The sequence below is a fragment of the Aphelocoma coerulescens genome, chromosome 5, assembly GCF_041296385.1.
Source record: "Aphelocoma coerulescens isolate FSJ_1873_10779 chromosome 5, UR_Acoe_1.0, whole genome shotgun sequence".
In the NCBI taxonomy this organism is placed as follows: domain Eukaryota; kingdom Metazoa; phylum Chordata; class Aves; order Passeriformes; family Corvidae; genus Aphelocoma; species Aphelocoma coerulescens.
The window spans coordinates 10820035-10892123 of NC_091019.1; the positions used below are offsets into that span (position 1 = coordinate 10820035).

The 72089-nt window shown below is 38.4% G+C and overlaps 1 long non-coding RNA gene across 4 annotated transcripts; it reads right to left on the reverse strand.

The window, feature by feature from the left end:
* Positions 1-1382: 1382 nt before the first annotated feature.
* LOC138111188 (uncharacterized) lies at positions 1383-38653 on the reverse strand. 4 transcript variants are annotated; one of them, XR_011151266.1, is made up of 6 exons: positions 38515-38653; positions 37930-38018; positions 36392-36476; positions 35405-35499; positions 3300-3344; positions 1383-2377 (listed from the first exon to the last, which is right to left on the reverse strand). It is a non-coding gene; the product is annotated as an uncharacterized lncRNA (long non-coding RNA). The 4 variants fall into 4 exon arrangements; XR_011151264.1 differs by having other exon boundaries at positions 38504-38653; XR_011151267.1 differs by lacking the exon at positions 35405-35499 and having other exon boundaries at positions 38504-38653.
* Positions 38654-72089: the final 33436 nt, after the last annotated feature.

The window sequence follows — 72089 nt, forward strand, 5'->3', positions numbered from 1 at the left end:
AGAAACCATTAAACAAATATAGACATGATGTTGGGGATGGGGAGGGTGAGGGAAGGAGTTTCATCCCTGGGAAAAAAACTCCTTGTCCCAAGCCATTATATTTTATTTTATTTTTAACTTCTTCCTACTTGCCATGGGACAGAGGTATTGAAATCTTTCTATGGTATCACATTAATATAAAATCATTCTGCTTTTTTTCTCATGTGATAGTGAAGTGTAGTCACGTTAGCACATTTCATTGTAAGTTAGTAAAAACAAACGTTAATATGACCTGATACTAATCCACCATGACAGAAAATTCCTAATACGATAAAACTTTCATATCATATTAGTAGAAAAAAGTCAGTTCCTGCCTGTTCCAGGTCACTTTCAATGTTGCCTTTGAGCATAAAGTAATGACAAGCATTTGTCTATCTACAAAAAAGGTCCCTAGCACTGTTCAATGGCAAAATAAAATTATATTCAAATGTCCTTTTTTTTTGCTCTGTGTGACTTAGTCCATTGCAGGAGAGCCCTCAAACACATCCTCTGAATTTGCCTTCATTCCTAGGCTTTAATTTTGAGATGTTCAGAGTGCCTCTTGTATTGAAGAACAATCTCTCTTTGAATGGTTGTTTCTGTACATTGAAATTATAACAGCTGCAAAGATAAACTGTCAGTCCAGCTTGGCTCCTCTATGCATTTTCGTGACCAGTCTTTGGCAGAAAACAGTCACCCATGGGCAGTGTGGTCAGTGAGTCCCTCAAAGCCAGGTAGATAAATACATTTTTTTTCCTGCAAGAACTCAGTAGAGGTCTGGATGAAGCAGAGACAAGTCACAGCTGGCTCCAGAGCAGCTCTCCATGGGGCAGCTCCTGGGGGCTTTGTAGGCTAACCACCATACCAGTTAAACCAGCTGGTTTGAAAGCTGCCATCAGTTCTTCAACGTGCCTGTAGTTTGTAGTTACAAAAATTTAAACTCTGTTCCCACGTTTGTCATCTCTGGGATACCTTTGCTTGTTTGGACCAGGATTTAATTGTAGTGGTGGCAAAGTCCACTTTACACCCCCCATGTTGCTTTGGAAGTGGTCTTTCCCTAAACCACTGTGCTAGAAAGTTCTCCCTTTACCGAGATTCCCCTGGTCACTGTCTCTCTCCCCCCTCCCATCCCTTCTCCCATTGACTCCTATTGTGTCACTTGCCCTTGTCTCTGCCCCCTAGCCCTCAGACCATCGGCTTCTGATACTCTGCCCGCCTCTGGGACCCTTCAGATTAAAACCACACGCGCCTTTTGGTTTGGGTTCTTTGTCCTTGCTTCCTTCCAGTGTGTTGGTTTCATGCAACACCTTGGAGCTGCATACAGAAACCCCTCTTGCCTTTCTGTCTCCGGGTCGTGCGCAGCCTGTGGGTGTGAGCGGCTGTTCGCGACTACCTGCGAAGGTGAGATCGTGCGCACGCGTAGGTGCTGGCAGGGCGCCGCCTGAGCGTCTCCACGAGGGCCCCTGTGCAATAAACATCGATCCACCGAAGCCCTCTTTTCATATTTAATGAACAATCATCCCTTCTGTAATACCAAAGTTGTAAATCTAATCTAAAATGTCTAAATAAGATGATAGGTACCACCTTAATAAGATATCACATGCAAGTAAGACAGTGCTTCCCAGGACTTGGGCATTTTCCAGAACCTGATACAAGACTTGAAAGAAACACCACCAACTTAGTACAAAATTTTGCAAAATCTCTGTTGAGCTGAGTCTAAATCATCATTAAATCCATTTCCTTTGTCCCTGGTGACCCAAGTGAGTAGCACTGGGTCATTCTGTCACATGATGTAAATTCAGGAGGAGCTCAATTTAAATCCAGATCTCTATGGCAATTTCCAGCAAACTAAGGTCTGGTTTTCTTGCTGTAGTCATTTTTCCATTGCACTCTCATTGCCCTGGACTGTAAGAATTACTGTATGACCAGGTAATCCCAAGAGCTGCAAATACTGAGCTTCCTTGCATAGGTTTCACAATTCACAAGTTAATGTTACAGAGAATTAAATTTTTCAACACAAAGGTTTAATTTTATCAACTGATATACATCCAAGCAACAACAGCAAAACAATCTACTCATTTTACTTTTCCTCCAGAAAACAAGAGGAACAGAGTTCAATTATGCTGCAGTGGAACTGGACTGAAGACAGATCACACAGTGGATCAGCTTAGCCTACAGAACATCTCGCAAGTCAAACAGTGTAATACGTATTTCAATTTGTTCTTCAGCTCTGATTATTGGATACAATTCTGTGTTAAAGATGCAAAAAAAGCCCCAAAACTTTTGACTAACTTCACTGCTCAACCTTAGAAAGAAAAAGAGAAGAAAGCTCTGGTTCTGGTGGGGAATGGCCAGGTTACTATAAGCAAAAAAAAAGAGTAGTTTTCAGTTATATTATTGTCTGTGAAACATTACAAGTGCAAAATGTAATTACCTTAATGCTATTTTTGATATCATATCAGCAAATTACACTGAGTCCCTACTGTGACACTTACATCAGGGTAAGAATTATCCTGTTGTGAGTGTCGATCCCAGGGGAAAATGAGGCAGCACAAATGGCTGTGATTCTTGAGCAATTAGCTGCTTCAAGGCTGCAGATACTCTTATTTAAAAGATACTCATGGAATGTTTAACCTGTAAACATCTTGAACATTTACCTCCTATTTGTTTTTTCAGTAATTAAGCCTCCAGGGGATCACCCTATGGAACAAGCATTTCTTCCTTATTTTGCCACCCATTTTTCTTTTTAATCATGAGAAAATCCCTTTCTGCTATTAAGATACACACCGTGAAATTTGGAATTGTTTGTAATAACTATGTCTTTCCATTAGTACTAATACCCTAATGCCACGGGAGAACCATGTAATGTGCTGAAGGATTATATAACTTCATGTCGAGCAAAACGGAATTACAAGTTTCAATCACCTTTGGGAGTCAGTTTTTCAGTTTTCAAAGTTCTTTAAGATTTATTGAAGGAATTGATCATTACAACTCATTTCAGATCTTAAGCCTTTACTCTGGAGCCAGAGGCACTGGCCTGAAAAAGCCAAAGTGCAGAGCACTGCCTTAGGCAAAGGCTACCTTAATACATTCTGCAGTGGGCATCAAAAGTGCACACAGCTCTTCAAGGAAACTTGTATACACAGCAAGAGGAAAGGGATATAAACTTATGAATGGTACCATTTCAGTATCAAACTATTCAATAATCTCTATATCCTTACTTCAAATTTTGAAGTTTAGAAACTTATATTCTGCAATAAAAACTCTGGATGAATGTGTACCTTGAAGTGTTCTGGTTAATCAGCACAGGCAAAAGCCAGCCAGCCCTTTAACAGAAAGTAAAAACATATGAAAATACACTTTATAATCAAAACCATTTTCACTTCTAAGCACAAAAGGGAAAATGAACATTCACAAAAGAATCCAATAATCTCTCTTTAAGGCATAGGCAATAACTTTTTGTAACATTAATTTATAGACAAAATACAACTTCATAGAAACATCGACTTATAATTAGGTGCTTTTAAAAAAGTAAGTCTTTCTCCTTGTTAAAAAAAAAAAAAAGTCAGGTTCATGACTTAAAAAACATCAGTTCAACATCTCCAAACTTCTGATTTAGGATAATTCTGCTAACAGCCATCCTTTTAAATGAAAAAAAAAAAAAAATCACAACTATTATGACACTTTTGTTATTTTAATGTACCACTGAAGCAAGCTGAAAGCGTGTGCTTTGGGAAATGTGAAAATTATTGATTTGTTAAATGCTTTACATGCCACATGCAAGACTCACAATATCACCCATGTACATGCCAGGTTATTCTACCATCTTTTACTATAATTTCTTTCCTTCACTTACAGTTGCCACACAACTAGACTTTTTTCCTGTTTAGTAACTACTGATTTTTTCTTACATTATTAACTCCTTAGCAAATGCTATGCTCTGTTTGAAAATATCAACCAAAGGATTTTCTTTACAGTAGCTAGAGCCTTGAAATACATTGGCAAATGCAATATGATCTGCTCCACCTGTTGGGAATTTTAAATCCAGGCTTTGGGCTGTTGTTTATAACTACTTTTGTGTCACTGCAGCTGCCACAGAGCTCCATGGTGCTTGTGTAAAGCATGCCATGGAAGGACAAGGCTGCCTTGTAACATATAGGTGAATTCTGTACATACACACGAAACCCATTTGTTTTTTTCTCTTGGCAGGACAAAGGTGTTGTTAAATGAAAAATATTTTAAAACAGCAGAAATACAAAACAATGCACAATTCTGACATCTGTTGAAACATTTCTGCGTTCATTCGTGCACTTGCTAATGGCATCAAACTCTCATGGGTCCCGCATAATACAATAAGGAGATATGAAGCAGAAAAGATTTTTCTCAATACCAAGACCACCATGTAAACAGGAAGCTTTCACTGCACTTTATTTTTCCACTCAGTATATTAAAGACTTCATATTATTTCTTTCATATTAATTCTGACATCACTGGCAATAAAAATACAGGTGCAAATTCACATTTGGTGATTGGTAGAGTTAACTTAGCCTACACTGGCAGAGGAAAAAGGACGATTAAGTGAAATCTTCCTCATTGTAATGCAATCCTTTGAAACAGTGCATACCTGCAAATATCAATAATACTGCCAATTACATTTAATGTACCAAGATTTGTGCAAGGCCATGTTTAACATGCACTTGAGGAGAAAAGGTAATAACAAAGGCTTGAGAATTATCCAAACATTAACAGTACAATAAAAAACATGGAAAGCTACGACAAATAGGCATGAGATATGTAGATCTTGCAGTTTAAATTGCCTGAAAAGATCTGCAGTGATGACACGTGTTAACTTCCTTAAATTAGAAAGATCCATTGCACGTGCATTTTCTATATTACCCAGATTGCCAATGCCTCTGTCCTTGTGTGGAACAAGGAGCCGTCAAGTGAGCCTGTTTTGGTCACTAAGGCAATGTTCCTCACATTTAATCTGTGTTAATGAGATTTGTGACAGGGAGATTCACAATTCTGAAAATAAATTCACCAAAACTCCATTAATTTAAAATTCCATTATTCCGGAAACCTATAAAGCAAAAAGGATTAGGATGCGGCAACAAACAGCTGGATTTTAACTGTCAAGATTTTAGAGGGCAATGTCTTCATTTCCTCCAAATTAGTGCTAAGTGCTACATGGATTTTTTTTCTGGTCTTTCTCTTGCTGCTTGGTATTTCCTTTCTACGTATCATCTCATTATCTTCTATTACACTCTTCTGATATAGAATCTCTATTTTTAGATGAGACCAAAATTAAAATGGGAGAGTGCATTTCGTGTGAATCATCTGTCTAACAGTCACCAATGTAAATGTAACAAAGCAGTAGAAGGAAACAATGCCCACATCAGAACTGGTCTCATCATTAATATTTGCTGTGAAAGAGGATATAGTTTAAAAAGTAAGGAGATACAGGAAACCCACACACATACTTCTTCAACTCAGCTCTCATGCTCATTTTCTTATCCCTAAAAATGACGAAGACATTATTATTTACAAGAAGTATTTTGGTGCAATTACTTCCCCAGATCAGCCAAACTTTCTCTTTGAAGAAAACACTGATAGATAGAGGTTTTTTTTCCTTTTGGGAACTACATCATAAATCCAAGTGTAACCACAGTAATTAGTGGTAATGAACCTTTTGTGCTAGGAAAACATTCAAATAAAAATGGGAAAAATCCTGTAAGAAACAGACTTTTGAATATCTCATTATACCCCTTTTTATGATACAGTCTACTTGAAAACAAGATTAGTAAGTAATGCTTAAATAAAACAACATCAGTAAGTAATGAAAGTATCATTATAATTTCATCACTAAGATATCGATAAAAGAAAACAAAATGCTTTGCAGCCGTCTGAAGTAGGTCTAAAGTAAAATACCGGGTAACATAATATCATTACCCTGGGTAAATAATGCTTCCTTTGTCCATAGCACATATTCCTAACAAACATAGAGAAGAAAAAACTTTCATGCAAAATACTGAGAGGACCTTAAAACCCGCTTTATAATAGATAAAAAGAGAAAAAAGTCATATAAAGCAGTTGCAGTTGAGGGTAATTTAGAAAAGAGAAATATATTTCTATACAAAGCTGAGTATAAATATTTATCAGATGCATAGATGGTCTAAAGATATTAAGAAAAATAATGAAAAATTACTATTTCATTGTCATATACTTCTTGCAAATACATGCTGGGATAATGCTTCAGCTATAATAAAACTGCTCATTATCTGGAGATGCAGTAACAAGAGAACAAACATCATTTATACCACTGAGAACAATTCTGTGGAGGCAGTGATGGACTACAGGAACAAAGATTCATTTTTGATATTTGATGTTTATGTAGGTTAATTGAATTGGAATGATTAAAATCATTTAATTAGAAACTGTACATGGAAGTTTTTTGCAAAAGAATAATGTATATATTTGTTCAAATTCACCATACCCAGGCTGCTAGTGGTACAAAATCATTTTGAGGGCGGAGGGAAAGGAAATCACCAGAGGATAGTTGTGCTGCTCTGCAGCTGACCATAAGATATTTGATTTAGTGTTTGTCACATGAGCAGAACATTGGATGTACTGCTGAGGATGCACTGCTCTCCAGTTCTCCCTGGAAATCCTAAAGGGATTCCTCTATTTTCACTACTCCATAGGTACCCACTGTGTGCAGTAGAGCCCATCTCTTAAGTCACACTCCAGGTTGTTAGTGGCAGTCTAATGTTAAAACAATACCAGTCTAATTCCTCCAGAAGACAATGAGCGTCATTTCTTAAGTAATGTGGATTTTTTTCCCCTGAAAATAAGACTTAAAACCAAGATATCCATGATAGTAAAAAACCTACTTAGTAACAGTTTCTTCCCTTTAAAGACTAATAGAGGTTCTCTATTATCCATAGTCATCTTACATAATCATGGGAAAGTATTATTTTCTCTAAGTAATGAGGATAAGAGAAGCGATGTGAAGCAATTCACTTGAGGAGGGCTGGTAGCCAGTCTGAACCGAAAGCTCAGGCATTCCTGGATGCCATTACTGCACTTCTGTCCATAATCTGGTGCTGCCTTTGCTGTAATAATTTCACAGCAGCATTTGTATTAATCATTTGGAAGCTGTAGGATCCAAAGAGCCCGCCAGGCCTGCTACAGCAGTTAATGTGCACACACAGTATCAACATCAAGAATATCTTACACAACAAAATAGCTCGTTTTTAATTTAAAAAACAACAAAGGGAGAGAAAATAATCCAAAGTGCAAAATGAACAGTGACAAGGCTGACTGACTGTTACTTCCATTCTGTGATAAAATACACAGCACAAAAAATGCTGGGTTTACTACACTAATATAAATTTACTTTAGGAAACTTTGCTAATTTAAAGTTCTTCCCTTTCTCTTTTTTTTTTTTTTTTTTTTTTTTGTGCAATACAAAGTAATATTAACTTTATTCTATACAAAACTATAGGATTAAAAACAGTTGCATATTCGGTTTTATATCAAATAGTGTTTTTCTTGTTTTTGTATCAAATAGAATTTTTCTTGTTTCCTGGCAGTGCCATTCTTTTTGCTTTGTTTTCAGATTTCAGTAGAAGTTAACTTTTATTAAAAAAAAAAAAAAAAATATATATAGAGTAATTTGCAAGATTAGTGTTCATATTCTTTGCAGTTTTTTCAGATACATCAGCATTATTTTCAGTCAGGACCATCACAATATTTTGCTTTTGGACTCCCACAGGTTCACACTGAAAATTAAAGATAGATTGACACTATGTAAGACGGGTTATACTGGTTTTGGTTGGGGTAGGGTTGCTTTTCTTCATAGTAACTGGTGTGAGCTACGTTTTGGATTTGTGCTGAAAACAGGGATGTTTTCAGTGCTGCTGAGATGTGCTTACACACAGAGTCAAGGCTTTTTCTGTCTTCACCCCACCATTGAGGAGGCTGGGGGCACACAACGACTTGGGAGGGGACAGAGCCAGGACAGCTGACCCCAACTAACCCAAGGGATATCCCAGACCATCTGGTGTCATGCTGAGCATATAAAGGTGGGGGGAAGGAAAAACTGGGATGTTTGGAGTGATGGACTCTTCCCAAGTAACGTTATGCATGACGGAGCCCTGCTTTCCTGGGGAGGGCTGAGCACCTGCCTGCAATGGGGAGGGAGAAATTAATTCCTTGTCCCACTTTGTTTTGCTTATTAAATGGGCTTTATCACAATCCCTGAGTGTTCTCACTGTAGCTCTTCTGATTTTGCCCCCCATCTTACCTTGAGGGAACGAGTGAGTGGCTGGCATGGGGCTTGGTTGCTGGCTGGACTTCACATACAAACATTTTTTATACTTGTATATATAAATATATTTTTAGATAATATACAAAAATACGAATATATACAATCTATATATAATTTTTTATATATAACATAGTAACATTATCTACTGTCAGCAGAACTACAGGTAGCATCTGTGAGCATTCCACATGAGGAGAATGAAGAAGTGTGAAGGTCCTCCACGATAGCATTGTACAAAGGGAAAACTGCTAACTGTCCTTGTTCACTGAACCCAAAATTAGGCATGGAAAGCTAACAGGAGCATACCAAACAACAGGTTAATTTTTAAGATTCTAATATTTTTCTGGCAGACAAAAAAAAACCCAAAAACCAAACCAAAACGTTCCTACCTGGAAAAATCCCTTACTTCTGCATCAATGACTATGGGGATCTGCCCAAAAATAAAGTCTGGGATTTTGGGGCATTGTAGATTTTCATATGCAACACACCAAGCTTGTGAGTGAGAAGAAAAATACTTCATCTAGGAGGTCTTGCTGTTGTTATTTGCACGGACCTGAAAGAATTCACATGTAATGCTAAGGCCACAGCCTTAGCATTCAAATCTAATTCAAGCATTCAAATCTAATCCAAGACTCAGCTCCTGGTTTCTCAGTACCACACACCTTGCTTGGCCAGAACTGGGGAAGGGAAGTGGCCCACAAAAAGCTCCAAGTCTGCCTCTGACACACACTCAGAACCAACTTACTCAGCCATGTAGCTCAGCCCAGAACTGGCAGATACTCTGACCCAAGCTGAGCAGAGTTCACTGAACACGATTCTGCCTGGCACTGTCCGTTGTCAGGCTTCATTCTGCTTTCACCCCTTTCTGGGACATTTAAGAGTTGCAGGGAATTCCCCTCGGCAACAGCTGGGGAGAAGCTCTTCCTCCCAACACCCTGAGGAACAAGGGCCAAATTGGCTGCGTTTCACAGCTGAAAAAAGAAACAGCCCTTGGAGCAGATGGCAGGCAGCAAAGAGTGGTGTTGGAAACAATCTTTCAAGGCAATTTAATCCAAAAATCACAATTCCACACAGCTTTCAAGTGAGACCCCAGCTATCTGAAAAACCCTTAATGTCCTAGCAAAAATTTTTCTGACCCTTAAAAAAAATAGTGATAAATAAATATATAACATCTAGAATTATTAAAAGCAAAGGTATATCAATACAGATTACTGCCTGCGTACCATCAGCAAAGACACAACAGAAAGAGACAACCCCACACCACCAGTGCATTTTTTCCCTCTATATGGGTATCAAAGGCAGCACCAGGCTGATCTTCAGCAGCAGTATAAAACTTGCAGCAAATAAACTGTTCATTGAGATCACTCTGAGAGAACACGTTTTGCTGTAGGACTGGAAGTATCACATCCTCCTTGATGACCAGACTACAATATTGTGTCAAAGAGTATATTTAATAATATAACTATAAAAATAGGTACTAAACTGATTTGTTTTGCACCATGATAAATTGGTTTATTCTGAAATTAAAATTCAAGAGGAGAATGGTATTCAAAGACCTTATTGCCCAGTTTTACTCAGCATAGCTCAGATAGCTCATGCTGCTATCTGTTAGATATCATCATCATCAGGGTGCCCCCTTGCCCATTCCGCCAATTAAAATCAACTGAAAAGTACAACATCAAAAAAATTATGTTTTCTTTAAGCTGACCTTTAAAACTGAAGTTTACAATGCCCTGGTAAGAACTTAACATCTTAATTTACATAATTTTCTTCTAAATTACAAGTCATGTTTTATCAGGACAGAGTAAGCCAGAGGACATGAGCATGCTATGACCCAGCAGCAAAACATTCAAAGCCCAGTGGGCCTAAAAGTTCTCACAGACAGGTTATACAATACAGGAAAACACAAAAAACCAAAACCTCATCTGCTATTGAATTACACGTGCCCTCTTACCCTTGGGGGTTGCCAATCATCTTCTATTCTTTCTCAACACTTTAAATGATTACCCAAATAAGATGGAAAATAAAAGTTAACAAGTGTTGAATTGCTAGGATTGTTCATAACCATCTGGAATGATATGGCAGAACAACTTCTTGAATTAAGAAAGGTTGTTTCCTTCACTTGCTGCATGGAAGAACATATGAACTGAAAGTTGTTGAGTCCACTTCTAGCCCCAGCAGCATCACAGAAAATTAACATCAATCCAGAAGGAACAGAATGATGACAACTGGATTCAAAGTGCTCTGGCTGGAGGAAAGTTTCCCTCAGCATGTGTTAACACCCAGCATCCATCAAATATATTATTGTTCCTTGACAAATGTGTGAAAATACAGAGTGGGGCCCCAGAATAGTCCAAATCTGGAAAGTACCTCATACATTAAAACAAGTTTGTAGACCAGGTTGTTATGGTAGTAGGTAAAGACCTGTATGCGAACATTAGGACATCTTTTCAAGGCCAGGTGATAGACTTCAGTAACTTAAAATTATACCTCTGAGGGAAAGCCCTTTTAAAATTCTTAGGCAGAAAATACATGGCTAGTGTCATATCCTCTGTGGGGCTGATTAGTCTCATTTAGAACACCTTTGCATGAAAACAAAATAGAAATGGGAACATGCTTGGCAGCCCTCCCAAAACACATTACACGTTGTGCTAAGAAACATTTTTCCTCCATATGAACCAGCTGATGATGAAAAAAATAGACACAGCTATTACAATTTTTACATGTTTGATTCCTGAAGCAGACAAGGTCCTGCTATCATATCATGCATGCTTGGGAAATGTATATTCATCTGTCTTCTTAGCAGAGAAAGAGGTAGGTTTGCTGAGCAAATCCAAGTCAGCTGCTCTAGAGCAAGCTCTGCAAATCAGATTTCTACATTATGCCTTAGTTAAATCTGCATGTGATACTCCAGCTCTTCATTGGACAGCCCTTTATCAACTTAGACACAAAAACTCAAAGAAGGAGATTAAAAAAGATAAAATGCTTAAACTTAATCCTCTATTTCCTTTTAAACACTATGATTCATTGAAAGAATTTAATATTAAAAAAAAACACCAAACAAACTTTTTTACTATTCCTACAGGCTAGAGTTCTCACCAGGGTATTATTAAATCATTTCTCTGAAACCACCTAACCCCTGTTAAGTGTTAGGCTCTCACACCTTGACTAACTGCATGCATGAAGCAGCAGGTGACACCTCATGTCCATGCTGAGGCTTGTTGGCTTCTGTCAGCCAAAAGCACCAGGGCAGCCACAGATATCCCTGCAAGAACTGTCCTTCAGCATGGGAAAACCAGCAAAGGCACAGTTCTGCACCCAGTGAGCCTTCCAAGGATTATTTAGGTGGCATCTTCAAAATCCTCAAGCTCTTCTGGCAAATGGCTATCACTGGCAACCAAACTCATTTACATTACAAAGCTGCTCTCAAGGGATTACTGAAATCCCCGATTTCACTTATTTAATTTGGTAAGCAGATTGTGTTGCTGCAAAGTAGATTTGCAGATCTCTGGATGAACTGTCACTGTGTGCGAAACATGATACTGAATATAGGCTCACAGAACAAGTGAGTTTTTGTAGCTAGGCTGGTGCTGTCAAAGAGATGCACAAAGGAAAAAAATGCTGCAAAATTCTGACCTCATGGTTTGGTTATGGTGGGTAGAGCTGCAGAGCACCAAATCCTTGAGCACATAAGTAAAGCATCTGTGTACTTCATCTGTGCCAGTGCTGTAGTACTGATTTCAAGAGGCACTACAGTAAGGGGAAAAAAGAAAATCACATTGTATATTAATATTTACACCTACTTATTAGGTACTTGCACCATGTGCACAGCTACCCTGTTGGATAAAATCCCCACTGCAGATACAATCATATCTGAAGATATTGAAGAAATATAAATACTTAGCTGGTCCACGGCATTAGATCTTTCCTGCAGTCAGTCTAACCTCATCCAGAATTGTAAAGCATGTTTATCAGCCCTCTGAGTGCTCCTGTGAAAGCTTTCCATGTAAAAATGTCATTTGCCTTTTGTGGTGGTAGCTATAAATGTGAGCTATGAGTCTGAACAGGAAGTAGCATTTGATAGCACGACCAGACCTCCTCCTCTCTTGTCACCAGCCAGCACAAATGTGAGCTGCATTACTGGAGAGGACTGCTCTGCAAAAGGGTTCAGAAGGCAAGAAGTCATTTCTCAGCTTTCACCACGGAGGATGCAATTGCAGTAGCCCAGCCTATGACTTATCTGCCCAGCAGTAGATCCAACAGACCTAGCTGGCACAGATGGGGAAACATGAAATACATTTAAAAAACACTAGGAAACAGTTTACTGCAGAAAGGTAGAAATATGCCACAACAGAGACAGTACTTTTCAGCCATGGCCTCGCAAAGGCAGGCTTTGACATTCTCTCAAACACTGTGCTCCTCCACAGCTCTGCACAGATGAGAACATTGAGGAAATCACCTATTTAACCTGTAGCTCAGACAGGAGTAACCCACTCTGCTCATCTTATGAAATCCAAGATAAGAAAATTTCACTCACATACACCAAGGTGCGCAGAAGGTAAAATATCAACTCTCTTTTGGAAAGGTAAACAGAAGAACATGATAAATTAATAATGAATTACTACAAAGGCATGTGATGGGATTTCACACCCTTTTTAACATTTGTAAAATAAGATATACTTATGGGTTCTTATTTTACAGCCAAGATGAATTTTGAAAGCAAGCATTATACTTGACCAATACAAGTAACAGGGCTCAAGGACAGTCTACTTATTTTATAATATTATTTTATTTAGTCTGATACATCTTTGAGCCGCTTTCCATCACTCCTCTTCCCTCATAGAGCATTCCTAGTTTTGGAAGAGTGCAGAAACGTTTCCTAGGTGCAGAAGGCCAGTATGAAAACAATAATTTTTGTCCTTTGTGCTTTCAGTGGACATCTGACTGTGGTAATGTTGACCAGCCTGTAATAATAACAGGGCAACATGTCATTCTCTGTTGTTTAAACACAATGTGCAAGCAGTTAAACCAGGCATGGAGAAGGTTTTCAGCCTTTTTACACATTATAAAAAATGAGATCCCATCAGTGGCAAACTCAGCAGGAAGGGCTGAGTGCCCTCACTTCACCTGTCTGTGGGGTCACTCGGCTATCCTCTGCCAACTTGCCACACCTGTAGCCCACTGACAAGGATGTCAGGAGCTTCACCCACCACTGGCACAACCACATTAAATCTTCCCACATTGCAACACCTTCTTTCTTCTGCATAGATTATTCCTGAAAAGTACACTACAAAAGCTTTACTTTTTCCAAGAATGTGAAGCACTTGCAATCATGAGTTACAATCTGTGCTGGCCGTGCCAGGATGCCACGTAGCCCTCACTTTCAAGGGTGAAGTAAACAGCTTGAGGAAGAAGAAAGAGCTTTGAGGATTGTGTCATACAAGCATTAATATAATGCTCACATCAGCAGCACTGTGGCTTTTTAATTTAAAGCATGTATTCCTTTGAGAATTACCATTATCTCATTTTTTTGCACTCTACCTATTATACAATTCTTTTCGGAGATCTTAACGTGACTGTCATGGCTTCTGAAAAGCAGCAATCGCAACCCCCAGCCACCACCAGCCCTTTAAAAGGGCCCAGAGGGGAAAGCCAGCACATCAATTGTTACAGCTTTCAACGCATCTTTTTTAAAAAAGGAAGAGTTAAGTGTTATTTTATATATTTTTTCATGCATAATTTCAGTTATTTCTCAGTAAACATACATCCCTGGGCTCTAGCATGTCATCGCAGAAGTTTAATTGAAAAGGGAGGGGGGGGAGGGAGGCAAGGGGTGGGGAGGGCAGTGCGGGAAGGTGGGAGAGGCGTGGGGAGGTGGGGAAGGCCGGGAAGGTGGGAGAGGAGCGGGAATTGGGGAGTCTCGTTGACCGCCCCCCCCCCCCCCCCCCCCGCTCCCTCAGGGCCGCGCCGAGCGCAGCGCCACGGCGCCCCCTGGCGGCGCCCTGGCCGCGCCGTGCGCGGGCCGCGGAGCGGGCGCGGAGGAGGCACCGGCAAGGAGGGACCGGCGAGGGGGGGGAAGCGCCGTCCTCGCTTGATGACTACACAATGAGTAGTGATATATTTTAATTTAAACACCATAAACCTATTGAGTGCTTAATTAACTTTAACCGTCTTCAGTGGAATGAAGCCAATTTGAGGGGGTCAAAAGGAGTTGTTTCAATATCAAACAGTTTTACATAGTCAATCCATTCATTCGGCCTACAGCTACTGATTAACACACAAAATTAACATGTTAGTAAAAATTCATATTCAGGTCTCTGGGGAAATTAAGATGCACATGCACAGAGCATGATTAGCACAACTATTGTTTTCCCCCAACAATATAATTTAATGGGTTTTCAGAATTACAGAAAGAGAGACTGGGTGCTGGTTTGAATTGATTATTTACCACAAAGCTTTGAAATATAGAGAAGACGGAAAACATCCTGAGCCAAGAGGGCAGCGACAGAGAAAAACTGGAGCAGAGCAAGACCCCGCTGCAGAAGGGTATGGCTGGAGCAAGGGAGCAGGCAGGCATCAGGCCCTCCCACGTCCCACAGAACCCAATCAGCCTCCCCAAGGACACTTCCCTCTGCCCTTGCCTACTGACGCCTTCCTCTCCTCCTCCTCTCCTTCCCTTTCATGTCCCGATGTTATTTTTCCATTGTGTCATTTGTTTTAGTAAGAGAACAAACAGCTCAAAGCTTCTTCCTATGCAGCAAAATATTGTACTTGCCAATTACTTTTCAGAAATAAGAGGATTAGGAAGGGTGCCAAACAGGCAAAGGAAAGATGAATAAAAGAAATTATGTTTTAAAAATTTACCACTGACAAGCCAAACAAAAGTGACTGCCTGGAGAACCTGGCTGAAGTAGTAATGAAAGAAAATGAGAAACCTTCAATGACTTCAGTAGTTTTTGGATCAGGCCCTCACACATGGGTGTTCCCCCCTACGTGGTGTCCCACACATCCTACAGGGCAAATCATCATTTCCAGTACAGAGAGGCACCAGGAGAGTTACCAGTCACATGGGTACACACAGAGGTGCATCATAGGAAGTCTGAAAGCCAACAGCAAAGGAGGAAGGGAGAGAGAAGCAAATGTCTGCTTTCTTGCATCACTAAACTATCCACAGGCCTCTTGTGTTCACCAGGTTTAAAAAACTCCGTGTAATAACTTACGGGGTTCAGATCAACTATTTAGTGTAAAAACAGACCCCTTCTACCTCTTATCTGAATAATGTGACCAAGGTCTACACAAAGATAGATTAACTGTCAAATTACAAAGGTCATGTGAGTGGCAAATGATCTCATGGCTTCCTAGGTTTCATGTATTAATTGTTTTATGAAGTAAAGACAGAGAGACAGGGAATTCTCATGTTATAAATGCAAGTGGCCATACCGGCAGCTAGTTAAAGATCTCGCTACTGCACTGCATCTACTGTGTTTGAGCTACCACACCTCAACTCCCACAGCAGAGTCTGTGCAGTCTGTGGTGCAAGAGAAGCTACCTGAGGATACCAGCAACACCCACAGTCATGGGAAGAGACTGGAGCTGGAGTCAGTGAACTTTCATGAGATAACCTGCACAGAACAGGTGCCCAAAAAGACTGTGCAATCTCCATACACGTAAATTTTTCTCAAAACTCAACTGCACAGAGTCGGGTGGAACGTGATGGAACTTTCATGTTAGTTGAGCCTTCAGCAAAAGATTGGTTTAGGTGACTTCCAGAGATCCCTTCCCACCTGCAGTATTGTATTTCATACATCAAGCATTCCAGTAGAGTGGTTCCTGATGTGCAGAAGTCAGGAGCCATAGCTCACACTGCACCAGGATATTGTGGAACAATGCCATCTAAACATGGTACAGCCAGCAGCACTTCATTGCCAGCTTGTGGTGAGCTCGGAGTTCAGGAAAAGCCAAGAGCACTGTTCAATACAAGCTGGGAACATGCCCCTAAACGTAATAAAATGCTGTCCACTGCCACAGTCCACAAAAATGACAAATTCAGGACTATGATGAACCAGGAATCACTGAATTCTTTTGCAAAGTCTGCTAGAATTAGAATCCTAAGTGCCAGAGCAAGAACACAGATATCTGCTTACCTGGTGTTGCAGATGTGTTTGGCAGAGGTAAAACAAAGCCTAATACAAATAAGCATTGAATTACTTGGGTCAGAATTTTCAGCTTAACCTTAAGAAGACTTACAGCTCTTCTTCTGCCATTTTGGCATCTGGGCACACAATCCTGTGTGCCTCGGTGTCTTTGTACAGGTCAGATTTAAACACTTGGCAGAATTGAATTATTAGGATCACTAACAATGGGTTTGAATCTGTATTTAGGTGATCACTTTTGGAACAAGGACTAATGAGAACAATGGCATACCCCATTCATTCTTGCATGTGATTTCTATTCTGCATCTGATATTAGAGTAGTTGTATCTGTAGAAAATTGTAGGGACCAAAGGGTTTTATAGGCATCTGGAGTCTGTAGATCAGAAAACAGCATTAAAGCAAACTGCTGGGGGTAGTGGAGCAGGAGAAGATGGGGAGAATTGACTGAATGTCTCATGAGAGCATAGGTTAGGAAACTAATATTTGGTTCATCACCAGCTGATTTTTGCAAGAACTACGGTGAAGCACCTAAAAGTTGAAAGCTGAGAGTGATCTTGGGCTCAGCCCTTAATCAAACACTAGAAGGACTGCAAGAGAATAAGCACGGTTCAGCAGTGATCATAATTAAGGTTCACCTCCCTTCAGAATGTGATATGTAGTAGTAATCCACATAATGTTTTAAGGAAGGGAAATTAATCATTTATTGCAAAGATAGAAGTCAGAAACAGCTCATAATGGGAAACTCCAAAGAAATAAAAGTGTATTTAAAGTGGTAGTAGTAAAAAAGAATGGGAAAGCAAGACATAAATTTAGGATTGTGATGTTACAGAAAAAATAAGAGGAACCTGCAGGACAGCCAAAGCTAGAGAAGCAGGGAGCATAACTAAATTTCAGAAGACTTCTCACTACTTAGTCTGTTTAACCACCAATACACAACTAGAAAAGTAGAATCAAGAGACTACAGAGACAGAAAAATATTTCTCCTAAATGGCATTAGCACAATAAGAATCTTATTTCACAGATACTGGGGGAATGGTCTGCCCAAAGACCTATTCACATACAGTAAAATACTCCAAACCCAGAGACATCTAAGAAAATAATTGATTGTTTTTAGTAAATTTTCATTAAAAATTAGGATCAGATGAGGCTGAAAAAGATTTCCAAGAGAAGCAGACAATGTAGTTATTAAAGGAAATTTTGTTTGAATATCCATATACTTTTAAAAGGAATGGGAAAGGCCAAAGGATGATCATACTTAAAACCAGTTTAACAGACAGGTGTTATGGATTGGCCTGGAAATTGTGCATCACAGTCCATTTCACTGGATCTGTCTGAGTCAACAAGACAGACACCTAGATGTGTTCTGTTGATTGAGCAGGGCAAAGCAGCAGAGAGAAGGAGCTGAAAGTCTGACTCTGGCTGAGTCTTCTTTACATCACTATGAAGCCAAATAGTTAGAAACACATCAGCTGTTCTCCCAATGCAGTGTGAAGCTAAACAAGTACAGCATCTGGGAAGAGGAGTGAAAGGCTCCTGTCCTACTCACAGGAATTGTCAAAACTGCCAAACTAAGCACACATGGTTATTACTTAGGCAGTATTGAAGTCTTTTGATCAAAGTGCCGTCTAAGGATCTGCTAATGAAATAATCTAAATTGACTTGAAACATCAGGATGGGTGTTGAGAGCAGGGAGTACTAAGTTACTGTCAAAACTAAAGTGCTTTTCAGGCCACAGCTGGAACTCTGTTGAGTTTTGCTCCCCACTGTATAAAAGAGTTGTGGATGGCTTGGAAAAGGCCATAAAGACAGGGAAGCCTGACATACGAAATAAGGCTGAGGGAACTGTGTTTGTTCAGCCTTGAAAGAAGAAGGCTTAGAGGAGACCTTACCACGATATTGTGGTATTTAAAGGGTGTCTATACTAAGAAGGTGGAGACTCCCTTTCTACAAAGAGCTGAGGAGTACGTGGTACAAGTGATCCTGGGGAGATTCCAGTTAGACACAAGAGGAAAGTTTTTCACAATGAGAATGTTCAGCCATTGTGATTATGTCCTCAGGGAAGTGGTAGTTTCCCCAACTTTGGGCACTTTTAAGGTTCCGCTGAACAGGCTGCTGTGCCATCTTGTCTAGACTGTACTTTTGCCAAGAAAGGTTCAACTAGGTGATCCTCAAGGTCACCTTCCAACCTGAAGTCCTGAGTAAGGCTCAGTAAACTGTTCAGTAAAAGGTGTCCCATGGGAAGAAGCAAAGTACTTGCTCCAAACCAATTTTGCATTTATTTTTGAATAGTTGGGAAAAAAGTGGGCACATAATGTTGTCTAGATGATAGAGGTCTGTACATTCAAAATGGTATAACTTTGGAAAACCTTAGAGTTTCTCTGTGTATCTTTGCAAAGGGCAGTTCAGAAACACAAGGGCATTCAAATTTCAGGGAAAATAGGGCCAGAACATCCAGTAAATAAACTGCTTACCATTTTAGCACTAGATATTAAAAAGTAAGAAAATGAATTTCTGTGGCTCATGTTCAGGGAATCTAAATGTGTGGACAACATCTTCCCACTGTAGAAGCACTGTAAATAAAAAGCAACCATATGACCAAGAGGAATACCAGTACACATGGCCTTCAGGAAACCAAGAAATAAAACCACTGCTATTACATCAATTACCTTTTTTCTCTAGCTTTGGCTACTGCGAATCAAAGGACCCCACAAAATTTTATGGATAGAGATACTTTTCTCATGGAAAGACATTAGGAAAAACAGGATGATTATCAGCAAAATTCTATAAATTACAGGAGATACCACACATGCAGCAAGAGAATTTTCCACTGGCCTTTCTCATAATCAGTGAGACAGAAGTCCCAAGGAGAAATCAGAGTGCAACAGCAAAACACACTAGAGTCTAACACACAAGATGTAACAGAACCTCTTGTACAGAAATCAAAAATTTACATTAAAAAAAATGAAAAAACTATTCAAAAATATGCCTAGAAAACATTAACACTTAGACAATCAAAAGATACTTTTATCACATCCATAGAAGCAAAAAAAAAAAAATTTCAATCATGATAGAGCAACAGACCCATTCTGAGAAGCATCTCTCATAAAGAAATTCAGAAAAAAATGTATTTACTTCTTTTATATAAGACTAGTTCCTATCAAAAAGTAAATGATAAATAATGCTGAAGTAACCTCAGCAGATATTTAGTTAAGCCACATAATTATATTTCATCCTTATAATTTGTTTTTGTCACAACAGAATAAACCATAAGTAGGTGATTCACAGATCAATTCCATGCAAAGGCCAAAATGTATGGTTCCCATCTAAGAATATATGAGCAGATATGCTTTCAGTAACATAAATTATTTAGTCTAGCACAGACTGAGCAACACAAAGTTTGTAAACTCTGTGTGTAGATCCTCAAGCTCATACAATACTGTTAACTGGATATTCACCAATACATAAAATATATATGAGTTTAGGTAATATAACCCTCCACAAGTATGCAAAAAGTTCTGAAGCGTTTTTCACTAACTGGCATAAAATATGTTATTAAACCCCCACTGAATTTATTTCAGATCTTATTCTGTCTGGCAGTTGCTTTACTTTAAATAAATAAATGGTGAGGGAAAGAAAAACCCAAACAACCCTGGAGAAACCAAGTACATTAACAACTTGCATCAGTAATTCATCTTGAAGTGCACGAACTCACTTGACATCTACAACTGCAGTGTGTGTTTTCCACCAAAACCACACAGGCACTGACCAGTGGCCTATGACAAGACATAAGGACACACACATTTTACAGAGGTCTACAGCAATATCTTCTAGAAGGCTACATGGCAATCCTTTATTTTATGTATGTGGTGAAAATAGCACTTGATGCACCTGACATTTTTCCATGAATTTTTTCTATTGCACAAGTCATGGTCTCCATTTAAAAGTAGAAGAGCAAAAGCATTTCCTATTATGATCTTTTCAAGCAGAATAAGTGAAGAGTTATGGCAAGTTCATACCACTTCTAAGATGTTTAACACAAGTATCATAATTGTCACTTAATGGGTCAGGAAACAAAGACAGACTTGTCTCAGAGGTGTTGTCTGTTCTCTATAGATCACACTTACTTTCTTTTCGTATTTAGGAAATGTAATTACATCTAATTCAAATTACAAGAGACAATAATTACACAAAGCCATTTTTTCTTTATAGTTAATGCTCTGAATATTTTATTTGCCAAGGCATACAATTTTCCAAAAAGAAAACATTAACTTATGTGGCCCGTATGGAATTTATTTAATTATATGATAATCCAATATGGTTCCCTGCAATTTATTATGTTAATTAGTTAGATTATGTGTGAAACATTTTGTAATGAGCCCATTCCTTTTCTTTATGTGACTTTAAAAAAAAAATCTTTCTAATGAACCATTTTTCTGCATTTATAAAAGGTATCTGGGCTTTGTAATTTAAATGATATGTTACAATGTATATCAGTGTATACTTACTAAAGATTTTGAGAACCATAAACTGTATTTTGTGAGACTACAATATTTTTACTATAACCAAACACAATAATTGGAGAATATTGTGTATTTGATATTATAACTGAATTCTGTATTACTTTGGCAGTAGGTGCAATATTACTGATTGCAAATGGAAGAGGGAAAAGAAACAAGAAAAAAAGGGAAAACCTCCAATAATTCTTCAACCAGGAGGGCAGAAGAGGATTAAAGAAAGCCTTTAATAGTCAGCATGTGCAAATCTCTTTTGGAAATGAGCCAACAAACTAGATCAACATGGATTTTTGCAAGAAAGCAAGTTACTGTTTGTTTCATACAAGTTAACTACAAGTTACTACTACTGTGTGAGCAGAGAAACAGATCATTAAATATAAAAACTCTTCTATGACATCTTCTTAAAAATATGTTTTCTAACAGTCCTGAGGGTACCGTCTCTCTTGAAATTTCATTTTATATATGCAATTTCCCTTTGCTTTCTAAAATGAGGAATGCACTCCACTTCCTTGCCTGAATTTTCAATAGCAAAGGGTGAGCACCTTTAGGTTTGTGCCAGCACAGCCTTGTGTCAAGGCTGGAAGCATTTCCAGAACCATGCTAGAACTCATACATTCTTCATTTAGCTGGGAATTTGTGTCTGATTCTTTACTCCCCAAATACACCCTACAGGAAGTGTACCTGATAGAGTACTCTGTGATAAAGCCCTGAAGGGAAGAGGGGCCCTAGAAAGCTGGTTGATCTTCAAGGATCATCTCCTCCAAGCTCAGGAGTGATGCGTCCCAACACAGTGGAAGTCAGGCAAAAAGGACAAGAGGCCTGTATGGATGAACAAGGAGCTCCTGAGCAAACTCAAACACGAAAAGGAAGCCTAAAGATGGTGGAAGCAAGGACAGGTTACATGTGAAGAATAAAGAGGGATTGTTTGAGCAGCCAGATCAAGTGAGAAAAGCCAAAGCCGTGACAGGATTAAATCTGGACATCAGGGCAACAAGAAAAGTTTCTGTAGTAAGTTGATGATAAAAGGAAGACTAGAAGAAACGTGGGGCCTCTCCAGAAGGAAATGGGAGAGCCGATTACATGGGACAGGGAGAAGGTTGAGGTTCTCAACAACTCTTTTGCCTTGGTCTTCACTGGCAAGTGCTCCAAGCCACAATGCCAAGTTGCAGAAGGCAAAGCGGGGACTGGGAGAATGAAGGACCCCCCACTGTAGGAGTCAGTCAGGTTTGAGACCATTTGAGGAACCCAAAAGTGCACAAGTCCATGGGCCCTGATGGGCCCTGATGGGCCCATGGATCCTCAGGGATCCACATTGGGATCAGCACAGGTAACGTCTTTGTCAGTGACCTGGACAGTGGAATGGAGTGCAACCTCAGCAGGCTTGCTGACAACACCAAGCTGTGTGTGCAGTTGCTGGAGGGAAGGGATGTCATCCAGAGGGGCTCTGACAGGCTGGAGAGGCTCATAAGAACCTCATGAAGTTCAACAGGGCCAAGTGTAAGGTCCTGCACCTGGGTCAGGGCAAACCCAAACACAGGCTGGGTCTTGGACATATTTCTTTACTGAAGGAAAAACCAGACCTAGAGGTCATGATAGGATTCATCTTTTACAAATTGTACAGATGTCATTAGTCCATAGGTGGTAGCAGGCAGAAATAAAGTTTAAAAAGCCTGCTGCTCGATGGTGATGCTCAACACAGAAAAATCCACAGAGAAATTCAAGTTGAATTAGCCTCTCTCCTTAGATCCTTAATGGTTTTTCCTATGTGCCATCTGAAAATATATTAATGCTGCAGAATCCTGATGTTGGCCCAAATGTCACCTTTAAGTCAGTTTCCAATTACTATCTTACCATTTATATTAATTTTCCCTAAATGGAGCACTGGTATAGCACGATAAATAATTCTGCTGTGGTCACATATATTTCAAAAAGTTGACAGGCCAGACAGCTGCAGAAGCCCTGTATGTATTTCAGATGACCTAAATTTTTTGGATCAACATATACTGATGTAATAATAATCAGTGGAGACAGAGGAGAAGGCTGTATTCCAAGCAAACTATGCTTGTGTAGATTTCCTCCGTTATTTCAATTCACATTTGCTTCCATGTATCCATATTCCTAAAATGCCTTTATACTTTGTGTGACATCTGTTGACTGTTGCTAACAAACTGAAAAGTATTGTTTATCCCTGTAAGAACAGTGGAAATATGCTGTATGTCAAAGTAAACGTTGTGCAACTAGTAACAGACCTTCCACCTCATGCAAATGCCATGAATTTTGGCTGCACTCGATATTTTGCTGACACTAGAATCACCAAACCTAACAGTAAATCGTTAAAAAATACCAATAGAACCCTCAAACTAAAAAACATCCATGAGAAATTCGAGTTGTATTTCATAATATATAAGCAAAATCCAACATGATTTCTCTCCAGGCTTGCAAGCAACTGATTCCTTAATACTGAATTTTGTGTGTCTCCATACTAAGACAGTACAAACCCAGAAAAATCTTTCCAAGGCTGGTTATTTAGATGTCTTCCTCAGTTAAGAAATATTGGAAACATAAAAAAATAAAATAACCAACACAGATGATTTTAAATGTTTACAATCTTTCACCTCAAAATTACTCACCTGCTGGCTTCTGAAAGACTGCTCAGTGAAGGAACTCTCCACTGTATGTTCCTTTAGCAGATATCCTTGAAGAAAAGTGTCACCATAAATTTGCTAGACTGAGAAGGTACATAGTAGTCCAAGCATGGTTTTGTTGGTTTGTTTTTTTTTTTCAAACAGCAATTTTACAGAATAAACATCCTAAATGTTCCTGTATAGCAAGCAGACTGTATTTCATTATCCCTTGGATCTAACTGGGGCACTAGCCAGTAAGAGGAGGGAGGAGTGTCTAAATCACCACCATCACTTTCTCAGAGGTCTCCCACAAGGATGCTCCCTAGCAAGTCACAGCTGAGAGCACACCATGGACTAAGAGTTTAGTTCTCAGTACACATTCGTAGAAAAGCATTAAAGGCTCTCTGACAGAGAGCCTTTAAAGCACCTTATCTTGCTTTAATGCTCATTAGAGAAGAATTAAGTAGGACTAATACACTCACAATGAAGTTTACATGAGTGGTTCAAGAATGCTTGTGTTAAATTCCAATTTTTTTTCAGAGAGGAAAGTAGTGACCAAATATAGATCATATAATACATATTCAGTTCCCACCACTAAATACCACAACTTGTACCTCACAACTTGTACCTCACCACTTTCTCATGACCTAACAATCTGCAGCTTCTTTGTGGCCTGTACTTTATTTGCTATTTCCCCATCAACACAGTGTGCACCATCAGAGCAGGGAATTAATCTGTGTCACGCTATGACTGGCAGGAGTTGAAACACTCCAGATCAGTTCTGTATAATCCTTGACAAGTCTTTCATTAAAAAAAAACCTGAAAAACTCTGTGTACCAAGTCATGGGGTTCCTCAATTCTTAGCTCCAAGCCTTTCAATACTGCAATAGTTTTAATTTAAATGATTGGTGATGAACAAATATTCTTTTCACTTGTATTGTACACTTCAACACACGACTGACAGTTTTAAAAACTCATGCATTAAAATAATTCTCTAGCTATGTATTTAAACAATTAAGTCATTATTAATTCAGTAAATGCCATAATAGGCTTTTAGAAATTACAAAAGAATCCTTTCCCATGACATACATCGATATGATATTTGTCTAACTAGGTGATCTGCTTATTATTCACCAATTTAATTCTTTCTTGAATTATGTAGCAACAAAATGCACAAAGGAACAAAGTTACCCTCTGTAATTATCTGACAGGATAAGTTTCAAAATCCTGACATGCCAAACTAACTAAAAACACCTTAGTGACACCACAGGACCTCCCAACTCTCTTGGCACCACAGGGTTAATCTCACACGTTTAATATCCTACCTCAAACAAGAATAATTGTAGCAAGAACCAAGGTCTTATGGAAGCTTTAGTATGACCGTGCTACTTCTTCAGAACACAACAGTAAAAAAGCCATGCAAATGGAGATGAATGGAGCACAAGCCACCGAGGTAATTAAAAATGTATTTTCCATCTTCTAGTAATTGAATTGTGTACAAGCTGCAAGTTAATGAGGTCATCTACCCTCAAGCACTGACAGGAAAGCAGGAATAATTATCTTTCAATTTTTTCTTATGTAGCAATTAATTTTAACCATTCGCCTACACCCCACTCCCACTTCCCTCATTCCAGTCAGTCAAAGTCACGGCTAAGCCGAATTGACAAGCAATTGATTTGGTGGCGGCACGGAGCCGCCGAGGCGGGCAAGGTAATCAAGGGGCTGCAGCTGTTGAGGGCTAAGCGCTTCCAGGTGAATGTCACCTGAGATTTTGCATTCTGCCACTTGGAGGACTTGGGACACACACTAATGCCTGACAGCACATCTGGTGCCAGGTGGGCAGGGAGGGGACATCGCTGACTCGGAAGGGAACAGAAGGATGGACAAGGATTGATGAATGGACAAGACTAGAAACAAAAATGTCTTTTTTGTTGTTGTTTTTCTTTCTGGTTTTTTTTTTTTCTTTTTTTTTTGGGGGGGGCTCGTCTACTGTCATTGAGTATTGCAAACTACAGCTGTATTTAAAAACAAAGTGTAATGCCTTGGCTTGTAACTCAAAATGCAAACACCAATTAGACTCCAACCCTTATGATGCCTCCTGTAACTATCTGACATGGACTTTCAGCAACTCTACACTTAAAAGGAGCAAAACGTGCCAAATCAAATCTGTGAGAGCAGGACATGAAGAGGAGTTTGGCACTTTGACCTGTGGACCAAGGCCTCTCAAGCTCTGTGCAGATGTCCACATTTATAATTGAGCTGGCAATCTCTGTCCTCCCTTTGGCCTGCACTATCTTTCAACAGCTAAAATGAGCAGTTCTGTTCACAAAAGAGCAGGCAACACCACCAATGTAACAAATGGACTTAAACATTTCGCTAAAAGGATCAAGATCAAAGGAAAGAGGCTTAAGCATTTGGTTATTAACACAACTCCTACCTTTCCTCCCTCAGTGAAGACTATGAATGTTGTTAGCACATGCTAAATGCTGTGCACAGGACGGCCATCTGAGCCCATACCAAAATGACAACATATCCCCATATGTCAGCACACATCAACTTGTCCCAGCTGCACTCAAGTTAAACTCCTTCTGCAATTACTAATTTTTGGCTCACAGTTTTAGAAAGAAACCTTTCTCAACAGCAAAAATTCTAACTCAAATATCTTAAATTGTGGGTTATGACAACAATCAGGTCTTACTCACCTGCCTGAGCAGAGCAGCAAACCTGCCTGCCAAATAAAAGTTTTTCACACTTGCAAGGTGTATTAAAATGTCTTTCCTACATGCGCTACTACAACTGGAGAGAAACCCCATAAAAACAGTAGAAATTATTCTGTGTCAGCAGTGGTGTAAAGAGAGAAGAAATCTTGGACTTTTGCCGTGGACTCCAAGTCCACAATTCATCTGCCTCCTCCTAATACACTTACAAGCCAATTCAAGGGGTTGTTCTGAAGTTGATTCTACTCATTTCAGAAGTTTCAAAAAAATGTATTTCCTTTTAGATGAGCATAATTATCAAAATAAAGCTCAGTAGAGAAGGTGCCAGAGGTTAGTCCCTGGTGCTTTACCTCATTAGAAATGCAAACAATGGTTACTGTGTGGGTGAAACTAGAAAACACCTGGAAAAGTGGTACACATAAAGGTCACCTCAGCTTCAGTATAAAATTAGCATCAGGAATGAAATCAAAGGCAAGCAAATGCCAACGTACACACTGGAGGGAAAAGGAGTCGTCACTTTCTTTTGAGCACATGAAGAATATAACAACATATGACAGTGCAGTAATAGCAGTAATTTCTATGTATTTATTTTATCACCTAACTTTTGCAAGAGAGTCTTCTACTCTTCTTCCTATTGATGCTGCTTTTCACAATCTGAAAGCTGTCAAGGCAAATATAAATAGACCAGTAAGTGGAAAATAAGTTTGTTTCTCCTGAAATGAAGATCAATTTTTGCTTTGAGCAGGAGACTTCATGATCTCAATTTCTCATGTCATAGGAAGATGCCTGATGCAACTCTGTAGCATATGTATAGAGCAACCGCTTCACAAATATCAGCAAAAGGAGTTCTTCCCAGAAAAATTGATGCCTTTTGCATTTTTCTTCAATGCTGAGAAGCACCCAAGAGACTAGAAATTAAATGGGTATCTACTCTGAGAAATCACAAATGAAAACAAGAGCACTGACTCACATTTAATCAACCAGAAATGAATATTCTTGGATAATTGCAAAACAAAACCCAAAACGTTGCTCAAAATTCAAACAACAAATAAATAAATAAACAAACAAGGCCAAAATCAGGACAAAACAAAAATTCAACTTTCCCTCCAAAGTCCCCCTAGTTTAACTAAGAGAAGGTAAGTGCAAACCTGGGACAGTTGTGAATGCTGGTGACAAGTCCAGATGAACAGCAACCAGTTACAGTGTTACAGAGGAAAGCACATCCACAAAGCTACTGTTCATCACTCATAATTAAACTAATTTGAAAACACTACACACACGGACATGATGGAAAGACATGAGTTGTACTACAAAGACAAAATCATTCTCAGTGGTTAGTTAAGTGTTGTCAGTCAATCCTAACCATTTAACAGTCAGCTCTCCCTCTGTAACGGCAGATTAAACTTGGCAGACTTGATGGGGCATAATAAACTTCATGTAGCTACCATTGCTCCTCTTTTTGCAAACCTAGGGCATGTTCATCCCTTTAGGTTTACTCCAGAAAGCCCAGATTAAACAAGAAGATCAGTTTCCATGTCCTCTGGAGGTTCTGCATTAGAAGGGAAAGTTCAAATCCATGTGCACAAAGTGAGGAACTTGCTTGATCCTCTCTCCTGCCTCTGAGGTGCAGAAGGCCAGAGGAACGAAGCACTGACTCAAACAGTGCCAGGCACCAAAGAGCAAAGACAAGGCTTCAATAGAAGGTCAGCATTATGTGGCTTCTTTTCTGAACACAGACAAGGTTTCTGGGCCAGATAAACGGTCCCTCCTGGGAAGCATCCTGTCTCACACAGGAAATAGGAGATGCTCCCTCATAAGAGAAGGTAACTGTTAGAAGCTCAGCGGGATGAGGAGCCCGGGCCCCGGCGGGGGGAGAGAAACACAGTCCAAACCAATATGGTTGATAAGCGAACTCCGTTTATTAGCAGTCCAAAGGCACTTACAGAGTATACCAGCTTGTTAACTCCTAAGTGGCTTAAAGCTTATCAAGACACATTTCTATTTCTACATAATTGGACTTACATTGGCAAGTTTCCATAGTCTTAGTTATGATCAAAAGAATTCAGTGCTCATCTCCCTCGTTCACTCCCGGATAGCACAGCTGCAGGTTTTCACTCCCTCTCTGTTTTCTCAGGTCTGCTTGTTATCTTTCACACAGGGATTTTCCCATGGAAAGTTTTCTCCCACACAAGCCTAAACCTTCCAGGCCTATTGCTTGCACAGTTCTTTTATTGATCCCAATAATTCTATTTCCCAACAGGTAACCTTGACCATTTTCTGTGGTTTGTTTTCCTTGCATCTCCCAGCATCCAAAAGTGTTGTCTCAGCATATTTCTAAGGCACAACCCTACTTAATCCTCTCAGTATCTGTTTACAAACCTGTTGCCCATCAATTTGACTACTCCCTCTTTGAACCTGCAGATACGGTGCCTCTGCAACTTTCTGTGGCACCTGATTTTACAGTTTTGCTATCCACTGTGTTAATACTTTCTCTGTATGCTTGTCTTCTGATTTGTTTAAAATTCTCATATTATGCCAACAAAGAGTCTCTTTCCCTGATCTTCTGTCATGAACAGAGTAGAAACAAGAGGCAGTTACTCCTGAAGCTCAGTATAAATCACAGAAGGATTTCAAAAGGAGAGAGAAGAAAGAAAAAAAAAGAAAAAAAAGAGAATAATTCTTGCCATCAGAAGCAAACACCTTGTCCTAATAGTAAAAGCATTTTAGCTGAAATCCAAGATGATACAATTTCCTTACATTCAGGGATTTTAAATATCCCATATTTACCACAGACTTATTTAGCACTCATGATAAAGTAACTTGAGTTATATGACATGAAAATGACATGACATTAAAAAAAAAAAAAAAGGAGAAAAAAACCTTTTAGAGTAGGTTCTAATGAATAGAAGCTAAATTGTAATGATGCAAAAATGGACAGTTTTTAAATTTTTTTTAATACTTAGTATTGTCAAATTTTCTTTTACATATTAATATCAGATCTATTATTTATATAATATAATTCATATATTTTATATATATATATATGTTATATCTCCACATTAAATTGCTTTGAGGATGTTTCTCTTTTTTGTTACAACTACTTTTTGCAATACACTTCTATGTGAATTTTATATGTCCAATTTCTGTAAATACAAGTCTTCAGATTTGGATTAATCCCCTTTTCTACCACTTTGCAATGTAAATCTGGTGAAGATGGACATATGAATCATCACCCTTTAGCTCCATAAGAAAAAGCCTTTCTTGAATCAAACCAGGGTTAGCTGCTACTTGGGTTAACCTTTTTAAAAGGGAAGCACCCCTACCTTAACATACATCAGAGTGCATAGCAGTGTTACCTGGTTGCCAAAAACCTCTATGATCAGGAGAATTCATGCAGCAAATGCAACTCAAAATAGCAGGTTAAACAACTTCTCTTTAAAAATTAGAAACCTAAAATTTACATGCCATTCTGAAGTAAACCACAGCCGGAATACAAAGCAAGAAATAACATTAAGTACTTTAGTGTAGAAAAGCACACAGAGTAATGTGATTGGTTTCCTCACAATCAAAAGCTTGTAGCACGTGAATTGAAATCACTGCTTGGATGCTGAAGTATAAAGGAATTCATGTTCCCACCACCTTGCAGCAAGACACATTGCCTCAGACACATTGGAATAACTACACCTTGATACAATTTTGTTTAAATACAACCTGTTCTTTTCAATAATGATCTGCACAGGAAACCTGATATGATTTAATCCTATAGAAAAGGCATCAACACAAGCTGTCCTAACACTGACATAAGACAAGTACGAAGTTCAATTTTGCTTAAATTTGATAACCAAAGTGCCACTTTGAAAGGTAGAGCTTCTCATACACCCATCCCAGGCTCTTTTTAAGTGCAACTAAATATGATATAGCATAGGTTTTACACTGTGAACTGAGAAAATTGCTCACCATCCCTATTTGTTTGTACCACATTCCTTACAAGATATTCTTCCTATTATTTTGAGAACACTAAAAGAAGTAACCTGACAGAACCTATTCAGTTCATTACCTTCTCTTAGGGGAATATCTAAGAGCCCCAGACCTGCTTACAAATGTGCATCCCTAAACTGCCAGACTGTAAAAGAATATGGTCCCAATCCAGAGGCATGTCCAACCTAAGCTTTAAAATTCAACTTGGAGTTTTCCATTTACAGTATTTAATTTCTGATAATTATGGGTAACAACTTTTGACTTGAGACAGGTCAAATCACAGAATCACAGAATTGTCAGGGTTGGAAGGGACCTCTGGAGATCATCCAGTCCAACTCACCTGCTAACGCAAGGCCACTTCAAGTGGGTTACTCAGGTGGGTTCTGAATGTCTCCAGAGAGGGAAACTCCATGACCTCCCTGCACCACCTGTTCCGGTGCTCTGCCACCCTCCATGTGAAGAAGTTCTTCCTTATGTTGAGGTGGAACTTCTTGTGTTTTAGTTTATGGCCATTGCTCCTCATCCTGTCACTGGGCACCACCAGAAAGAGTCTGGCACCATCCTCTTTTCACCTGGCTTTGAGATGTTTATATGCATTGATGACATGCACTCTCAGTCTTCTCCAGACTAAGCTGGCCTAGCTCCTGCAGTCTCTCCCCTTAAGAGAGATGCTCTAGAACCCTCACCATCTTTGTGGCTGGATGGGTGGATCCACTGGACCCTCTCCAGCAGCTCCTTGTCTTCTTTGAACTGTGGAGACCAGAATTGAACACAATACTCCAGATGTGGCCTCACTAGGGCTCAGTAGAGGGGGGTGGATCACCTCCCTCGACCTGCTGGACACACTCTTCCCGATGCACCCCAAAATACCACTGGCCCTCCTGATTACAAGGATGCACTGCTGGCTCGTGGTCAACCTGTCATCCACCAAAACTCACAGGTCCTTTTCAGCAGAGCTGCTCTCCAGCAGGTCAGCCCCCAACCTGTCCTGGTGCTTGGATTAATTCCTCCCAGGTGCAGGACCCTACACTTGCCCTTGCTGAAACAGATGTATCAGCACAGTTGAAGTGTTCATGCATCTTCTATAAGTGCTTACAGAACATAACTTTTTTTTTAATGCTAAAATAGATGATTACATAAACTTATTCACTCATGAAAGATTTTAGGCTGCACCATTAAATACTTCTGTTTTTCTAAATATCCCATCTACCCAGCTGTTGCTTATCAATCATCCATTTAATTACTGTACTCTGTTGCTTGATCTGGCTTTGCCACCCTGTGATAAGTTGTGCTCAGGTGTACTGCACACCCTGTTCCAGGCCCTATCTTCCCTGCCCTCTCCAGCAGTTACATAGGGCATCCACATGAAATACACCTTTACAAGAAATTTTGTACAAATAGGGAAATAATTGATTGTTCCTTTGGAAATTAAAAAAAAAAAAAAAAAAAAAAAAAAAGCTGAGATCTGAAAAGAACTCGGACACTATCCAGTAAACAGGATATCAATTTACCACACAAACTCATGTGTATCGAGGGTCCGTGGCAGTCCAGATAGGGACTCTGGGAGATCCAGGCATGAAGAAAACTACATGAGGTATAAATCATAGCATTAAGGCTGCCTCCAGGGCAGGGGATCCATTTCGACGATCACAATGACATTTCCTGAAGGTCCTTGACAGTCCTGGGGGTTCTCTGCAGCTGTTTAACTATGAAATCAAGGTTATTCCATAGGATCTTCCTAAGCCTCACAGAACAGGTTGCTGACTGTGCTGGTCCATAATAATATCTTTTTAAGAAAACCCCAATTCATATTCTTTGTTGACAGTAGCATTTAATTTCAAAAGCACCTTCATTTCAAGGCATTTCCATTCACCAGCTGGTTCAATATTAATTTCTCATCCCCTCCTTCTAATCACACATGAAAATTATGAAAATTAGAGGATAGGCAGAAGAGAATAAAGCAAAAATGGAAGATTTCAATGGGTGTTCAGAGAGTAATCTATGAAAACAGCATGAATTTCTTCTCAAAGCAATGGGGAAATTCTACCTCCACACACCATGAATGGATTACTGCATATTAGTTCCAGCTAAGTCAATTCTCTTAAATTGAAAACTCCAATGCAACTAAGTTTCATTAAGTTTTTTTCAGTTTTGTGAAGTTACATTGTTCCTACCTATCCAGAGATTTGATTAGAAGTCACATATTGTCAGTTACAGCAGGCTTAATATTCCCTCAAAGATTCTACACAAGCCAAGTTACTGTCTCTTGGCAACAATATTGATTTACTTGGATATTTTTTATTTTACTCTTTTCATTGAAAATGTTCTTCCTTCATTCCCACCTCAGAAGTGAAATACTTTATTCCTTAGGTATTGCCTGAGAGGAGAAAAGTGATTTTAATTTCTAATGTATAGGTGCAGATTACTTACTGAGTTAAAAAACCAGAACTGGTATCAGCGGTTAAGATATAGGGCTCATCACAAATTATACTTTGCAATTCTGATCAGCAGAAATCATATATTTCATACTTTCATTCTGTTCACATTCAAGTAAGGCATTTAACAATACAGTATTTAATTGAATAAAAGCATTCTAGAATTTTGAAGAAAGATTTTCTGTGATATTTGGAGTATTCAGATGGTTTGCTCGATTTCCAAAGCATGATTCTGTTGTGTGACTGTTAAAAGGTAAACCTTGAATAACACATAGTGTACTTGAATCAGTGTTTACCATTATCTTCAAAAGAGAAGATAAAAACGCAAGGAAATGCTACTGGGCCAGCCCTGCCTCATAGCACATTTTACACTCTTGACTGATGGCATAAGACTAAGAGAAGAAAATAGAATTTAAAATTATCATCTTCCTTATTGAAAATCATATTTTTGATTATAGATGTTTATGACAAATAACTTAAAGCCCTACTCAGAAAAAATGCATGATGCTTTCAATGCCCAGTCTGCATTTGTGCTGGACTGAACTTCAGCAAAGTAGTGCTGCCCTGCAGCCCAGCATAGAATAAATCCAATAAAGACACACTGCAAGAAGATCAAAGTAGCAAGACATCCTTGCTTTTCTTCTGTTTCCTAGAATGCTTCTCTAGACCTGTGTTTCTTTCATGTCCATGTTTTAAAACAGTCATTTGGCATTTACACCTGAATTAATTCCAGCTATAAATACCCCCCCCCTTTAATATATCCAGCTAGTTTTGGGATGTTAGCAACTCACAGTATCTAATTCACTAAGAACATTAGGATATTAAGTGTTAAATTATTAATTATCCTTTCAAGTAGAGTTTCTGAAGAATAATAATGAAAATAAACAAATCCAGATTAAGCAGGTCTCTGCAGATCCTCTGTCCTTTCAAAACAGTTGTCTGTCCTTATACAGTAGCACCCCTTGGTTCTTCAAAATGGTTACTCAGTAAACAGCTCTGAAATGCTGACTGAGAAGGTCAAGTATCAGAAACAAGCAGCTGGTTTGCTTTCTCTCTGCACCTTTTAATCTCTCTAAGGGAATTTCCACTGTAAGTGACAATCGCAACTCATCACAGTAGTGGCTTTTCTGGCAGAAACACACACCCACAATGAGCTGGTCAATGACCCACTGGATCTGCCAGGACACTTCAACACCAGTTAAAACAGAATGCTTTTTCAGTTCTAGACTAAGTAAAAATTAAACATGCAGCTTTTTCAACTTATTCCTGACAGCTGACCTTCTCAAGGCAGTGAAGCAACTCTTCAAGATCAGCTAAACCCTCACCTTCCTCCAACAGTGATGGCTGCACGTGATTGCAAATGTATCTAGAAAAGAATGACCCTGTGACAAATTTGCTAACTGAGGTGTTGGAGCAGTCTACCTGCATTCCTACAGCTCTCCTCCTGCACTCTGGAACAACAAAATTCACTATGTGCTAAGAAAAATCCCAATCACCTCCATAAATCTTGATCTCCCCTACACTATGCCTTCTCTGACAGGCAACTTTACACCTTTTTCACCTAGAAGGCTTGCACTGTGAATTAAAATGTGAATTCCTTCCTTCCTTCCAGTAAAATAGAAAAGGAAATCAAAACTAATCTTCTCCTAGGTCCCTCCCTTCCCCCCCAGTTTATGTGGCACAGACCAGCCTGCAATAATCAAACCAGAGCCATTTAGTGTATAGTCTAGTCTTGCTGTGACTAATAGGATGATTGGTTGTATAGCTTCTTTATGGTTGTTCATTATATCACCCTTACATAAAGTAATTTAATTTCAGTGGGATAATTAGGGTATTTCTAATCTAACTGATAGTCTGAATGAAATGAGATTCTCAGAGGGAGATTTGTGTACCAGGAGATTGGTGACCTCCGGCCCCAATTTTCACACAATGTATTAAGCTGACAGCCTTACTTCCAAGCCCTGCTGCACTGGCACCTCACCACTTGTGCAGATGTATGTGCTACAGACAGCAGCTCTGAATGAGGCTCTTCCACCCAAAATCCCATTATTAAGGGAAACGGTAATTTTTTATTTGGATTACAGAAAGATAATCCAGGCCATCATTCACTAGTTGAAAATACAGCCCTGTTATTTATCCGCCATGCAAAGCATGCATCTAAATTCTTGATTTTAGACTGTGCCTTACAGGGCAGAATTGAACATATCCTACATTCACTTGATCAACACCTACACTTTTCTAAGTATTAAAAAGAAAATTTTCCTCTTCGTGTTTTCCAGAAACATATGCAAAAGTTGAAGAAATATGCATAACTTTTGCAAAATATGCAAAAGTTCCAACAAATAAAATCAATTCCATATTTTATTTATGAACCAAACCCCTAAGTTTCTCTACCTTTTGCTGTAACCTGTAGCTGTCAAGCAGACCAGACAACCTGGTCTGGCTCCACTTCTTCACTGGCACTTTTGTACCAGCTCACTTCTTCCCATGTCTCTGTTCTCTGAAAACTGATATATTCCTTTCCCACAGTACCATCCTGGCTCAGACCAGTCCAATTCTCTGAAAGCAGCAAAAGCCCTTTTCCTTCAGCTAAGTGTGGACTGAATCCCACTACTGTAACCAAACCCTCCTCATCATACCTGCAGCATTGTCTCTGTGGTTGCACATTCCTCTGCTGATCCTTGGCTTTACAAAGGACGATACCCTTAAACACCAGAAGCCTTCACCCGCAGACCTTTGAAATTATTTCCCTGTGATTAGTAAACCTTTTTAACCTCAACAGCTTAGCCTTTAATCCTAAGAGCTAATAGAAGTAGAAAAGGCCTTACAAACCGAGGAAAACACTTTGCTCTGTCACATAATTTGGTTTTAGTGTTCCAATATTTGATTTAAAGACAGCAAATAAGTTATATGGGCTTTCAGGCTTCTTTGTCCCAGGCTGACATAAACAGCTCAAGCAAGAGACTGAAGACGTCCCTGAAAGTCTCTTTTCCAGACACAATAACATCCTGTATACAGAGAAGTCAGAGTTTACACTAACTTCAAAAGCATCACAATTTCACCTAAAGCTCTAGTTACACACAAATAATCAACACACACTATCAAATATATATACTGTGTATCTATCAAATATGTAATTTGTGTATCTATGTACGCCCATTCAGTATGTGTGTGCATATATGCACAGAAATAAATTAATATTTTTTCTATTTCAGCATAATAAAGCATAATTTAATGAAAACAAAACCTCAACATTTATGCTTGAGCATAGATGAAAATATATGATCTATAGCATTTATACCTCAACACTTAAATCAATAGAGTTCATACAGGAGTAATTATTTTCAAGAAATTTTTCTGCAATTAGCACCTTTTAAAGTGACCTATGTAATTTTAAAATATCAAAACCCAATGAACTGCTACATATTATAGCTACCTCTGCGTACATCCATATTTTAAACTCCTTGGTGATGGGTACAAATCCAGCATAAGAGCCCACACCAAGCTTTATTTCACTCAATCTCTCACATTATCATTTTTCAGTAATGTTAATTTGTATTCTGTATTTTTCACCAAGCCTTGCACTTGTAGCTATGTTGGGAATTTGTAGTTGGAAAGTCACTGACCTGGAATACGGTAGTGGCTGTTTTACAGAAGTCATGGTCTTGTCAGGGCCTGTTTAGAGGACTCCTGAGTTCATGGTTCCTTGACCTTACAAAACAAAGAAGCTATTATAGTTTAATGGGCCAATATAGAGGTTTATACAAGAAGAAAAGAGTTATCTACTAGAGATGACAAAGGGCTGTTTTCTACTTTTTGCAGATACCAACTTAATTTTAAATATATTTTCAAGAAAAGATAGGGTCAATCAAAAGTAGCTTTAAAGTAATATAATATTTTATAGCCTCTTCCTCAGATGGCTGCCTTAAAATTTCCCAAATTATTATTCCTGGTCAAAAGAAATGAAAACAAATAAACTCCTTACAACATTTGCAAATAATCTTACATCAAGTGATTGCCCAAAATAAAGAATACTTTCTAAGGTAAATCAATTTTACATTAAATCATAAAAGCTTGGAAGTAAAAAGTGAAAGCAAACACATTATTATTATTATTATTATTATTATTATTATTATTATTATTATTATTATTATTATACTGATGTATTTAAGATAGTACCAGATTTTGCTCCATTTCTGCATCTGCCATCAAGTCAGTACAACTCAGTATTCATCTGCACTTTGGATGAGTCTTCAGAGATAGAGTATCACTGACTCTCCTTTACAATGTACTCTGACATCTCAGATGAAGAGTTACAGACACATTTCTACTTTAGGGATTTGATTTTCAAAAACTTCAAGTGTTAAGGAGTATATTTAATTTGAGCACTGAATGCTAATTTACACAACATGAAAATTGTGTTTATAGTCAGCTGTGAACCTATTCATTTGCACGGGCTCATCGTTCTACACAAACAGAAACAACTGCTCTGAAGTTCTAGCAAAAAATTCCTCTCCTCCAGACAATCCTTTCCACAAAACTCTCTTGCCTCAGTTTGCTTCTGTTCTAAACCCTTTCAACCCTTTCAGAACTTAATTTCTTGTGCTTTTAAGAGAAATCAAGACTGAGCAACTCTGTGCTAACCTGAAGATCAGTTATTTCTGTAGAAAGATAAGAGATAAGTAAGAGAGCACCGAGCTACAGTTCATTTCTATTCAATTAGCCTTCTGCTGGACTGACCTATGTTTTATGTACAAGTTGAGGTAGGCCTACAAGGATAATCTGAGTTGGAAGAAGGAAAACACAGTTAAATCAATAGCAGAAAATTATCTTTTTTGTGTGTAACTACTCAGTTGTGCCCTGATATCAAACTGAGAAAAAGCACACAAAAACTATCTCCCCTTCAGAAAAAACAGTAATAATATTAAAACCCCCTTTATTCTTAGAACAGTTACTAGAACAACAGATTGCTATGGGATAGCATAGAAAGTGTCAAGGAAAGAGAAGACACATCTATAGGACACCTTTCACATATTTCAGCAATATTCAAACCATGCCAGCATTAACAAAGATACCCTTCAATCACAAGAAGCCTTACTAAAGTCCATTTTCAAAAGCTACAACTGCTATGAAGACATTATTAGAAAATAGCTTTATTTCTTACCCATTATATTACTGCCACCAAATAAAATCCTTCAGCTAAAAAATCCAGACTGTTTCAGGAAAAGTCTTGAAGAAGCATCACTGTCAGCACTGTTCAGAGGTGGGAGACAAACAGAAGGGAAGGGAAAAAAAAACCAACAAAACTTTAGGTAAAAATCAGTCTTACTCAAGTGTTACTAATCAAGTAATCTACTGATTTTTTACTTTAGCATTCTACTCCTTTTCTCCCCTGAATTTTATTTAGGTGTAGGATTTGGGTCTTGGCTTTAAGCACTACATAATATTAAAATACTCTGTAAAATAACTTCAACGTTGTCATGAATGAAGTCTCCCAAGAGAACTGCAAATCATACAATTCTTAGTGCAATTTGTTCAGTGCTTAAAACACTCAAGATTCTCCAGGAAGAGGTTATCTATATTGATGTGTTATGTAAAAATCATTAACTACCATAACAAACTTTTCCCACCACATTTCAGCACAACCCATGTAACTAAATTAAGGGTAATTCTCCAATATGGCAATGAAAGTAAAAGTTTAAAAAAGACAAATATACCATCCACTAGAAAAATCATACATTGTTCACACTTTGTGCTTTATCATGGTCTTGCTATTTTTTCCTGGGAACAGTGATTGTTTAGCTTGTTTCCTCCATTGTCTCCAGTGATTACTGGAATCACATTTCTAGGGTAAACAAGGTGAAAAAACCCTTCTTTCCCATTGTCCCATTTTCTGTCAGGAAGGTTTGAAGCAAAGTAGGCCTCCCAATAAGTTTTCTAATCCAGATAAGCAGGGCTAAGATATCTGACAGCTGTTTCACGCTCTTCATCATCATCTGAAACAATCAGTACGCATTAGAGAGTACTTTTCCCTTTACAAAGGTGATAATTAGATAACAAGCTGAGATTAAAGTAATTACAGTTAGACAGCTGGCAAGGCAGCACAGTCATGTTGAAATATTGTTGATACTTCAGCATCTGGTTCTAATAACAGCACAGGCTAAAAGATTTTACATTAATTACAGAACATAATTTAATATAAACATATTTAATTACAATTGATGAGCGATAAACTGTTCAAGAATGACTTAACCCCTTACACATGTCAAAATGATTGGAACTTCATATATATCTTTCTACTTCCAGAGCAAGCTACAGTCAGTATGAAAGGTTAGGAATCTCCAATTTTAAGAAAGCTCTGTAACTGGAAAGGTGAATTGCTGATACATTTAAAAAATCTAATTTAAAAACAATTTAAACTGCCAGCATACTACAGAATTCAAGACTGGCTCCGTTTAGGCAGAATTGCAGCTAAGCCCAAAATTGCTATCTCAAAAATTCCATAGCAATTGCCACCCAAGCCTGAGGCATCTACAGCTCCCTGGTGCCTGTATAGTTTTCCCAAGGATGCTCTCAATTCCTCTGATCTTATCAATGCTAGGCAACACAGAGCCTCTGCTCCTTCCTAAACCACTTTGGATGCAGCTGCAAGGACATGCTCCAAGAGCGCAAGGGCCCTCCTGTGTATTAGAAAAATTCATTGCACGAGACACCAAACAGTTCTAGTGGTGCTGAGCCCAGAAGGTAGTGACCCTAATCCTTAACTTTCTCCATCACTCTTGCTCTTGTACTCCTCTCTGATCTGGTCAGCATTGCGGTTTCCTGTATGTACCTAGGCAAAAATGTGGGGTTGCGAAGGGCCAAAGAAGATCACTACAGATTGAAAAATGACATTGGTGGCAAAGAAGGGTAGAAATGAGACAAGCTAATTCCTCTGACTAATAGGAAGAAAAGAAGATGGTTGCTTAAGCTATTAGAGAACATCAAAAGAGGCCATAAGGATGGTGAAAGGCCTTGAGGGGACAACACTGTTCAGCCCGGCGAAGAGGAGACTGAGGGAAGACCTCATTGCAGTTACAACTTCCTAGTGAGGGGAAGAGGAGGGGCAGGTACTGATCTCTTACTGCTCTCTTCACTCTCATGACCTGTGACAGGACTTGAGCAAATGGCACGAAGCTGAGTTGGGAGGTTTAGGTTCTTCACCCAGAGGGTGGTTGGGCACTGGAACAGTGAAGTGGTCACAGCACCAAGCCTGTCAGAGTTCAAGAAGAGTTTGGACAACACTCTCAGGCACATGGTGAGATTCTTGGGGTATCCTGTGCAGGGCCAGGAGTTGGACTCAATGATTCTGACGGGTCCCTTCCAACTCAGCATATTCTATGGTCATGGTCTGGCCATGCAGGTGTATAAAGAAACTGTTGCCTTTGGTCTCCTGCCTGACAGTTCCCTGAGTCAGAGAACGCTTTGCGTCTTATGTCTCTCTTTGCAGGAATATTTTCATGTTTGCATCCAAAAAAACCAAATATTGGATCTGATCAACACCAACCTATTCAAAAAATAAAAATCTTCTGATATCTGGGACTTCTTCATTTGAAAGGATCAAAAATAACCCCGCACAGAGAAGAGAGGCTGGGTATGCTGTGATCCTGAAGATGGTATGCAATATGAGTAATAAAAATTGATAAATGTGCACTAAGCATGTTGCAGAACCCATTAAAGTACATATTAGGCCAAACATGTATTAACTTTGTCTTTCATAAAGAAATAAAGTCAGAAAGGTGAAATTAAAATAATATCAAAAGACAGCATATGTTCTCTAATATAATTTGGCCCTTTTTTTATGAAAATGTAACCTTTTTCCCTCCATCTTCAAACAGGCAAGAAAGAAATCAGCCTGCTGCTTTAGGAAAGAAATAGAAAAAGTAGACCTCAAGCAAAGCTACAAACACACATAATTCTCTTTCCCAGGCCAACCATCATTACAGTTATTCACACAACACAGGATGTTTTTGTAGCACACCTTACCTAGTACTGGCCCTGGACATGCATAGTGCACAGCCTACACGGTGTTGAGACAGTTCTGGTTAGCACAGATCCTGCAGTATGTTCAGCCAGCTGTGATATTTCTGTTGAGACTGTAAAATCATCTTTTGATGAACCTGGTTCTCCAGTTCTCTCTCAAAATAAAACAGGCATCTAGTATGTCACATAAGTATGTACAGGGCTATTGAAAAACAAACAAGCAAAGAAATGTAGCAGAGATCCTATGAGGTGGTCTATTACAAAAAAAAACACCCAAAACCCAAAAAAACACATTGAAATATTAAACTTGAGAGAATGCCAGGGAGGATGCTCAGGGGTTTTAGTCCCTTGATTAAAAGAATTGTATGTCTCCTGTGGCCACTAGATCAGAAAAGGTAATTAACATCTTTTGGAAATTGATGAGCAATTTCAATTTTTATTTAAAAGCTTCTATACAAATCTAGCCCTGTATTTCAACTAGCCTCAGGTAATGATAACAGATTTCTTCAAAATAGTCCCTGTTGATCTCTTTGCTCCAAATTTCGTTAGCAACATATATTACACTTCCCTGGGTAGAGATATATAGAAAAACTGTATCATTTGTCTGTGCTGTAAATCAAACAGCTACCTTTGAAGAGATGCTCAGAATAACAAGCCCTTTGGAAAAGTTAGTCTAGGAACTCAGCAGGCTTCAATAGAATTAATTCAAGAGAAATCATGAAGAGCTTAATTTCCCCCACACCTCTTCCCTTTCTTTCTAATCACTCTTTTTACAGTTGTGGACAAATGAGTCATTCCACAGATATAGATAAATGATGGATAGTGAGTGCTACCTACTTGAACAGACTTTTCCTATCACAAGCACTGTTTTCCTGTGTGTCTTCAAAAAAAAAAAAAATCTTCATTTTTGTCCTTGTCTGGGATTCCGCAGCATCAGTGATGTCAACAGAACTGTGACAGTAACTTGTTATCCCATCAACACAGTGCATTAAATCATTTTCTTTGCAAGGCCTACTTTAAGCCCTACAAAAATAAGTTTTGAAAAAATTTTGAACAATTGAAGCTTTCATGAGGTAAAATTAATCCCAAGTAAACTAGAGTTGCCCTTCCATTGGTGGAAAGCAACTTAGTGGAGGACAAATATTAAGTGATTATTTTATTATCTCTTCAAAGTTTCAATTTTTAGAACTTTAAACTGAGCAATAACAGAAAACCCAACATGTGTCAAAAGTGATTTCTAGATACCACTTCTACAGAAAGATTAAATATGTGGTCTGAACAAACTGACAACTTCAATGGATGAGTTTTCATGAACTGCTTTTGTTTACCCTCAGATTCTTGTCATTATGTGAATTTTGATGTTTTGTTAAATCTGGAAGGTCAAAACCCAATTATGCTGTTGGAGTTACAGCTTCTCTAAATGTCTACTTACTCTTGTGAACTACCAAAATCAAATTCTACTTTATACACAGAGGAAACAGAATATATGTTGCTGGTACATAGCAAGGACTTGACCTCATTACCCTGTGCAAGTGCACCAGCCATTCCCCGACAAGTGATAATTTGTTCCTAGCTTGCACAGTTAGCTTCTCTCAGCAAAAACACAAAAGGAAAGGGTAGTTCTTTAGCCTAAAGTGACTGATGCAGAATATACAATAACTTCCTTCAGGTTTTCGGATGTATTTTCACTCAGAAAATAATGTAATCTCACGCTTCATCTTGATCCTATAGCAAGTGGAAACTCTGTGCTTGAAAAGAGAAAGGTTATCAGGACTGATGCATTATTCCATTTCAGCATTGCCTCTCATCACTTAGAACCACTGTGGCCTTGCCCCTAACCTCAGGACAGACAAAGCAAAGGGGCTGAAATACAGCAAGAAGTTACAGTAATCTTCAGCTTGTGAAGGGAAACAGACATTAACTGGGGCAGGAGGAGGAAGAGGAGGTGGTGGGGAGCGAAGGGAAAAAGACAGCCACAGGTAACCTTTTCAGAAGAGGTTCTGGTTAAGGACTTAACATTCATTAACAAAAAGAAAAAAAAATAGAAGCAAAAAACTCAATTTACAAGCCAAGATCACTCACATTAGCTCATCCAAGACCCTGGTCTTCCCAGTAGTTTCAGGGCAGAGAGGCATCTGAGGATGAAAAATCTGCATTGTACTATTAATTGTGTTGTGCAGAATCACTGAGGTTCTTCAGCAGGCTTGGCTTTCTAAACACAAATATATAAAAAGAAATTGGGTGTGCAGTGGTATTTCATGGTAGGTGATTACATTTTGATAAAGGATGGTGCATGAAAAAAGAATTTGTCATACTATCTAGGTTTTACTTCCTACAAAATTTAATAGTCATGTATAATAAAACAGAGGCAATGTTAATCAAGACAAGTGGCCCAAACAGGCTATGTTTTTCTTTATGTCACCTCCTGGCAGTTAAAAGATGTTGAGAAATCCTCTTGTGGGATAGGAAAAGGATAAGATAGGAAATCCTCTGTTTTTTAATGTGGGTCTTTGTAGCACATGAGACATAAGTTAATGCTAAGTATGGAAACCAGAACTGCTCCATGACTCACTCATCTCAACCTTCATTCCTAAATCTTGTACCAACACTGGCAGGTCTGTCTGCATTGAGTGCCATAGGCCCCAGACATCCTTTTGACAATCCATAAACTACCCTGAGTGTTTCTGTAAGAGCTGGATGAAGTTCCACACATAGGATATGATAATTCAAGTGCTTGTGGCCATATCTCAGGAAGATCTATCATATGAAACAATACAACATATACAAAAGATTTTGCCTTTTTGGGTTGCTTTTAAACCAAGTAAACTAATTGAACCTCCTTAAACAGTGGACACAGACATCTGAGATTTAGCAACAGATTTATGTAACATCTAAGAGAGTAACACCACCATCTTCTCCCACTTCAAGCTATACTGATGTCAGAACAACCTAAAACCAAGAACGTTCACCATCAGATGGTTTTAGGTTCTTGCCTCTGACACACCTATTGGCTCACATGCAAAATATTTTTCACCCCTCTCTTCTCACCCCTCCACATGCTTATTGACTTTATTCTGGCACTGTTCAGTCCTGCTCTCATTCTGGCTCAGGAGGGACAATATTTGTTTTGCCATCCATTAGTTCTCATACCTCATGTGTCTAACTCTTGTATATAATACCCAAAACACAACTATATACACAGAAAAAAGGCAGCCAAAGATCAAAGATTTGACCCTGTATTTTGTCTTTTGGCTTTTTTTGTTTATTAATCCATTTGTGTCTTCTGGTCATTAATATTTTACTTTGTATTCTTCACATACTGCTATCTCCCATACAACCTCTGCTTCCAGAGAATTTAAGCATATAGTGAAAGCCAGCGTCTCAACTTCCTTCTCCTCCTCTTCTATTAAAAACAGAAAGCCTCATCCAAACAAACACAAACAAACAAAAAAGAAACCTGAGAACCACATCTGCTCCATGAAGCACTCCAGATGCAATGCCTACTGGCCATGCTGCAATTGTTCTGTGCCACTGCTCATGCCTCTGTAGAGGATGACATGCTTCAGGGCAGAAATTTCTTTGTCTGGCACATCTACCTTTTGTGTATCGCAGTGTACCCTTGCAGGTGAACACAGGGCACTTTGATGCAGGTAAAAAACTAACCAAACAAACACAGACAAAAGCCACACAAACACAAAAAAAACCCCCAACTCATACAAACCAGGTCATCAGTGTAGATGTAAATAAAAGCCTGGGCTCTGGCAAATAAAATTGAAAGCTTCCCCTACACTGGAGAAATTTCAGATAGGCAAAGGCTATTATATTCACTAAATCCAACAAAACTGAGGGATAAGAGGCAGTTTACAAGATTTGAGGAGAGAAGAGATTGAGTTTAGATCCAAATGTCCCCAAATTTTGAAGTTCAACTCTGGATCAGTACCTTGCATTCCACGGTAACTCCAGTGCATGTAGTTTCCTCATTGGTTTTTTTCTGTACAGAATGCACAAGTAATCAGGTCAATCTGCAAGAGAGAACTTTCATTTCATTCTTTAGCTTTTAAAACAGGTTAGGACTCCAGGTGGGATTTTAAGAGGCAATAGTTAAAAATTAGCATATTTACCATAATAATTTTAAAGCAATTTACATCCATCTTACAGGTTACATACACACTAGTGTCCATCCATGTCGACACATCACTGCACTAAAGAAAGAAAAACTGCATGTGTCTGAAGAGCAGTAGGAAGCTTTGATAGACAAGTGCTACAAGGGCAGTGGGGCTACTTAATGAAAAGTAGCTAAAAAGACAAGCTGGTAGAAGCAGTTGGACTGTAGCACTGCGTGCTAGCACAGTTTGATCTTTTTCATTCTATTAGAGGTAAAAACTACAGCCCTCAAGAACCTAGAAATAGAGGCTGGAAAACAGATCCATGGCTTTGCTTTTTGCCTTCCTGAGAGAACTATGTTCTACTTTTACAAACAGAAATCCAGCAAGAAAAAGGAAGCTGAAAACACGTATTTGTTTCGATAAATTTATTCATAGGCTGAAATAGTACATTTTAAAAATGTTTTATTTAATTTAATGAAAAAGTATTCATCTTTTTCATAGGTGATAATTAATCATTATTCTGTCATAAACAGAAAAGAAAGATGTATTTATGTAGATTTAACTGAACATTGTGTTAATCACACTGCAGTGACTCAAAACACAAAACCAAAGCAGAGAAGTTTCTTATACTAAGTATTCCTTTTGCCTTAATACAGGAAAATACAGCCTTAATAAGAAAATACAGCCTTAACATTCCTGAAAGCCAACTCACAATCATATAAATAAACCTTCAATTCAGTTTTACCCAATCCATTTTGATTGAGTTTCACAGCCAGACAGAAGCTGATCAACTGTCATGATGACAGATTTAAATAATTTACACTTATGTTGAATATTAAGGCTTAAAAACTTCTCTGCATGTACAATTTCAGGAACTTGGGAGCAATCCTCCAAGTATCCCAGGCTTTAAGTTAGATAAAACTGTCTGTTGTTAAGTATATATCTTAGCAACAGATAAGGCACAGACCTTGAGCTCTACTCAGGCAAAACATCAGAATTAAAGTGGTGAGAAACAGCAGAGAAGGAGGGACACTGCCAGGGTGGGGAGTAGCTAACACATCTGTACATTTGCCCTCTCAGTAGGAAAAACATGCAGTTTACCTTTTCAAAGAGCAGTAACCACACATTTACCACCATATACATTGCTTTCTTCAAAGTGGCAGCCAAGACTTCCCACGAAGCAACTAAATCCAAGGCTAAGGATTACCAATCAAGTAAAACCTTCTACATATAACATTTCTACTTAAACATAGTTAACACAGAAAATGTATGGGCTCAGATATACTACTATAGGCAGTGTGAAGAAAAATAAAGTTTAGTCATAAAGATATTCCAGATACAGATAAAGATATTCCTCATACACAAAGCTGGTTGGTTTTGTTTTTTTTTTTTTAAGATGTATTTTCCCACTTTTCTTCAATTACATGAATAGGAATTCTACATACCTTTCATAATGGAAAAGAGGCTGTGAAGGGCTTAAATACTGTACTTAAATGCCTTTGAGTGGGTACACTAGCATGGCTGATCCTATAGAAATCTATAAATTAATTTACAGGCCTTCAAGAGCCCAATAATGGCTCCAATTCAGCAGTCATATGATTAATATCACCAATCCACTCCTAGATTTTATTTCCATCCTATTTAGAGAAAATATACAAGCCAATCTGACCCAGTTCAGTCTTGCTTGAAGCCTCCAGAGAATTATGCACAGATCTATGACATGAAAAAAAACTAATTTAAAAAGAGATTAACATGCAAATATGGTTTGAATTATTCACTTTATAGCATTTATATTTTTCAAAAAAAGTTGGGCAACACATAGGCTGTGCTTAGAAAAGGGTCTGCATATCTGCATTGGTGCATCTCAGAAACAACTACTGTAACATTTCCCATTTTCTTAAACTGAATGATGTATGAAAATCATACAAATATTGTGGCAGATGGATTTTTCCCCAAAGGTAATGTCTCGTTAAATAAAGGAAACAAGAGAAAAAAGAATTTGGACTGAAGATCTCATTCTAGAAGTAGAATGGTGGTAGTTTGGCCTGGACACAACCCTAATGACTTCAGCAACTTTACCGTGTCCACTGCAGCCCAGTCACTTAAAGACAGAGGAAGAGACCGTCACTGGGTAGGAAGTATTCACTCAGTCAACATGTGCAATAAAAATGAGCACAAAGTCACAAAAAGAAAGTGGGAAAATTGAATTTAAAAGAGGCCAAAATCATGGTCTCTATCAGCCTAAGTAAGTCTTGGTCTTTCTAAGATAGTCTACTCCGTCTGTATGAGACACTGAATGGATTGTAGTTAAATTAAGGTGTTCGGGGATAAAATATTACGGAATGGATAAAACTATTATCAACGACAGCTGTGTGAATATTCTTTCAAAATACTTATCCCTCCCCCCGTATCTAACAGCAAAATGTCTAATTGAAATAAGTAAATAAATAAATGAATAAATTAATAAATTTGCTGGGGAGCTGTTCTTCACCAATCTGTTGGTTGCCATCACTCTTTCTACATCTTCAGTCCTAAAGATGGTTTTGGACACCAAGACACCCAAATCTGATGTCTACTCCCACCCAAATCAGATAGAAAATCAAGTCTGTGTGTGTGTACATATATACATATATTTATACACACACACCCACGTACCCGCAACGTATATATGTGTGTATATGCATATGTGCATATGCACATACATATGTGGCATATGTGTACATGTCTGTACATGTATACACACAGAAAATTTGCATGAGAGTATAGAGCAAGTAGAATTACCTGACAGGCTGAGGATGACAGTGATGGATGATATTCTAGACACTGGATATATACACTAAAATACTAGAAATCAAAAAGGAGCTCTCTGATATTTTGTCTGCTATTTCACCACCATTGACACAAACGTAGGAGAGAACAGTCTCAGCCAACATCAGGCACAGTCCTGTTCTTGTTTTTTCAAGTTCTTTGCTCTCTGGACACTCAAGAGAGTAGCAACTTAACAGTGACTGCCTGGAACAGAACCAGGCAGTGAGAACCAGACTTTGCTGAGATGGCCTTAACAATTTGAGCAAATGCTGTGTGAGTGTTGGTTGTGGTCTTCTCACTCTATACCTGAAAATCAGCAGCCTATGCATATTACACCCTGAAAGCACAATACATTTGATTACTGAAACTGCAGAGACTGACAAGATCCCAGAGCTGAGAATGGTGAATCTGACATAAGGATCACAAAATTGATGCCTGTCCCAAACCAGAATGTTTTTCAGAAAAAGTCACCTCCTTTGCTTCCTCAAGGACACAATTAAATGACCCTTCATTATCTGAAACCTAACCAAGTACTGCTCCCCCAAGCTGTGAAAATATAACAGAAGAGATGTTCTCATTGAAATTTAAAACTTAGGCTCAATGGGATAAAGAACCAGGAAAATAAAGATGGCACATAGCCCTAAACAGGCTTTGCCAGATAGAAAGCCACTACTAGCACATATTAGAGCTTGCATGAGTAGCTCAGATCAGGTGAAGCTGAACCCAGGGAAGGCTAAGGAAAATATGCTGAGCAGTTCAGATCTACTTTGCTCAAAGGGTCTTGACCAAAGGTGCATCCACAGAGTTGGTTAAACTGGTTAACAGCTGAGCTACACAGTACTACTTTTGTCTCAGGATGCCAACACAGTCTTAAGATTCTAGTCATTGTCCATAGATGCCACTGCCATTTCCAGTTGGCTAGAGGATCATAAACTAACAATCAGGCATCATGAGTAATTAGGATTGTGTTTGCATTGTACAGGAGCCAAGCTTAGCACGCCCAGTACAACCAGTGAAAGGCTTCTCTAGAGCTGATCTGACTGCTCACAGAATATAAGGTGGCTACACAAAACTGGATCAAACCCCATTACTCATCTTCTTTCCAAGCTGTGCATCATACCAAAAGACTGAAGACTAAGTGGCATTTTCTGGAAACAGTCAAACTTCAGATAGACAAATTTCCAAATCTTTGTATTTTATTTTCTCTGTTAACTTCTAAATATAAGTGTCAACATGAATTCAGTAAGACTTGCTGAAGTGAAAGAGAGTAAAGGTTCATTTTAAATCTATTTTGTGGCAGAGATAAAGCAGTAAATTTAGGATGGAATGTTTTCATAGAGACATTGGACTAGTGGAAAGGCAAGGGAGCATTGGGAGTGACCTTATCCTTGAAGCTGTGCTTTGGGAGCCTTGGAGCTGCAGAGCACAGCCTGGCAGTCCACAGAGGACCTGAGGAGGGCTGCATAGCAAGCTGTCAGGAAAAACAGGGAACTTGAAGCAGCCCACGGGAACTCCGTGCCTGCCTCAGAGCACAAAGGGACTTGCTGCATAGCTGTGAGCAATCCCTAAGGTATTAAATGTCTAGCTGTGAGCAATTCCCCAGGTGTTAAATCCTTGTATTGGGCAATCTCACATGTTTCTGACAGACCAAAGTGGCCTGAAAGCAGAACTGAAACTCCAAGAATGAACAGTGCCACACACACAAAAAAGGTGTAGAGTTCTGATAAATGCCACTGCAGGCATGCAAATCCAAATAGATATTAATTACTCATTTTGTTAAGTTTAAGTGTATCTAGTGGAAACACAGCATTGTGAAATTAGGAAAGATTAAGAATATAGGTTATTTCCAAAGATATGTCTGCCAATGGCCCACATGTTTTTCCTAAGGGTTTGTGTATATATTAGCTGCATACATTTCCAAAATGATAATACCTACATTAAAATATTAATCACCTGAATAGACTTAAGCCACATACTCAGTAATTTATCTGCTAGAACAATTATACATCTAATACCTTTATTAGTGTAGTGAAAGGGGTTCCAAGTTAAAGGCTGAAACTCTTTATCTTTTCTGAAATATACAAAGCCAAAATGGAATGGCCTATTAATATTAAAGGACAGCTACTAGTAAAAGTCAGATAGTTCAAAGTTAAGTAGAATGATCTGTTGTCCCTAAGCACTGATACACATATTCCCAGTAACATCTAAGAACCTATCTGTTCTAACCTCCACTGAGCAGTATTGTTGCTAATTGAACATGGAGAGTGGGTTTGTTCCATCAGATGTGTTCATTTCTTCTAAGAACACCCTATGGAATATCAAATGTACTAAATATAGCTGTCAACATTAAAAGCCTGCAACTGGAAAGTGCTATTAAGAAGCTAAGTGTACTTCACTTGGCATTATAAAGCCAAAGCCCTCTTTAAAGATACATCATGTTATTAGAGACTATTCACGTTAATGCAAAAATCATCATTCTTAATATATTTTACAAGGCATGTCTAGGGTACTTCCAGGCTCAAGAGTTCCTCAATTTCTCCCATTTACTGGTAATTATATAAATGAATCAATAGTGTTTCGAGGAGGACAAAGAGAGAACTGTAGCAAATCCATACACTCACTTTCCGCTGCACACCAGCTGTTTCCAGGTAATGCTTCAAAAGCAGAAATGATAAAACATCTGTAAATATCTGCCAACTTCTTTCACTATTGTATTTACCATTGCAGTGTCTAGGTAAATAAATTTTCAAAGTATTACAGGTTTTTTAACACTGAGATTCCTAGGAAAGCCTCTGCTCAGTAACTAGTAGAGGGTATTTGCCTTCCTCAATGCAAATACACAGGATTCACGGTGGGAAGGAAATAATGCAGAAATGGAAGCACAAGAGAATCTAGAAATAGCTAAGCCTGAGGAACAGTTTGCTAAAATCACAAGCATTGTCCCTATGGTATAAGCAAAAGTCTTGGTTACTTTCAGAGGATTCTTTGCTTCTACCTCTACAACTCCATTCAAATTAAAGCACTCCAGTGATACTGTTTGAGAGCAAAATTAAACAGGTAGCTGGTACTTTGATCTCTGTCAGAGAAGGCTCACAAACATGGTGGAGGCTTTATTCATTTAAGAATACTGTAGTTAAGCACTCCTAGTAAATGTAGTAACGTAGAATACTTCAGGCAAATTATATTCATTTACCACAACTCCTACTACATACCTCTCTGTTGGTCCTAAAACATGCAAGATTCTTTTCAAAGACATATGATTTCTAGCAACACATTGTTAAGCACAGCAAACATTTTGTGCATCTCCCTTAACTGACCCTTCCCTTTCGGTTTATGGAAATTCATATAATTTCAACCATTTTATTTCTACCCTACATAATGCAATGAGATCACTATCTTATTCTAAAAGTAACTCCAATTAAACACAAAATGTGCTTCCAGAAAATCCACCCCCTTCAATAACTCTTTAATGAACAACAGGCAATCTTATCTTAGGTAACAGGATAGCTACTCAAATCAGAGAGTAAAATTAGCCCAGGTATAAAACAACATATAGATTGTGGTCAACAGTCTAAATTCAAGTACAGGCAGCACAAACCTGAGGAGTCTCAATTCTAACAAGCCAGATAGATAAATAAATTACTAGATCACCTATTACAAATCAGTAACAAGAGCCTCTCAGAAAATAATAATTTCCGCTCTATATAAATTGGGTCAGTTCAAAATACCATGAGCACCAGAGAACACTAATGTCTTTTCTAGAGTTCAGAATACTGTTTGGCAGAGCACTAATAAAAAATCAACTAATTCTGGCCTTTACCATAGAAACATTCATGTTAATAATGTTAGGGCAGTCTAAAAGTAAAAACATACCCATCGCAAAACACAGCAAACTGACAGAAGGAAAACTAATTTTTTCTCTAGATAAAGTCTGCGTAATATTCATGTCTGAAGTCAAACACCAATATTGTTCTTCTAACCAAGACTGATCCAAGAAAATCAAAATAATAATAATAAAGAGTCAATGTGGAGGAAAGAACAAGCACTACAAAAGCATAAACTACCATCCAAGAAGATTTCTCCGTTGTTTACTCTGCAAAACACACATTATGAGAGCCAAATCCCACAGGCCTTGTTTTTGTCAAAGTTCCTACCAAGTTCAGAAGCCATTTTGCCTACTTTTTGCTCATCCAGGAAAAATAAATGCAATCTTTTTGTGACACACAGCAGAACCCTCTTATGTAGCTCGTAGTCTCTTTATTATTGCTAGGCTGTCAGAGACCAGTGACTTTTGTATGGCCGTGATTTTCCCATTGCAAGCACTCGCTGAGGAATAGTCAAACTCTGATTAGATATTACAAAACCTTCTCAGAAGGCTTTCTGAACCACAGCCAGCGGGATTCCCTGCAGCATTAAGGCCAGTCTTGCTCCCACTATGGTCTGTGGGACTTTTGCCAAGGATGTAAGTGGCATTATGACTGGTCTCCAACAGCAGATATTACCCATCACTCTCAAGACTTGATTAAAGACCTACCCACCTGCAAATATATAATAAATAAAGAGCTTAATTGCATAATTAATTACAAGGGTTTTTAATCCACAATAGACAACACCATAGGTTTTAGGTAGCCCACATAAAGCAAACTATTCATTAGATCAGTATTTGATTGGTATCAGTTTACAGGGAGATTGCAGAGGGATTCATTCGAAAGATACATATTTTCAAGAACCAGAGAACACAACAGGAAGAAATAAAATAAAGTGAAATCAAAAGAATACCACCACAGCCTAGACCTACAGGCAGAAATAATTTCATACTGTGTACACAGCCTTCCAGCCAAGGTTTTTTTTAACAATATATGCCTGATGGGCAGTGATTTTGAATAGGAAGTGCAGTGCTGCTACTAGACTTTTCTTTTTCCAAGGCACCAGGCGGAGATGTAGCAGTGTACACAAGTGGGGTGTAAAGTCAATGGGATAACATTTTCCTAATTATTTTCTGCTTGAGGTTTACATCACATACACAAAATGAGATCAGCCGGGACTTGCCTCTCTAACAAATCACTCAGACTTAAACATTGCTCAGATAAACAAAAGGGGGGGGCAAGGCTGAGAAAAGGCAGAGAAGTGCTTCTTCAGTCACAGTTGCAAGGAACAAAAACCTGGAGGGGGAAAAAAGCTGTTGGACCGCCACCAAATCTCCCCCCACTAGAGACAAGAGCCCATCTGCTGAGCTCTGCAACTTAGCTTTAACTACCATTCAACTCGCGTCTCTGCAGAGATCAATCTACAGAGCTGGCAGATGGACCCCTGCTTCCCTGAGTCGCTGTGTTATTTGTTTAATAAATTTAATTAATATCCATACTGCACTGGATTGCTCCCAGAAAGGGGGCTGCCGCTCTCTCTTTCCCCGATAGCAACATGATGAGTGATTTCCCAGAAAAGACCAGATAACAGTACCCCCAGGCCATTGAAAAATTAAAAGTGCCATGTGCTTACATTACTTCGCATGTATTAATTTTTGCACTGCACTAATTTGTTCTTGAAGCCTATTTTAACTTTATAAAAGTATGGGATTTTGAGAAAGTCATAATTCATTTTGGTTTATATCAGTTACAAAATTAATTGGAAAGGAAAAAAGCATCAAATCTAATTGGATTTCCAAAAATTTTATCTATTTGCAAGAAAGAAACAAATTGTTAATGAGAGAGTCTCCTCAGGCAATATATATTGTCACAGTTTCTGCCAACAAGTTATAGGCATTCAGGGTCATGTTGGACATGCTTTCCTTTAATGCTTAGGAGCACACTTATTTTAACCAATAAAGACATATTCAGCCCACATAAAATAATTATTAAAAGTATGAAGGATGAAAGAAAATAAAACTACTAACAAATTTTTACAGCAAAAAGCACAACAAAACACATGCTATGATGTTCCAGCAGCAAGAGGAAGCATAAAATATGCACAAGTGTTGGGAACAAAAATGTTGTCTTCAATATTAGTGTTTTATATTTCCTGCATTTAAAGTTTTTCATTTTTCATCCTAAAAAATGAAACTGAGTCTTAATCAAGAAAATTATTTCAGTCAAGCCTATTTAACTCCTAAAGTTGTGTTAAATTGATACCTTCTCCTTTGACCCCATTTCCTTATTAACTCACCTTATGGCTGGAATATTTCACCCTGGTGCTGATGAGCTCAGCTCCAACAGCAGGTGTCCTTGTGGACAGCCCAGGCTTGCCAATGTTATCTTCAGCATCTAACCTTTCCTAACACCTTTTTCCAGAAGTAGCTGTGGCAGGAAAGGTTAAGCACACCTAAACACTTGTCTCCACCTCTGGGGAGGGGAGGGTGAGAGGTACCCATTTCTCAGGTCAGCCAGCACACCTGCTCCTGGGACCAACTCTCTGGTCCATTCCATTTGAAGCCAGCCTTATTTATTCAAATAATGAGTTTCAGTATGAGGTCTTTGCTAGTTTAGGTGATTATGAGTGAAGAAGGTTAAGCAACAATAAGACACAATTCTGCACACAAATCAAGAGAGGCATTTAACAGCTTTAGTTCACCACCGCTCTCTCCCCAGTCTCTTCCTGGTAGTCTATCCCCACACATTAACCTTCTCCACCACTGCTGCCATTTCTATAGTGAATGTCTGACTTTACCTTCAGAAAGCAACACAGCCAGAACAGTAGTGACCATGGGTGTTCTGTCACCATCAAAGACAGCAGTGAGAAAAGTCAGGAAATAAGGGCTGGTACACATCAGTGGTGTCCAAAAAGCAATTGCCTTCTATCTCCAGGATGACATTCACTTGTTGAGAGAGGATCCAGGAAGGCAGCCCTGCATGGAAGGGGGAACAAGTGAAAATACCCACTAAACCCAGCTGAAGACCTCTCTATGAACTCAGGCAATGCATTTGCAGCTCCTAGACAAGTGGAGGCAGGGCCAGCCTCGGGACACAGAGCTAGGCAGTGTCCCCATCCACAACAAAAAAATGGGTGTTAGAGAATTAGAACTGCACCAAGGGTAAGTTTGGGGAGTTCTTTTCCTTACAGACCTCACTGAGAGTTTCAAAGAGGTGTTTAATACAAAAATAACTTGTACAGCGCAAAAAAGGTTGGCACTAGTATTGATAGGGTTGGTTTTTTTTTTGCAATGCTGGGCCATCTGACTGAGTTCTGAAAGAAATTAAGTTTCCTCTTGAGTATAACATCTAACCAATCTTTTCTCTCATATCTCTAACTATGTAAAAAAATTACAAAGTCAAATGACAAGCAAATGACTGGCTACCAAATATTTACACAGCAGCTTTTATTCATTAACGATCTTGTAGTTTTCATAAAACTATTATTTATCAATCCTGTCCTGCAAGCAGGGAAGCTGAGATAGCAACTTGCCACAGTCGCCCCCTCCTCAAGGTCAGTGGTACAGCCAAGAGCAGAGCCCTCATTCACTCACTCATGCCCTGCAAAAGATCATAGTAAGTAGTTGGAGTCGTGAATATAGTGAAAGTCAAAAATAAGGCAGGCTTTTTAATCAGAATCTGCACTTCAGATTTCATTTCAGAGATGGAAAGCAGGAGGTACTGCAGAGCAAGTCATCAATATGGTCTATTCTAGTAATTTCATGAACTTGAAAAACAGGTACTTTGTGTACACAGCATTGCATCGCTCAGAGTAGCTGCCACTCTTACACAGGGGCAGGTTTAATACCCCAAGGATTGGAAACCCTCCCTACAGCCACAAAGCAGTCATTGCACACTGTTAGTCAAAATTTCATGCACCACAGCCATGCCTAGTGAAAGCCTGTGGAGTGAGGGCACAGTCTGTCCTTTGTACAGAAGACACCAGTGGCTTCTTTGCCAGGAAATGCTGGGAGGCTGCAGCCCCTGTCTATTAAGAGAGACGTGCAATGGACTCCCCATTTCCCATAGGCTGTGAATGCCTCGCCACTTGTGACTTGACTTCGAAGAGAAGTTTCCAGCTCTGTTTTTCACTGCCTTGGCAACCTCATTTCCTTACTATGATTCAGTTTTGTTTGCCAAAGGGAGGATGGTCATTTGTTCTCTCATCATACTGAGCTGCCTTGATATGATTAACTTCTTTTTTTTAAGCCTCATTTCTCCCTCCATAACATTTTCTGTAAATTGTTATTTATCATTCTCTGATGAAAGCTGAAATGAAAAATGTACTGAATGATTTTAAGTATTTTATTTCCCAAAATAAAATTAGAATAAGTTTTTAAACACTGCAAGGAAAAGGGGAAGAATAAAACTTTGTATTTGATGGAAAATTCCGATTGTGACCACATGACTGTTCTTTTGGGAGGGGTAGGATCCTTATGAAGAGGGATTTAAATTTTTTTCATTTTGTCAATGTCTCCCTGAAAACTATAAACAAATCAGCATTAAGGGTTTACTTGTAAAAAAAAAAAATCAGAAGTTTCAGATGTCAGACCTTTCAGATGTCTGAAAAGGAAATTCATTTTAATGCAACATAAAGATCAATATTCTTTAAATGAGAATCATGCAGCTAGATCCAGGACAGATTTCTTGATCCAAATTCTGCCTACATTCGTAGCAGTACTAATTTTCACAACCTACCACATACTCGTAATGGTATATGGTTAATCAGGCTACATCTGCCTAAATTTATTTTCAGGTTCTCAATGATATGTTATTAATTGAAAGACTAATTCATCTGACAGCCATTAAAGACACACAATAACATTATTCATATTCCCCTGTGAAGTTATGTGCATGTAAAATATTGAAGTAAACACAGAAAAGCAGTCGCCTGTGTAACAGATATACTCTAAAACCCACATGAGCTGCTTATAAGACATTAAGACATAAATCTCTTTAACAGATTTATATATGACCTTAGGGTTTTTTCCCCCAACAAAAATTCAGTGTGCTATTACATTCAGGAGTGCATAGTCCTTTCCAAGTTGTTTTCCTTTGCAAATCTCAAAACACTGAAATTACAAGAAAAGTAGGGTTACTATTAAAAAGGTGGAGCAAATGCTGAAAAGTTAAAGTGTAGCTAATGTGACTCTTTTATATAAAGCAAGCATGCAAGCCTGAAGCCTACCAGATAACTTTTATCAATATGCACTGCATTTTTCCTGTGAAAATTTGCCTTACATGAGCTACACAGACTAACAGGGAGGTATTATCCTCTTGGATTGTAATACACAAGCAAAAAGTTATTTGTAAAAGTAAATGGATAACACTCCTTAACCTCCCTTCTGTCTTTTTCCAAATCAAACGTAAGTTGAATTGATAATGCAGCTTCCAGAAAAAATGAGAAAAGTACTTTTCTTTCAGTATACCCATGATGTTATGGTTTTTATGTTTTGTTGCTTAGTGGGCTTCATGTGTGTTTGTTGGCTTTTCAAGTATTTTTCTTTATTTTTACGATTTCCAAGTCAACAGAGGATTTCAAGTTAACTGTAATGTCATTCATCTATTACTAAAACCATATCCAAGTTTAATGATAAATTTCAGTCAAGTGAAGAAATGCTATCACTGCTTATCAGTTTACTGTATTAATGTATGTATTAAAAAACCCACTGCATGTCTGATTCCTGGGCAAAGTCAAGAAGATCATAAGAGGAGCTACTGCAAAGGCTCCAGGTCATTGTGCACTTAAATAAAGAGAGGCAGAAATTGTGGGTCAGATTAGGGAGAAAACATGCAGCACTTCAGAACACAATCCAGCAGCCCTTTCCTTTGATCTCATTTTGAGCAGATCACCTGGAAGGTGTGTAAGAGCTGCCTCTCCTCAATCACCTGATGCTACCAGCTGCTAGAGGAAGAGGGGGGTCCCATCTTTACCATCTCTGAGTACATCTTTTATTTAGTTACTATTTTGGACAGCGCTGCTAAACCAAGGAATATTTTCCAAAGGCTCACATAACACTTCCAATCTAAGGTCAATCACCAATTCAAACAAAATAGCTAGTGGAAGGTCTTGCCAAGAAAAGGAAGCTCTGTCTATCCTCAGGGCAGGGAGGTATCACCAACATGAAAGGCTAGCAAAATATGAGTTTGAGATGGCAACTGAAGCTTCAAGCTGATCTCTCATCACACTATCAAAGATAGAGAATTAATTTCTTTACCTAAAAAAGAAAAATAAAGGAGAGCTTCTAATACCCAGACACTGCAATTACAATATGATAACTGACAAACACAATGGGCATGCTTTGACAAGATGACAAATATGTATTGATTGTTGTTTAAAATATCAGCTAGAAATTCTTTAGGTGCATCTTCCAGTGACAAACAGACTTTTAGAGATCAGAAATCATGGCAAAATTGGTGAAATTACTTTGTGTGGAGTCCAGCTGCTTAATTCTACCAAAATCAAAGGAAAACTAGCTAAAATTAAAAGCCTTAAAAGGCTGAAGAGGGTCCTTTGAGGTCATGCTCAAGCAACAAGGCATCTAAGGCTGACTTGGAATTCTGTCGCTTGGAGAGCTGCTAAGCAGCAGTGGGCACTTAATTACATGTTCAGAAGGGAACATATTAACATAAGTGCCTCAGTCACATAACAGGGGTGAGGAAACAAGCCAGTAAGAGCAATATTACTTTTCCTAGATGTTGCTGACCCCAGTTCTTTTCAAACTCGGATTCACTCCAGGTTAGACTCACCAATAAAGGAAGGAAAGAAGAGGTGAGAAAGAGAAGAAAAATCAATCCCATGTTCCAAAAGCTCCACACAGAGGCTGTAACTAGAAGTGAATAACCTGGAGCTTCTGGAATAGTCATTGACAGTTAATTTCTAGCACAGATATCAAGGAAAACTTTTGCTGAGGTCCAGTGAGTGGGCATTACACCACCTGGGAGACGAATCATAATTTGTAGAACTCAAGTGCACTTAATAAGGATGAGCTCATTCTAATAATGCAATCTGACAGGCTGACATTCCCTATTACTGACTTGTGAGGTCACTCAGTGAATTTCTACATAACTGGCTTTTCTCTTCCATGGTCTACTAATATACTGAACCACAAACTGAATTCTACTGCTGAATTACACCAATGGTGCTAAGTGATCAAAAACTGTAGAAGAAGCTTCAGAAAGCACATGTTCCAAGAAACAATTCTGTGGGAAAGCATCCTAATTTACAACTTTTATGAAGACAAGGTAGCATCAAAGTGCCCAAACAGAATACAAGATTCCCAAATTCTTTTCTGCCACAACCAGAAAAAGAACCCATGCAGCATTGTTGGTAGGCAGATATGATTCTGTGGTATTATTTTAATTCATCCTCCTATCTGCAGATTATTCAAGCAGTTATGCTTCCAGAAGGCCTTCAATTAAACCTATATAACTATGAAAAACTTGTCATCATGATGTCAAGAAAATAATGCCCCACATTTTGGGCCTGAACATGACATCTGAATCTAACTCCAGCAGTAGAGCAGCTCAGACATTTGGAAATCCAACTGCATTTCCGCTAAGCCTAAACTTCACTGAAGTATCTAAAAGAAGTTTAAAAATGCTGAGGTGTAACTAACTGCAGCTAATTGTTGCATGCCACTGATGCTGAAAGAAAGAAGTAACACCTATACTTCAGTGAGTTAATCATGCAATGGAAGGAGAAAATATTCTTTGTGTGTGTAGGGGATGTATATTTTACATGCAGGAGAGAATGTAAACAGAAAGTCTAAAGGCCACCAGAGTTTTTTTTTGCAGTTCTGTTGAGCAACTTACCCCACAATGTTTGGTGTGAATTAACACTATTCAAAAAATCTGAATCTAGTGCAAAAGATTTTCAGTCTGGGGCATTTCAGATTGCACAATTTTTGAAGTCAGTGACAAGTCATAATATTCCACTTACACTTAAGAGCTCAAAGAGCACCATCCCAACCCACTGTGTTAACTACAAAAAAGTTGGTAATTTTATGTAAAGAAACTGATGCTTACAGTGGGTTTATTACAAACTTTTTTTATATGTCAAGGTTTCTTTGTTCACAGTTCATGCTTTCAAGGACTTCTTCATCAGTAATTTAAGACTACAGCTCAAACAGAAGAAATACTGCAGAAGTAGCAGAACTGCCAATGAATTTCTACGTTGCCAACCAGGTAGTTATTACAGACTGCAAATCAACATGCCTCAACTTACCCTCTGCTGTAGTAAGATGTGTTCAACTGTACATTCAGCCATGCTCTATTCTCCCTATTTATTTCTTTTTAAGAGGGAAACCTTGGTTTTTCTCCATCAGGTCCAGACTGAGTGAATAGTAGCTGTTCTTATGGTTCAGAAACATCTATCTGCTCAGAAGTAATTGAGACAGGTATGGTATTTTGTGCAAACCTTTGAAATACCAACATGTGATAGTCTTCAGTCATGAATATTTTCTAGAGGAGGAAGACCCACCACCAACCTCTTCAGCAAATTCCCTGCCTTTCTGCTCTGAGTTTCCTTTCTTTTGGACAATGATATTGTGAAGACTGGAGGCTTGAAGGACTCCACAGCTTTCCCATGGGATATCTGGCCAAACAGTAACCTGAACCTCAATATGACAACATGAATACTGTTGGTTTAAAAACATAATAATAGAAGGGGGAAGCTAAAACCATAAGAAAACTGAATAAACCTTTTTGCAACAAAGCAAATATCATCACTCTTTTATTATTTATAAGTGATACAGCATCAGGTAAACTGTTTCACACTGCTCAAAATTAATTTCACACTGAATAACCTGACTAAATGTTTCCTGTCAAAAACTAATTTTTGCAAAAGGCACTATGTGATCTACACCACTTTACTCAAACTTACAATAAAACAATATTATCGTTCCTCAAAATGTAAGTTTTCCCATTTGAAATATTTACAGGTCATTACTGGGTGACCATTAAATACTTTATTTGGAAAGAACAAAGTAGTTGGATATCTTTTAAATGTTGGATAAAACTAAACAATAGATTCCACTAATCTGAACAGTGACTGGGACAGAGGAGCAAAGTTAGCTTCAAAAAAAAAAAAAAATCTCTCTTAAGTCTCCAGTTTTATTGTTTGGCACTCACATCACCATCACCCATATACCATCCATCATCCCATCTCCAGCTCAAAACACTTTCATTCTAGAGAAAAAAACTGTAGTTTTATGCAACAAAGCTATACAAATCTTGTGTATATTTGATAATATACTGCTATTATCAGGCAATCATTCCCTCAACTTGGACTACAACAAACAGACCAGGAAAAGTAGCACTAACCTTCATAAATTCAGCCTATTTTTGTACAATCTGATGTTTTCTGAGCACTAAGCTTTTCTATTTGTGGAAGTGCCACAAATAATGAAGTGCATTTACTATTTAAGTTTCTATTTTCCCTTTAAACCAGAACACTTTCCTGATTTTAGTTGGTGGATATATCTACTTTCATTCAACTGCTGATTCCTTCCTTGAGGTCCCATCTTCCTGATCACACTAGGACCCTGAATATAATTGTATAGGACCTGCTGTGCTGTGTAAGATGAACCAGAAAAAATACCCCAATATACATCCCCAACAGGCAAAAATCAGTCAAAGAAATCCTGAGGTGCCTGAAAAAAAAAAGTGTAGGGATAGGCTGATATTTTCCCGTCACAGACATGGCCATTCTTGACATTGCATCTCTTTTAATGCATTTGCAGTGTTTTTCTCTCTGGAACCATTCCTCTCTTAGATTTAGGATAGCAGAATTTAGAAGTAACTTGAAAGTATCCTAATAATTTAATAATCAAACTTCACTTAAAGGTCAAGAAGCCTTCACTTTATTCTTAGGCCCTTATAAAATACAAAAAAGTTCCCATGCTTTCTTCAGCTTCCTCAGAAAACGGTATTTCCAAACCAAAGCTTTTCTAGCAGTCTCACATAACTTTGGTTCCAAGCACAGCATAAGATTTTCACTTTTAAAAGAAATGGGTTTCAGGCTGACTCCTGCTTTAACAAGAACTTTCAACATTATAAACCCTGTGAGTGTGTGACAAATGTTCTAGAATGTGCATGAGTCACTTACTGGGAGAACTTAATATATTAATTATATCTATTAACTTAATTGAAGGAAAGCCTTTTCTTCTCTTTGACTACCACTTCTACACTTGGTGGAGTGCATTTAAGAGACTCATCCTTAAGAACTGGAGATCCCAAATATGCCTAGGACTCTGGTAATTTCAGACCAAGAGGATATGAAAGTTGTAAGTAGAAACCCTTTAAAGTCACCCAGTTTGATAGGTTTCGAGTACAATTTGAGACCCAATCATCTTCTGCAGATTGACTGCTGATAAATTACCACCTCTCTGAATAGCAAAGACTGCTGGCTTGTGAAGTTTATTTTTAACTGATAGTTAACTTTAACTTGCAGTTATATTTTAATTTATAGTTATTTAAAATTTAATTACCATCATGTCACTCAAAGCTTTGTACAGGTTTTCTTTTTTAAATGGTAGACATAAATCACTAAAATAAATTAAATGCCACTGACTGCTACATAGTTATACAGCAAATTAATGAAATCACTCAGGAGTACACAGGTAATATGGGCATAAATAATAGTGAATCCAACAAGTGGGGCAAATGTGCTATCAAACCTGTCATGCAGCCATGAGACCAGCTAGGTGGTACACCATGAAAGACAGCTATCTATCTCCTTATTTTAAGTAGCAGCATCTACAGCAACTTCAGTTATTAATCCACATCTTAGCAACTCTGCTGCACTTGCCGTGACTCTTTTCTCCTAGTTTTTCAAGCAGGTCTTTTGATAGCCTGCCAGGCTTCTTCTATGTTATCTCTCTTATGGCCTATTTCAATAAATTAAAAATCACCTTTGTACCTCCTGGACAGACACAGCTCTTCTGCAGCCATGAAGGTTACCATACTTCAAGGCTGAGTTTTGGAAAGCACACATTACTCTCTGAGGACTTCTTGAGGACTTTTCCTGGAGCTTACTCCCATTTCTGGCTGCCATTCCCAGCCCATGCCTGTGTGAAACAACCTTTCTTTGCAGGCGTTCATTCACCCAACTCCACAATGCCACTATTTACATGCCAAACTAGCAGCTGTATCCTGAGAACTCTCAGAGTAACCCCAAAAGCCACAGTACACTGAGACTGTGATCCTGTAAAGCAAAATCCTTTCCTCCGAGTCTCTGCTGATCCAATTCACAAGCTATGTGAAAACATCCTGAATTCCAAGAGTAATAAATTCCCAGAGGTGCTGGTTTCTGAATAAAATGTAATGCAGCCATTCTGTCCTCTTCTTGTGACCAAGGGTCTCTCTTTTGAAGCCCAGGGATATGAACCCTGATATCCTAACGCAGTCCTGAAATGGATATTGCAGCTAATTTCTGACTATGTAAATAGCCTGTACATTTTCAGGCTGATGGGATATTTTTTTTCCCCTACTAAAATTGTTATGTAGTCCTACTGCTCACTGTTAAACAGCTTCTGAGTTTCACTACTGAGGTGCTACATGTCAGGGGTGGATGAAGTGATCCTTTTATATCAATTAGCAATTACTGTAAAGTGCTTTGGGGTGAAATGCCACAAAGGATTAGAACTTCGAGGGAAGAATAAGCAGCAGGAGCACATGAACTCATAAATGGCATAGATCCTATTTTATGTAAATTGCCCTAGTAATAAAGAATGAGCAAAAGGTCAGATAAATACAGAAAATGACATATAAGCAGGGTAGTCTCTAAATAGAATATTTTTCCAAGCTTTCTCAAGTACCAGTGCGTCTCTAGGCCAATAGCTCCCTCATCTGAGCATCTGTAATACTCAGTAATACAATATTCTCCAGTTTTACCACCCTGTGAGTTAATTTCATTCCAGACCAACATAGTGTGAGCTCATAAAATCCATCAGAGGAGAATGAAAATCCCTCTCATATTTAGTAACTAAACAAAGCCAAAACCGAATAAACCTCTCTTCCCAAGACATGCACTAGGACTCCCTACACACACATCTAATCCCAGGAAGATCACTATTCAAGGAACAATTTTACATCTGAGTAATGAATCTAGACAGAATAAAGACAAAATCTAAACTACATATGAGGGCTGGAACACATCAATAAAGTAACATCATAATACATATTTGAGCAGCCTACAATTCAAGATACTATAGTTTCTAAAGAAAACTCATATCCTATTTCTGCATTTTCATATCCTAACAAACAACCTTGCATTAGCTTTAAGAGACAAATTACAGTACTTTGTCCAAAACATATAAAAGGAAAACAAGAAAATTGATCATTGATAAAAATAATTAATTTGTTGCGCCACCAATACATCAGATCTGCAGTTCATTAAATAGCAGCAAAAAGCTGAAGGGGAAAAACTTTTACTGTTCATACCTGGAATTTAAAAGCCATGGCAATCAAGAATCATCCAACTAAAACTTGACCAAGGGAAGCAGGAAAAAAAATATACCTAGCAAAGACACAGCAAATCACATTCTTATTTTAGTAATGCATTCAATATGCTAAATAAAAATAATGTATCATATACAATTAGCAATATGACTTTTACAGCAGCAACAGTTCATGTAATAGCTCTTCTAGTTTGTGTTTATCCTAATAAAACTTCTCACTTAACACCAAAAAATGGCATATGAAGAACAAATTATACATAGTCCTTAGTGGAATATTTTAAAGTAGTCCCCAAGCATGCAACAAAAGACTTCATTATTAGCATGCAAAAGACTTTTATTTTATTTAATTATTTACTAATGCTTTCTGAGATGCAATCACTACAGTTAACAAAATACCTACAAAATACCTCAAAATATGGAAAATAAACTAATTTTCTCTCCATTTCTATGCAAAAAGGGACCCAATGCCATTTAGCCTGATTTTCAGGCAGTGCATATATACAATTTCTACATCATTAACTCGAAGTCCTATGTATCCAAATGTCTTGCAGTTCTGCTGGGTAAGCATTAGTTCATTCATGGTGTTAAAAATGCTACCTTTTATACATCAGATATTTTACTTGTTCGGTTATTAAATGCACAGATACTGCAGCTAAAAGAAAAAAGATAATCAGCATACAAAAAAGATCTTAAAACTCTTACTCCTGGGGATTCAAATGTACTCTTTCAAAATGTGTAGGTTCAAACTGATACCTAAAAATGCAATTATCTGCTCGTGTTTATATTTATATTTTATAAATATTTATATTTAAATGTAATTTATAGATATACTTTTTATGTATTACATTTTTATATTTTAAAATATATTGTATATTTATATATGATATATGGTATTTAATTCAACCTAACTCTGAAATTGCAACACAGTCCTGCAATGTCCTGTATGGACGTGAAACAGGTATGAAAGCAAAGGCAGAAAGGGAAGAAAAAATCATAAATGAGAAAGAGCAATCTCTTGCTAAAGCAGATAACTGTGAGTCAGCAGATAAAAATCTCCTAGTTCTTTCAGAGACTGACTATATTAGCACAAATTAGAAACTAGTCCTCCTATGAATTTTCTTAACTCTGAATCAGTTGGTACTTCTCCCTGACCTCAGACATGCTTCATTTGTTAATATTTATAGGCATTCCTGTCTGGATATACCTAGACGGGGTAGACGGGGCAGCCACCAGATCTGGTGATAATGAAGCACTGAAGAAGCTTTCTACAGGCAATATTTCTCATTTTAAAACAAAAATCTGGAGCAGAAATCTCAAACACAGACCAATTTTTTTTTCCTGAGTGGTTAACACTGACTAGACCTGAAACTTGTTGAATGCCAAAGCAACGTTACCAAAGCATTACTACTCCATGGGATATTGGAAAGCATTTGTGCTAAACTGGAAGTTAGGTGTGACACACCATTCCCTGTCACCAGCATTGCTGCCCTGCTCTGTCCTCTACACCATCACCCAGCTTTTGTCTCCTGCAAATCTACTCAAAGCAGCAGGCAATGTGTTTTCCTGGGACAGAAGCCCAGGGAAGCCCTTCAGACAGATGGCCTGCGCAAAGGTTCTGTGTCCTCTTTCTCCATTGGTTCTTGAAGTTTGAAATGTTCACACATTTTATGCAATCTCCAACAAAATGAGCCCGCCAAACCTCAGAATGAGTCATTGCTTAAGAAGCAAGATGCACCAGTTGAAAGCAAATTGCATTTTAAAAATATTTGTAATGTCTCCAGACTGCATTCTCTGCCCAGGTACAACTGAATAAAAAAAAATAAATTAAGATATTTTTCAACACAAAGCTCACATAGAAGAGTATAAATAGTTCATCAGCATCACATAATTCCTCCCTTAACTTCCTCTATGGATCTATGTTAATTATTATAAGTATTTAAATGTGTTAATCTTAGTTTGTATGCCAACCAGTAATTTATATTAAGTTATGAAGCCTTCAAATACACTTTTGAGTTTGCAAAAGCTTATTTAGATGAAATTACTTTTGCTCATTTCCTAAAGTTCTGCTTTTGATAAAAAGTTAAACTGCTGTAAGAAAAGAAAGGAAATGCAGTCCAAAATATGACAGCATTTTATGAAAAAAAATGCTGATTTATGATGTGGATTCTGTTAATTTCTGCAATTCTTAATAACCGATCCCACCTTTCAGTTACATATTTTCCATTAAATCTGTGGGAGCTCATTAGCTGCAGCTGATATCAACAGAACACCAGTAAAAATCCCAGATTCTGACTCCTTTCCTAACTGGCTGATTAAGGGTAATACAAATGGTAAAGCAAGCAAAGAGTTATACATGGAACAAACTAGGAAATTAAAGTCTGTACCACTGTTCAGGAAAACAATTTAAAAACAAGGCAGTAATTTTATTTACAGGAATGTTGCTCCATTATCTGAAAAGAGACTCTTAAGTTTTCACATCACACTTATATAATCAACCTTCAGAATACCAAAAACCTGCACCACATACCACGTAGTTGCTATGGCAATTCTTCTTTTGCAAGGAAAAAAATAAGTGAACAACCAACACAGCCTCTGTGGTAAGCAAACAGCACACCTGTAGGCTTGGTAATTGAGGCTAGCATAACACATCAGGCCACCAAAACCAGAGCTTGGCATTTCTCAAGTCTTCAGATACAGGTGCTCTTACCTCTGCTCCCAGACTCTGTTTAAGCCTTGTAAATCATTCCTAATAACCTATTCCAGGTGTGATCCCACCACATGCAGCATTTTGCAGAATTAACTCAAGCAACGCACTGAGATTTGTCTTTCCAGATTAAAACCTTGTCCTTCTGTTATGTCACTGCACCCCACCTTCTGCTCTATCAAAGGCAGGCTAAAGCCTATCTCCTGATATTGCCAGCTTGCCTTTGTTACTGTTGGTACCCCCTGCCCCAAAGCCTTGCCATGCTGAAGCACAGTGCCCAGCTTCTGCCTTTATACCAAACAGCAGTGCACTGCATTGCAACTCCTTAGAAATATCCTCATTCATGGGCAGGGACACCAGTTTCTTGACATTTCTCAGAGTATTATGGCTGGGTGTAGATTTTTGAGGTAGCAACTGTAGGCAACAGAGTCTTGGCACAGCAGTTTCACACCAAGTGCAGGCAACAGCTGCACCAGCACTCCCGTTATGTCATCTGACCAAGAACTGCAGCAGCACTGACAAGGCACAAGTACAGCCAAAGTGCAACACCCCAACTATTTCCCACCAACAAAGAAGTTGGAATAGTTGGAATTGAAAAAAAAAAAAAAAAAAAAAAAAAAAAAAAAAAAAAAAAAAAAAGGATGGGGATGGGGAAAGGTCTAGGACTGGGAAAAGCAGTAGAATAAGTCATGGAGCAGAGGCAAAGACAGAGCAGCATCTTCATTTTCAGATGCTCAGAGTGTTGTGGTGGTTTTACTTCAAACAACCAAACCTCAGAGAGTCACTTGCTCACTCCCCCCTTGGTGTGATGGGAAGAGAATTAAAAGAGTAAATGAGAAAACTGTTGAGATAAAGACAGTTTTATAGGTAAAGCAGAAGCCACACACACAAAAGCACAGTTAAACAAAGAACTCATTCACCATTTCCCAGGGGCAGGCAGGTGCTCCATCACAAAACCAGGGCTCCATCACACATAAGGGTGACTTGGGAAGACAAATCCCATCACTCTGAATTTCTCCACACACACACTTCCTTCTTCTTTCTCTCACTTCATATACTGAGCATGAGGCCATAAGGTCTGGAATATCCCTGGGTTGGTTGGGGTCAGCTGTCCCAGCCGTGCCCCCTCCTAATTCCTTGTGCTCCCCCATCCCCTTGCTGGTGCGGGGGCTAAGAGGCAGAAAAGGCCTTGACTTTGTGTAAACTCTGCCCAGCAATACAAAAAATCCCCAGTATTATCAAAACTACTTCCAACACCAATCCAAAGTACAGCCCCAAACCAGCCACTATGAAGAAAATTAACTCTATTCCAGCCAACACCAGCACAGGTGTATAGATCATCAAGACTTATCTTTGAATCTTAGACACACAACAAAAGCCTACACGACAGGAAAAGTTAAATCCAAAATAGAAAAAGGTGGTGATGTTTTTATAATTTCAGATGAGTCTAATGATTTTGTTTAAAAACCCAAAACTTAGAGTTTTCAAATATTCAAGACTGGCAGTACTGCCCCACTCACACATAGAACTGCTTCCTCATGATTGCCCAAGTGATATGTATCTCAGCAGAAAGACCAGATCCCAAACATCAGACTGAACAACTTGCATGGGGCACTCACCTTTGAACCCATACACATCTTCATAAAGCAGTCCTAGGAAGCAGGATGGATCTTCTGCTGCAACTTGGCTCCAGCTTCAGCTTTATTTCTGTCACAGACTACTTGTACAACCACCTAAAAGTATCCACTGCACTTCTTCCTGCATCATCTCTTCAGCTATTACAACCCCAGTTTGGTTAATGATAGCACTGGCACTAAATTCAACATGGCCACAAAAGCCTGCATGAAGTAAGGATGCACATCTCATCTAGTGAGTTCTTTCTGCCAAGATCCCAATGCTACACATCACACCCAGTGGAATCTAGATGCTCTTGGAATAGCTGTTCTGGCATTAGTTTCTGAAGCTATTGCACATACACACCAATAAGGAAGAGGCAAAGTCCACAGTAATGCTGCCTGAAACTCTTTCAGGGCTCCAATTTGGAGCTGGGGAAATCAGCAGGAGGTAGTAGATCCCCAGCCACCTTCACTGAGAGACTGGTCACAGTGTATTAAGTAGATACTCTAAATGATATGTGTGTGGTTACTTCTCTGATCATGGCTTTGTGTCTGCAAGGATCACACAGGTCCCTAGACTTTGCTTGAACTCTGTTTTTCATCTGTCCTGACTGGAAAATTGAGCTGGATTATGCCTTAGGGCATCACAGAAGGTGAAACTCCAGAACATGGGGATTCTACTCTGCTTTCATAAGTTCAATAGCAGCATGGAAAACAGCACAGTGAAGAAGAAACATCTCTTTGCAAGCACCACTTTCTTCAGTTATTCTCAGTTCACAGGTCAGCAGCTGAAGAGGGTTTCAAAAGTTATTGGGAAACTAGTTGGTATGATACATTGATTGATAGTAGACTTTTGCCCCTTGAACAGGACTCAATACCTGGAATTATTTCTAAAATATTAGAAATTTCAGACAAACCAATCCCTATTTCTGCTGTCAGCAAAACTGCCTGTACTTCAGCCACATTAACAATGCCTGGGGAAGAATCACACTTGGGTATCTTCAAAGCAGTTCAGAAGCATGAGGAGAGCAGAGAAAGATTAGAAAAGTGTTTCTATCTCCCACAGATCACCCTAGCAATGGCTTTTAATTCCAACATTTATAAAATATTTATCTGTATCTTGAACTACATGCTTACATATAGAAATACATAACAGCACATAAATGTACAAATGATGGTCCTATAGATGTATATTTTATAAACAGAAGTTTGGCCTCAAAAGCTATTTATTCCTCTCAATATTTTCCCTCAGGATCCCTTTTGTCAGCTATTCCACTTGCACTTTTTTTTTCCCTGCATTCTGGACTGGTAAAGTTGGAAGGCAGCATAACAGGAAAAACATTAAAAATTCATTAGGAACATTCTATGCATTTTAAAAATCCATCCTTTTTTTTAGGGGGAAAAAAAAAAACCACACCAGAAAAAAGCACCCCGGTCTAGTGGCTGCAGGGGAAAAGGGAGTGCAGGAGTTTAGTGCGCTTTGCGCTGCGGGCACCGGGATGCACGGGAAGGTCCAGGCAGCGCCGTGCAGCGCCCTGGTCCCCAGCAGGGCTCATCCGCACGGCGAGCCCGGCGTACGAACGCGGCTGCTCCGCCCGAGGGGTCGGAAGGGATTTCTTTCAGAGACAGCCAGGCTGCATCTGCGTGGCACCGAGCACAGCCCCAGTCACCGTGACCTGGTTTCCTTTTCGGTTTGCTCCATCACTGGGTGACATTCAGACAATGGCTGTCAGACATCCAGGTTCTCTCTCAACCTGCCAAGACATTTTCCTATCCCCTCAGAATTTGGGGGAGGTCCACTACCTGCTGCAGAGATTTCTCATGTCTGCAGCTGATGTTTCTATCTCACAATTGAAAGTTATGATTATTTTAAAGCAGCAATTAAATTATTTTAGTAATTATTTTCCCTCCTTCCTAATATATTACTTCAGATTTTAAAGCCAAGAATATTTGGAAACAGTAATTCTTAATTTTTAAAGATTAAGACAAGAACAACCCAAACTTGTATATTTCTGTTTGGTTTTTTGGTTTGGTTGGGTTTTTTTGGTGGGGAGCTTTTTGGGGGGGATGGTTTTGCTTGTTTGTTTAGGTCTTATAATTTTAATTCTTGGATATATAGGTATATAAATTTTTACCATCTTAGAGACAAACAGGGCTAAGGAAAACAAACAAAGAGATTATCTAGTCAGATTTATAACTGAGTAATACAGAGCATTAAATTTTCCTTTATCCTTTTGCTGGTATTCACAGTGAAAAAAGTAATCTTTTTAATTTATACTGAAAATATTAAAAATCATCCAAAACACTATCTGAGAAAAATACTACTAAATTCAGAGAAGACAAGGTAACAACTCAGAAGTCTGGGGAATGAGAGACTAGACTGAATCAGTAACACAAGGAGTGGAAGAATCTCTTGGAAAATGGGAAAAATCGATGGGAAGCCTGGGGTGGAAAGATGCAAGCAGTAAAATTCTCTTCAAATTATCTGTAATATACAGGAGGGGGAGCTGAAATCTCCCACAGTAATTCTCATGTAGGTTGCAAAAACATGTGGAGGACCTTGTTCATGACCTGCCATGAGTGTTGAAATGTTGCTACATTTTATGCAGATATATTTTGATGATGGGTAAAGCAACGCTATCACCTACTGCATATTAATTGCTCCCAGGAGACATCCCTCTCCTCATTTATAAACAAAATTACCCATTCTTCCTCAGTGCTAGCAAAATGGTACTTGCTCCAAAATCTTCCACTTAACAAATCAATCACCCCAAAAACAGAGGCTATCAAGTTAGTGGCCATGTGTCTGTTATCACAATTCACAGTTAAAAGTTTTCTTTACAGAATCACAGAATAATTTAGGCTGAAAGGGGTCTCAAAAAGATACTTGGTCCAGTCCTCTGGCTTGTCCAGTCTAGTTTTGAGTCCTTCTTGACACAGAAATCTTACATATTGTCCCTCCCTACATTCTAGTGAAAAGTCTTCTATTTTTTCAGGCATTTTATTCTGAGAAAGTGTTTCCTAAAATTCTTTAGGATCCTTCAGAATTTAATAAACCCCTATATGGTAAGAATAAAAGGTAATTTTACACTATTTCACTAGTTTAACTAAAAATGTAGGAGTTTCTTAAAAAAATAGGTGTATATATATACGTATATGTATACCTATACACATATTTAGAGAGGGGAAACGTTAACTTGTGAATAGAATATACATATCAGTACCTATTAGAGCTATCATGCTGCCCTGTTTTCAAATTATTAAAACTAATCATATTAAATGATGTCTCAAGTACCATAATGATACCTTGTAAAAAACATCATTGTTTGATGCAAGATTCAAGTGAAAGGGAACAATAAACACCTAAAATTTACTCTTCACTTCATTTTCTCAAATTTATTTTGTTTCATTACAGTGAAGTTATTAAGTCTGAATCACAAATATTTACAATTTTATATATTAAAAATTCAATCATAAAGCTCCACCAAGTGGAAATCCTTAAAACTACACTAAGCAAATTCATGAACAAGAATTCATGTTCTAATTACAACCAATGCTCACAAATCCAACTATATTCAATGAAAAACAAATAGGCTAGCCATACCTATAACTCATCATTTTTACCAGTGTACACTAATCACATTATTGACTGGGGTTGGAGGGAATAATAACATCATCAAGATATTTAGTTTTCCCTCTGGT